General features: G+C 42.4%; 2 protein-coding genes across 3 annotated transcripts; one reads left to right on the top strand and one right to left on the bottom strand.

The window, feature by feature from the left end:
- Positions 1–1,310: 1,310 nt before the first annotated feature.
- efhd1 (EF-hand domain family, member D1) lies at positions 1,311–12,418 on the top strand. 2 transcript variants are annotated; one of them, XM_070906411.1, is made up of 4 exons: positions 1,311–1,324; positions 10,803–10,950; positions 11,502–11,636; positions 12,284–12,418. In XM_070906411.1, exons 1-4 carry the CDS (start codon positions 1,311–1,313, stop codon positions 12,416–12,418), a joined length of 432 nt encoding a protein of 143 aa, XP_070762512.1. The 2 variants fall into 2 exon arrangements, with proteins under 2 accessions (XP_070762512.1, XP_070762513.1); XM_070906412.1 differs by lacking the exon at positions 1,311–1,324 and adding an exon at positions 3,667–3,999.
- An 11,743-nt stretch (positions 12,419–24,161) lies between these two features.
- Positions 24,162–26,984, bottom strand: kcnj13 (potassium inwardly rectifying channel subfamily J member 13). Its single transcript, XM_070906410.1, has 2 exons — positions 26,468–26,984; positions 24,162–24,736 (listed from the first exon to the last, which is right to left on the bottom strand). The coding sequence occupies exons 1-2, from the start codon at positions 26,982–26,984 to the stop codon at positions 24,162–24,164; spliced, it is 1,092 nt and encodes a 363-aa protein (XP_070762511.1).
- Positions 26,985–51,732: the final 24,748 nt, after the last annotated feature.

The raw sequence follows: 51,732 nt of genomic DNA, 5'->3' as shown, positions 1-51,732 counted from the left end.
GCCAGCTGGTGCTTGTGCAACGCTACGTCGACACCAGCAGTAGCATCCAAGAGCGGTTCATTACCATCTGGAACGCAACCGCCGACACAATCGCTACAGCGGCTCTGGAGAGGCTGAGCACCATACTCTCAAATGGACAAAAGGCCAAATGTATTGCCCAGGCTTAAGATGGGGCTACTGCAGGGGCGTGTTTTATATTTGGTAGAATAAAATTGTGTTGTCAGTGGTGTGCCACTTTTCCTGTAGCACCGCCTGTATTAGGGAACAAGGAAACCAAGCCCAATGTTTTCTAAGCCAGTTTTAAACGCTGCATTTATTTCTGATAGAATTTTCTGATTTCCCTTGGCTTTCCATTAATTTGGACACAACTGGAGGAAGTAGTTGATTCAAGCCATTTTGGTTGCGTCTTTTGACACATAACAGATATTCCCACTGCTTCACTTACGGGGTTAGGCTCTGCAGTGTTTTCGTAGCAGCACTGAAAAATGAAAACATGCCCCCATATACCTATTTAATGACATCCCACTACCTACCACCTACCATTTTCTCACACAGTCACTGACACAACAGAAATAGATTTCTCTTCATTGGGGAAAATGATTTAGAGTATTGTGAGCAGAAGACTACTGTATTATTATTATTATTAATAAATTATCGTTATTATGCCAATGACATGATAATAGTACGGTTAGTACAGTTTTAATAAAAGAAAAAAAAAATCCCATAATTAGCCCACATATCATTGACAGGTTAGGTTTAAAAGCAGAGACCAAAATTCCAGATCTCTCATTCTGCGCCTGACCTTTGACAAGAGCAGAAGAGTTGAAGTGATAAGCTGTTGGAAAAATGAGTTCTGCCGCATCACCGCGCCGGGAGGAATACCTGGTGACAGTAGGCAGCGACGTGTTGATCCAAGACTATGGTATGACAGACTTAACCACCATAAGCCCTCCTGGGACCCAAGGAAAAAATTTTTTTTTGGGGTGTGATTTCCTATATATTTAGTGTTAAAAAACAAAAAAATCTTACAATTTAGACTTTTTAAAATTAATTTTTAATTTCACAGCATGTCCATTATAGTGGCCCACGGGACCATTTAAGTTTGAAAAAACAGCCAAACCTATAAGATAAAAAAAATGAACTTTACATTGCATTATGGCAGTAGAGTGATATCAAACCAAGAATTTGATTAAAAAGCAGTTAAAAGTATTTATCATTTTGGATTGGGTCACTTGGTTGCTGGATGCAAGGATGGTAGCATATTTTCTATTAAAACTGAATGCGTTGTCATTATATGTCCATGCCGTTTGATGGGTCCCCTTGAGTGTGTTTATTTGAACAGCGAGCAGCAGAACTAAAGTGGATCAGATATATTTATTTTTATTGTGATTTAGTTATTTGTCAAACCTAAACCAATCTAGTTTTGTTCTGCATTTCTTCCTTTGCAGGTTTTATTTTTCAATAAGGTGTTTTGCAACTGCTTGTCTCCTGGCAGCTGACACCGCTTTGGGGATTCGGTTCTAAATCTATTATTATGACAGAAAAAACAGCAATAAATGAATGAAAGGCAATAACAGGAATGATAATTAAACCTCACACAAATCTAACTGGATTAAATGTAGCCCGGTAGCGGTGCATCATTTGGATAAATTGACCCTACTGCACTCATAAGTACAAACTTTGCATTCTTGAGGCAGTTTGTATATATTTCATGACACCGCTTGGGAAATCTTTAAACTTCAAGGATCACTGATCAATATCACTGATACATAGCAATATGTCTGCATTATGGGTGTTACATTACATGGAATTACCCATTTACTGTAAAAATATATAATTTATATTATTTTGTTACCATGAATATCAATAGTGGCTAATTGCTGGAAATGAATATATTATCCTGGGACTAAATAAAACATACGCGCTGCTCCTGAGCCCAAAGAGGACGACGTCTTTCCTGCTCATCCCTGTCCGTCTCTGTCTGCTCATCTGAGCCTCCTGCATCTTCCTCCTCCTCTTCTGTCACAGGTTCAAACTTCATCCTCGTCTCTGTCATCATCCGACATGTCCAAATCTGAATCTCCCTCAACTGTCCAATGTCAATAAAATGTGCTTGCTCCTATGCCGTCCATTTTGGATGGGAAGAAAAGAGGAAGGTCCCAGCATCCCAGCCTATCCCAAGACATATCACTGGAAAGCCCAGGACCTCCTCCTGGACAATACAGTGGGTATTGATAGCGTAGCTCAAAAGATTAAAAGGAGAGGCATGTGAACAAAATGTCCACTACATAGGACGCAAGTCAATGGACTGGGTCTCAGGAGGAGTGGGCTCATTATCACAGCTACAGTTTATCCGACCCATGAACTAATTAGATATATCATAATTGCCAGAAGAGGAACACTCCTTTGTCTATTGAAGATATTAAAGCCAGTTTAAGTGAATGATATCAATTGTGTTAACAACAAAAACTTGATTATACACGATAAATATATTCTTTTGAAATATTGTACAAGTCTAAGACAAAGAGGACACAGAGAGACTTTGGTCAGGAACTGCATTTCTGTTTATTGTTATTGAATTATATACTTCATATTACTTCAGTGTCTCAAAGGAGTGATGGAGAAAACTCATTTCTTCTTCTTCTTGCCTTTCTTGACTTCCTCTGCTTTTTTCAAAAACCGCAGAGGCCCCGGCGGACCATGCAGCCTCTCCACCGGGCCTGCAGCTGCAGGGTCAAAGGTCACGGGCCGTGGATCAGAATTAGTGGAGTGGATTAGCGGAGAATGTAGGACGTGGGAGAGATTGTGTCAAAATTCCAATGGGTTTCAACACAGACATGTACGGTTGGTGATGAGCAGCGCACAGCAGATAGCGTAAACATTTTGCTAGCATGGTGCTGTCCCAAAACTCAATATCAATATCAATAATGGCTCATAAATATAACTGTTGTGTTTCGCGAGGCATGCGCTTTCATTAATGAGCGGGCAACACCGAACTGAGAGAAACGTACAACAACAATGATGTTTCTCCTACTCGCTTTGTTCCAGTTTATTCATCGTTCACATATCTACATGTGTAGAAAATCAGCCTGGTGTGTGTTAGTGGGTGTTATAGTTCAATCCAAAATCAATCAATAAATCTTTAGTGCCTGTGATAAAAAAAAAAGTAAAAGTGTTTTACAAATGGATACAAATGTTTTTTTTTTTTTTTTTTTTTAGCTGAAAACACTAATAATAAATAAACAAAAGTAATGTTTTGTGATCTATTGTTATTCCCCTTTACCTCCTGCCAGTTTTTAAACAGGTCATTTTATGTGGAGCATTACCGCCCTCTTCTGGATTAGGTGAATCTCAAGCCAACATTTTGCTCTTATTGTATCTTTTTACACTGAAAAGGGGAAAACAATATACACTATTTCGTTCTATTTTTTTAATTATTTTATTTTTTTGTGCAAAATCTAGGCGCTGGAAATTAAACGGTGACCTCAGAAGCCAAACAATATCACATATTTGGAGGGGAAAAACATTCCTGTGAGGAGGTCAGTAGAAAAAACCCCCCAAAACAAACTGTCTTATTCTGAAAAAAAAAATGCGACCGGAAGCACCGTCCTCTCCCTTGTCGGCGGGTCACAGGCGGTTTGACAGCGGTACTTAAAGCGGCTGTCAGGCTCCATTCTCTCTGACAGCCTCGGTGAGCAGCGTCGTATCCTCAAGCATGGCATCCGATGAGCTGGCTCGGAAGCTGCAGTCGCGGCTGGCCGTCACGCAGGAGGCTGAGCCGAGGCCGGAGCCCGAACAGAGCCCGGTGCCGCCCAGACCGCAGGAGCCGGAGGCTGCCGGGGGCGACTCGTCCTCCGAGCTGTCCGCCAAGCTGACCCGCAGGCTGGACATCAACGAGGGCAACGCTGCCCCGCGACCGACCCGCGTCTTCAACCCCTACACGGAGTTCAAGGAATTCTCCCGCAAGCAGATCAAGGACATGGAGACGATGTTCAAACGGTAAGGCTGAAAGCGGAGGGTTCTTTTTGTTTGTCGATTTTACGCGTGGAACGGCGGCCCGACGTGTTTACTTGTCGCCGTGGGGATTGGGACTGAATGAGCATGTAGGGCAGGAAGCTCATCGGGATGAGATTAAGCTGCTGCTGCTGCTGCTGCTGACGCGGAGCCTCCAGGTGCGAGCACTCTGCTGACTCGGACGGACTCGCTGCAGGCCCCTCTCCGCCAGCAGTCCCTCTTCTGCTTGTACATCGTGTCCATCTGATGCTCGCGTCGTAGTCGAGAGGAGAGACGCGTCAGCTGTCCCGGTATTACCCACGTCCAATGAAATTAAGGGGGTTGAGGTTTGTTGACAACCCCAACTGGTCAAAAATAACAACTGGGCTGCTACGTCACCAAAAGGCTAATCTAATGAGTCAAAAAAATCTGAATACATGAATACGTAATAGAGTGAATTAGCAGGGTCCCCCCCCCCCCCCCCCCCCCCCAAGGGCTCAGAATGGGCCTTTGGGGGGGGGGGGGGGGGCTATGCACGACAAGTTGCCTATTCATGGATTGGAGGAACCTGCATGTCCCAGTGGACTTTGCGGCTATTCGAAAGGCTAATGTTTCGGAATAGAGCTGATTAGATCTGCCCCCCCCCCAACACCTGAATTTAACCAAACCAAATTTCATGAAAATCGCTTCGGATTTCAAGAAGATCCGGGCGATTTGTGCAGCGAAGCCTGCATCTCTCGGTACACGTTGCATTAGATATGGACCGCTCCAGACGTACAGTGGCGATGTACAGCAGCACCCAGTGAGCTATTTCCCTTTCTATATCTGTGGTGCAAAACACTTGACAGAATTAGCTAGCTAGCTAGCTAACTAACTGTAGTGCTAACCACTCTCTGCACCCTACCATGAATACTTCGATGCGCTGAAGGTGGTTTATTTCTCAGTTCCTCACTTGTTTTATTTTCTTAGTTTAAAAATATGTAATCACTTTAGGGCGGCATCAGACAGTTATTTTAATCATCAGTTAACCTAAAGATTAAACTTGTTGATTTGGTCATTTTTCCTAGATTTTTGTGCTTCCACTATGGCCTGGTGCCACCGGTTATAGCGATGTCATTGTGGTAATGTGGTATACGATCGGGAGTCTACATGGGGTGTTTTATTTAAAAAAAAAAAAAAGAAAAAAAGAAAATTGACCGGATGCTCTATGCCGTTCCTGTGACCGATTTCCTGCCTGGCTCACCTGGGATGCTTCTGAAACGCCCTGCAGCGCCTTTTGGCAGAGAGTGACTGTCGCTGCTGGAATGGGACGCTGCCCTGCCAGGTGGAATCAAGGGGTGATGCTCATATGTAGTCATCACGTGACCTCTTACACGGCTCTTCTATTCAAGGATTCCGGCTAACTTTTAACGCAAGTAACTTGCATCAAGTTGCACTTGCGGCAGGCGAATTCCCGACTTCTCGCCTCCGTTGGCTGTTGCTTCGACTTTTCAAATTCGCGCTCTCTTTGGACACACAGTTAGGCCGCTGGGGCACCACTTTAAGGAGCTTTTTTAGTGTCTTTCAGCTCATAGTTTAGGCTTTACAGCCCCCTGGTTAACTGTTTTAGTTAGTAAGTGAAAAAGCTCTGAAAACTCCATCGTACACTGCCTGCAAAACAACAGACACAAAGCTTGAGATTAGTTGCCATAACCATAATCCAAACCCAAACTTAACCATACACTAGTTGCTAGCACAGATATTGCTGAAAGCAAGAATTTAAGTTTAACACCGCTTGGGCTCTACGCTGATCATTTAAATTGATCAAATGATTTGAGTTGAAGGGGAGAAAAAATTTTTTTTGAATTTATTTGAATGCTCTTTATTTATTACATTATTTATGTATTTACGCTTTGTTGACGCAACAGATGTTGGTGACATTAGCTGATTCTGGGACTTAATAGTTTACAGTTTTCGTGTGTTGGAATGCTTTTCAACCGGAGGACAAGGGCAACCATTGTCTTTGACGGTTTCCTCAGGGGCAGACCCTGCCCCATGTGACAATAGTATCTTTGTATGCATGCTGCTGGAATCTCAGATCAAGGCTCCTTTGTTTCTACACGAAGAATTGACTAAGCTTGATTGAACTGTTGACAATTCATCATGAGTCACAATTGATTACTGAAGTTCTTTGACGCTCGTTCAAAATGAATCTGGAGCCGTCATTGAAGCAACAAATTCTTACAGTTAAAACTAGCTGATGAGTTACGGGTTACGGAGTTTATTTCTTTTGGAGACAAACATAAAGTCATGTTAGCTGTGTCTGAAGGCTTCATGTATCTTCTGGGCGGGCCGCCCAGGTAGGAGCATATGTATGGGAAACACTGTGCAGCAAACGGATCAAAAGTCATGCCGTCAGGTTTTAAAATGCGTATTTTCTGAATGGAGTTTGGCTCGATCACGGCTACGCTATGCTAACACTGTAGCTACTCCATCGGCTCTCACAATAACGCAATTGAAATGAAGAATTGGCATAAATACAGCAGCGACGTTATTATTACACATAGATATCTACTGTACTGTGTAACTTTAAGATTGAATCACCTCACTTGCATTTAAGATGTTTATTATCGCTGACAGCAGCTGTGCAGCCATATAAATAAAGTACTACCAACAACAGATTTTATGTAGACTATCACCTACAGTGTCTTCTTAACACATTTTGCATCTTTTCATGTACATAATCGTGCCATGTGACAAATTCACTTTGCGTTTGGTGCGAACACACCGTTAGTATTGTCGGAAGGGCATGAGAGGTTACTGATGGTTACCGACTAACATCTGCACAGTTGCATCTTCAATTTAATTCGCTTTGTAGTTGGTCAGTAAAACAAAAGATATGATTGGCTGGTCTGGGAATTCCCCAGGTAGAGCTCATTCAGCAGACTCTATACTTTATAAGATATTTCGGCTTCTTGTCCTTTGACCTTTGCCGCATTATATTTGGGTTGGTGGTTTGTCAGATGATGGTGACTGCCCTTTCCTGAGACTGTCCTCATTGTTTGGATTTTCACTGAATTTTCCCCAGATGGAGGATCTAGACTTTCACCACAACCTGGTTTCTAACCTCCACATTTTGTCATGTAGGAGGTTCAGTTACCCCTGTTCCAAATCTCTTTAGTCTCACTTCTTTTGCTGCACTGATCCCATTCACGCAGTCCACATTCCCATGGGGCATCCACCGCCTGGTGACCCAGTTTTCCTCCTCTGAGAGCTTAAAGGCGCATTTCACTTTTCAACATTTAATCAGGCTGTAATAGATGAAGGATTTTGAATCACTCAAGAGCAAGTTTTGAGTATTTCCGGATTTGCCCGTGTATCCTGACGGACGTGCCAAAGGGATGATGGTAGGTCATCGAGAAATAAGAGCATCTTTTACCCCATGTTTTGAAATGTGACGATGTGATTTGGTGGCGTACATTGTTTGCGCTGCATCAGAGAGCTCTTCGAACTGAGCTGAACCGAATGGGTCATAATGGGAGAGATGGAGAAGAACACTAGCTGGGAAAGTGAGTTCCCTCGTGCCAAAAGCTCAGGCATCTATAATTAACAAGGAAGCTGCAGAACAATGAGGCTCAGTCCAGACTGTCGCAGGCAACGTGGCATCAGTTCCAACTCAAATGAAGTGCAAAACAAGTTGATGCAAGTTTTGGATTTAAACGGCACATTTTCAGGTCCTCAAGTTCCATGTGGTATCATTGTTGTACTAGTTTTATCCTGTATAAATACATGTTATAGAAAGCCCTACACCTACCTTGTAGCTGTCAGCAAGCAAACGTTGTTTTGTTTCTTTGTTCTTCAGCACCTGACTCAACAGTGTGTGGGTCTAAAATCCAAAATGGTCCAAAATGAATAAATATGCAAATTAGATTTTTTTTTTTTTTCCTTTAATCTTAATTTGTAAAAAACGCACAGACTTTGCAAAAACAACAATCATAGGAATGGGGATAAAACAGGGTGACATCCAGAACTCGACATGGTCATCTTAGGTAGTTATTTGTTGCAATAAAAAGGGGGTGAAACGTCATGATTGACAGCTGAGATTGACTGTGGGGTGCTCGCGATTAGGTCGGGCGGGTGTATGGGCGGGACCTCGATACCATGGCTCCAAATGACCACCGCATCTGGCACATTTTGGCTTAATTTTTGTACAGCGGGAGGAAGTGGAGACGCGACGTTCATCTTTATATGCAGTCTATGGTCGGAATAATAAGGGTATAATCAGGGTAAATCTGTCAAATATGGCTTGTGTGTTTATTTGTCTGATTGTGTGTGTATCGGAGAGAGGGACAAAATGCCAATAATAAGAATAATAATACATATATATCGAAAAATACATAATAAATAGGTAATGAGGGAAGAATGATACATAAATAAATAGTTTATAACTGATATTTAGATATGTCAGCTGTTGTAGTTTAGGTGTAAGAGCTGTTTATTCCACTGTTGAAGTATCTGGAGGTGTTGGTGTCACCAGCAGTAGGGGGAGGTTGTTGCCTGGGTGAGGATGTGTCTCTGTGTGTATGTATACTGTTTTTTTTTTTGTTTTTTTTTAACAGACATTTACATCTCACGTCGTGAGCGACAGCTGGCTTCTGAGTATATGGTGGGCATGTCAGTCTGACGCACCAATCCTTGACTTGGCTGGATGCACTCAACTGATTCTGAAAATGTGTCAGATTTGGTATCTAATTCTCATCGGCCACAGGCTGTGTTCAGTCATTCTTTGTTAATATTATGAAAAGTGCCCTGAGACAACTTCTAGTATGATTTTGCGCTATATAAATAAAATTGAAGTGAATCACAAAAGGCTTCAAATTTGCTTTTTTTTAAACAGGCCTTTGGCAGGCGAATCATTATTAATTAATGATTTAATTATCAAGCGCAATCTGGATCATGCGTTTTTTAACGGAAAGTTGGCCAGACCACGATAACAGCGCAGCAGTGTCTATTTGGGTCAAGTTTTATGAGTGAAGCTAGAGGAAACGAGAAAGTTGCCATTTTGTTTTATTAAATAATTTTGAATATGTTGCTCGTCAGTTGAATTCCTCATGCCCTGCCATATTTTTAAACACTGTTGGTGATTTGAACGTTTGAACGGCACCCCCTGGGACAGCAGCACCAAATCACGCAAATGGGCCCAAATATATATAGCAAAGACGCTAGCTCCCGTGGTGGAAACAGTATTGGCAAATCTCTACAACTGGACACATTTCTACTGTAGCACAGTATATACCGTCATATCGCCCAACCCTGTTTCAGTTCTTATTGTATTGCTGCCATTGCCCCCACTAAGGTAAATATAGTTTTATTTTTTTTGGAATGCCATTCTACTGACCTGGTCAAGTAAAAGACATTTAATATTCTAAAGAGTACGGTCTAGACCTGCTCTACATGTCAAGTGTCATGAGATGACTTTTGTTGTGATTTGGCGCTATATAAATAAAATTGAATTGCCTCAGGTAAGAAAATAGCACCAAGGAGAAATTGCCTTGCTTTAACATTTGCATTCAATGTTATACGTTACCCTGCTAATTATTATTATGTTTTGTTAGCCTGCTAAAATGTTGTTTTAAATATTTTATATAAACAAAGACAAATGTAACTAAGCCAAGCCAACATGGTCTGTTGTCATGAGGTTGATGCACTGTAATGATGCAGTTTTACAAACCCTCTAAACAATACAGGGCTCGAGCTTAAGGACCTCCCGATTAAAAATAGGATCAGGGAGGATGTAAGCTAATTTTGGGACAAAGTTGGGGGTTAGCACACACAGTTGTCAGTAACCCTCCTTGACAACATACACACACAAACGTCACCGTTTGTTATTGACTGTCAGAGTGACGTACTATGGCGATATGGCATTTCAAGAAAGTGCTCTAAATGATGCTGGGTGTATTTGATTTTTTTTTTCTAGGGCTTTTCTCCAGAGACTTTTAATTTGGGTCGGGTTTCAGTAGGTGATGATGTCATATCAGGCTGATTGTTAACAGAGCTACACGAGGGACCAGGTTCTCGTGGCCTTCACAAGAGCTAGAATGAAACAATGACTTGGTTTCTGGCCTGAAGAGATTAGTCTCACTCTGGGGTCAGCAGGCCTGATACTTCAGTATGTATTCACACACACACACACACAGTTGCTGAAAGCTGCTATAAATACTCTTGTCAGACACAAGTCTCTGCGGGCTTTGCCATCGGCTCATCCAGTTGGTGATAACAGCTGTATGCTTGTATCTCTCACAGTCACATGCTTGTGACTGAGGCGAGAGCTTTAAAAGGGAAAATTCTACATATTCTAGAGCTGCTGGTTTGTACTGATGTTGAGTGATAGAGGGAGAAGAAATACCGGTCCCTGCTCCAACAACAGTCCCAGTAGCTCAGAATGCAGCCGGAAGCTGGATTTGAGCTTTTGTGGCATTCGGAGTGATGGCGTAGTGGGTGACGTAGCAGAGTGAGGGAAAAGTGGGAGAAACAAACATTAGTTTTAATTAATAAAACATTATTATAACACACGGTATGAGTTCATACGGTGCTGTGTAGGCTTGTTTGTTTTTCTTTAAACCAATCACAATCTTCTTGGGCAGCGCTAAGCCCATGATGCAGCGACGGTGCCCTTGCTAAATAGTGTCGGGGGGGGTTCCAAATCTTTCCATTATCAGCGTGTTGGCTGCCAGCTCAGAGGTTGCCGTCGCCAGACTTATCCCAGCAGCCGACATCCGGCGAGTCAGGCCGAGTTGGACCTAACGCTGTGTGGGTTTTGTGGTTTGTAGGTATGACACGGGTAAAGACGGCTTCATCGACCTGATGGAGCTGAAGCTGATGATGGAGAAGCTGGGAGCTCCACAGACCCACCTGGGCCTCAAGAACATGATCAAAGAGGTGGACGAAGACTTTGATGGCAAACTGAGCTTCAGAGAGGTGAGAGTGTGACTTTGGTGTGTCCTGTTACTGTACTGCATGACCCAGTATTCAATCATCATTAAATACTGGGTCATACAAAGCTATAAGTGCAATTGTTTGTTCTTCTTGTAGAGAAAATATACCGTCCAGTTGGTTTCATATGAGACAAACGGTTATGATTTGCCTGACCTGGGCCAGCTGTCGGATTAGTCTGTTTCCCAGGCTACATTTTGGGGGTTCCTCTGGCCCTGGTTTTGTCGGTGTTGATTACCTTGCTTGCCTCAGTTTAAAAAGTGTTCATGCTGTGAAGACAGGTGGATTCATACTCTTTGTGTGGTATAGAGTCTGAAACAAAAAATAAAACCCTTCCCCTCATCCATCCGTCGCTGGGTGGTGAGCCTGTCCTTCTGAGGTGACTCGTGAAGTCGCTGGCCCGCAGGTGTCCACGGGCTAGCAGGGAATGGAGGGTGATGTTGAAGTGTGGAGAAGGGCAAACTGAGGCGACACGGTTTGTCACATGGACGCTGCAAGGAAACCGTCTTCACTGTATTTGAACTCCCTGCCTGCAGTTCCTGCTGATCTTCCGGAGAGCAGCGGCCGGAGAGCTGCAGGAGGAGAGTGGTCTGATGGCTCTGGCCAGACTGTCTGAGATCAACGTCTCCACTGAGGGAGTGATGGGGGCCAAAGACTTCTTTGAAGCCAAGGTACTCTGTCTGTACTATATGGTGTCTTGTCCTTACTCTGACATTTCATCTTCAGAGTGACAGTATTTAGTCTGGCCTTAGCTTCTTTCGGGCATGTTAAACATTATGACTTGTATTTTGACTTAATTAATAGTGTTGGTCATCATTTCAATCATTTAACATTTTACTAATTTCTAGACACAAATGGACAATATATTTATATTATACAGGTTTTATTACAGTGCACAGGACTTGAAGGCTAAGGGCTCAAAAGCAAACATTCAGGCCAAGGACAGAGGTTCCCAATTTTAAACTGGGGATGTCAAGTCCGAAGAACTCACCATAGACCTCCAAAATAAAGTTGAGCCTAGGCATAGATCTGGGGAAGGAGACAAGCGCTGAAAGTCTACAGGACAACAGTGGCCTCCATCGTTATCTTTCAACAGGTTACGTAGCTCATTTCCACTACAAGGGCTGCTCGCTGACAAAATACAAGTGTTAACATGAATAGTCGGGAACATGTGCAGTATCAAAAGATGCCATTCACTTAAAATTTTGGATCAGTTTTGGATCAGTTAAACAGCAAAGCGAGGCCCGGCCCTAGACTACAAGTATGAGTAGTATGATTTGTGTTGATGGGAGGGAATGCTGTCATTGTGTGTTGCCAGATGCAGGCTGTGTCTCAGGGCAGCAAGTTTGAGGCGGAGATTCGAGAGGAAAAAGAAGAGCGCAAGAGACAGGAAGTGGAGAAAAAACAGAGACAAGCCGCCTTCAAGCAGCTGCAGTCCACCTTCTGCTCCTGACCCGCAACAGTGGGCAGATAACAATCCTGACATGCACGGTCAGTGTTAATGAGATTTTAGAAACAGCTTCACTCCACTTATACTTTAACCAATGTCATCGCTCAGAATTTGGCACTTTATAACAAAAATATTAATAGATGCATTAAAGTAAATACTTGAAAATACCTGATAACAGTTTGTTCATACCAGACTTTCTGCAGCTGTTCCACAGGAAAAAATAAGGCAAAAAAACCCCACCACTTCATAGTAGTATTAAATATTTAGTGAACTCTCCAAGTTCATGGAAATATCATATTTTTATTGTGCATTTTTGTGGATTTTGTTTCTGTGTCCCTCTGTACAAGAACAAGAGTTTTCATCTCAAGGGAATTTGAACTTGTTTAGGCTAAGTGAAACTGTATTCAGTATGTTCTGCATAATTATGTTGTTTGTGAAGCGTTTTTAATTTCATGTTTGGTCACGGTTTGTGTCATCCTCACCTTGTTAACACTGTTACAGTGGGTGTAACTAAAACATCTACTCTACTGCAATCTGCAATGTAATAGAAATAGCATAGTAATAGATAATCGTATGAATAACTGTATCGTAATAGCATAATAACAGTAAGTATTAACATCACATTGTTGGTGGCAAATGAAGCCTTATCAGCTTCGGGACACTGACTTTGACTCTTGGCTCAGTTGGCTGATCCAACACTAAACAGGTCGCACTCTGATTGGCTTTCGTGAAACGTACAGTCTGTGGATGAAACAGTCTGGACCAGCTTTTGATGATTTGACCTACTAAGGATACACTCCCTGGTTTTGTTATTGCGCCCAAAATCCCCCAGTGACCACTAAAGCTCGACTGTGAACTGTCAAGTTTCAAAATCTGGGAGGTTGTCTTTAAAGGAATAGAAGAAGGATTTTCTTTCTTTCTGAAAGAAAGCAAATTAACTTGTCTAAAAGAAAGAAAGCAAATTAACTTGTCTAAATTCTAAATTCTCATGACCCCAGCAATTAGACAGTTGACAAGTTGTCATGTCAATATTCTATTTTCAAGAGCATGCAATGCATGCAGTGCAAGTGTATTATATAGTCTAGAGAATCTAATATATTTTACATCAGTTTAGCTTATTTTCCATGTAAAATAGCTCAGTATTAGAAAGGTCCTTCTACCCTGTATGCATAACAAGGGACCGAAGCCGGGTCCCAGCCTCAAGGTCGGGAGTCTTAGCAGAAATAGGGGTCAGGCTTCAGGTGGTTTACCTCTAAAAACAGAGTAGACCTGCGGTCTTAGCTGTAGGCAGGATGTTTATTCTTCATCTGATTCATCTAAGTGACATCTTTTTTGAGTGAGTCTTTGTGGAAAGGCCTACTGGATTGCCAGCATTGTTGGTTACTCACTGCGACATAAGAATTTGTATTTGGTTGTAGAGTGTTCATTTGTGGCTTCTCAATGTGTATGGAGTGGAGGTTTGAAAGGGGTACTCCAGTGATTAGACCCCCCCCCCCTCCCTGGCAAATGCTTAAACTCCACAGCCTCACTTTGTAACGCAGGCTTTATGTCATGAATTTGTAATCTGTAAGCCCGATGACATCATTATGTTGTCGTCAGGGTTATTTTCTCAGGCTTGACAAAGCTCCTCGAGACCCTCAGAGAGATACATTTCAAGGGTTCTTTCAAGTCGACATCCTAACACTGAATACACCAGAAGGGGCCAGAATGACTGTCCCACTCTGATGATCTCAGAGTCTGTTCTGACATGTTGATCACCCCTATAGGCCTTTGTCCTTGGACTTTCCCTTGAAAAGGGATTCAGCTGTGGATCGCTATGGTAACGCTCAGTCACTGCATGCCACAAATTAAGACAGCAATTCCCAGACGGAGCGGTTCATATTTTAGTGAGAGAACAAAGCCCCGGTTCTGCACTAAACCAACTTCTTTCAGCTTCAGTACATCTCCAAGCCAGAAAAGTGAGAGACATGCATGTTTCTTAGTGATGTGGTCTCAGGAATCTGTAATATCTGTTCTACAGCTTGGTACAATAATGAAAAGCACAGGGTGACATGTGTGACTCAACAGGATGTAGTTAGCTTAGCACAAAGACCGTAAAGCAGTGGGCTAGCGTGGCTCTGTCCAAACTGAAGAAATACCTTACCAACACCCCTAGCTCACAAACACTTTTTTATCTTGTTGGCTGTTTGTGTGCAGATCAAACAATGTTACCACACATTTTGTGGTTTTCGGGGGAGTCATGTGCAGACATTGTTGGTGCAGTGACTGCACAGTGTCACAGGGCTCTAACTATATATGCATTATATGAAGATTAAACAAGATACTACATGTTAACCAGTGAGCTTTATATGTGCTTTTGAAATTTGGACAGAGCCAGGCTAGCTGTTTCCCCCTGCTTCCAGTCTTTATGCTAAGCTAGGCTAACCACACCCTGAATCTAGCTCTGTACTTTACACACAAATGTTTTTTTCCCCCCTTGACATTAGTGTGCAGTGTTACTAAACTTTAGAAGGACAGTGCCACAAATGACACCACATCCGCGATAACGCCAAACCTAAAAAATGTGTAAAGATGGCATATTCACGTCCAGAATGTGCTCTATTCTACACCTGATGACTGACTGTGTCAGAGTTTGTCAGCCTTCGGTATAGAGTGTTACAGGGATTTTTGTGGGCCAACCCGGAAGTTAGCATCGCCCTGGTTCCCTCGACAAAAAGCCAAAGGGATTTCTCCATGGGATTTTGGATTATTGCAGAAAGCTCTGTGGCAAACAAAAGTTTATACTTCAACGTTTTGTTCAGCAAGATCCCATTCAAAAAAAAACCCATTGACTTCGAGACGAGGGAACCGGAAGTGTAAAAATGCAAACTAATTTCCCGGGTTTAAAGACTCATTCCTGCAGCACTCTCTAGGAGATGTACATACAGATGTACTGTATTGATATTAACATATCAAATAAAAGTAAGAGAATTAATAAATATGCAGCATAATAAAACTGAAATATGTTTATATGCTTGTCACATTAAAAAAAGAAAGAAATTCTACAAAAGAAATTAATTAGAATTTGACAATATCAGTTATATATCCCTAACCCCAACCCTTCACACAACTATTTGACAACTTTGTTATAAACCTTGGAACCTAAAACCACCTAACCCCCTAAAAAGCTGAGAAACCCTGACCAAAGCAGTGCTTGTTGTCATGTGTCCGGCCCTTTATCTATTCTGTAGTAACGTATTTAAGTTGTAGCATGTTCGAGTTGTCATATAACAAAACTACTGTACGTGTCACATACCTTCTTTGGTATTTGTTGTGGAAACTGACAATGTATTTTTTCATAAATAAAATAGTATATATTGTTAATTGTTTTAGCAGAGACATATAATTTGCCAAATATAAAAAAGGTCAGTGAAATATATTTTTGGGCACCTGTAAAGATATCGTGTTGTTATACTCCCTGTCAGGATGGAAAAGTTTGACTTGATTGCAATAAAGAATAAATAAAACTGACATTAACAAATACTGAATTCATCTTCTTACTTATGAAGGAGGCTCACCTGAGATACATGGAGGAAACTTCCTGTGAGTCAACAGCGCTGTGGAGGACCACAAGCGTCATGTAAATAATTATAAAGCATGTTTATTAATCGTTGTCTAGTTGGACAATAAAAACAGGAATTAGTCAAATAATTAACAAATGAATATATGAATTAGTCAATAAATAGGTCCAATTGAAAAGGGTTGTATTAAAAAAACAACATGAAACAGTTAATAATGCATCATTTGTTTTTTTAAAGATTATTCTTTCTGGAATCGAATCCGGGTCGCTGCAGTAAGGACTCAGCCTTTGTACATGGGACACCCGCTCTACCAGGTGTGATACAGGGCACCCCATATTAAATCATCATGAATGAATACCTAAATCAAAATCAATTTGAAAATGCAGTTTTGAAAAGAGAAATAAATAACTGAATTCACAAATTGAACTAAGAGTTCAGGTTTTAATCAGGCATTTGAAAGGGCTACTCCCTTTTCATTTAGAATTTTTGCCACACTTTATTTACAAAATGTACATCTTTATGTAACATATGACAGACAAATAGTGTGCCATTATCAACACGTCTCTCTAAAAACAATGATCCTGGTAATTCCAATTGTAGCGTTTGTGAGGGGAGAAATCATGTTTATATACCAAAGAGCAACAAAAGAGTAACTGTTTATGAAGATTGGAGAGCTTTACAGGAAGTGTTTTTATATTGTAATTACTTCTTTATAAAAGGACTGAATGACCCCCTAAAGCTTCGAATACACATGTTGGAATAAAAATATGCATGTTGGAATTAAATTCCATAAAGAATTTGATTTTTTATAGAGTGAAAGGCTAAAACAATCACAAAGAATAGGGTTCATTTTGTCCATTAATAACAATGCAAAAAATGTGGGATAGCAAAGCATCCAACAAAAACTGCAACCCAAAATTCCTGTCATTCCAAACCAAGAAATGCATCTGCATTATTTGACATTCTGATTTCGAATTGCCTTCTCATTGATTTCTAATAAAGTAAAAGACTTCTGTGAAGACTGGTCTTGCGCACATGCTTGCTCATTTCTCCTCAGGCGTCCCTCCTCATTCCTCAGAGCAGAAATAGGGACATTGGAACGGCCTTCATGACGGCGGACCAGAATGATTTCTGGGTTATGCAAGAAATGATCTAATAAGGGAACTGGGATGTACCCATTGGCATTCGGGCAGTAGCACTCCCTAAAAGTTGAAATTAAAACAATTTGGTCGATCTTAATCACCTATTTATTAAACCTCATTGCTGAAGACAGACAACCCTCTGGCAAGTGAGTTAAGACGCCGACAGTACTCCAAGTCCCTGGCATTTATTATGAGCAAACCCTTGTGTAACCCTCTCTTCACTGATAACCTTGTTATGTGTGAGGAACTCTATGTGCTGATTCGGCTCTGAATATTTAGGTTATCAATATCTAAATATTAGCACCTTAAGTCCTAATCCACAGTTCTGACTTAGATATCCAGTGTTTAGCTCCAAGTTTCTTCAAAATGTTCCCAGGTTCTATAAAGGAGATTGGCAGTAGCAATCCTTCAAAGAGAGTGATAAGACCTCCACCACACAGAAACACACACACACACACAATAATTGCTTCTAAAAGGAGTAGAAAATGTATTTATAGAAGGTTATTCATTTGCACTTCCAAAATGTACCTTAAACATATAATTGTTTCTCTTTCAACAAAACATGTACAAGAACCTCAGTTCTCAATAAACCACCTTATAGTCTGTTTCAGTGTCCCTTAAATAAAACTGATGGTTGGGCCCAACAAAAAAAACAAAAATAGATAACCTCTGAGATCTCAGGAAAAAAAAAAAAAGATGGAAAAAATGTGATCCTTCTTAACAAGATTGCCTTAACAAGGTTCCTACCACCCCTCAGGAAGGTGCGGCATCCAAGCGTCTCCAAGGCTCTCCCAAGCAGCAACGATGGTCCAACCAGCAACAAGGACAGCTCCAATGGTCGACAGAAAATAGTCCCTCAAAAAAAAAAAAAACAGTGTGCAGAACAGTCAATATATACAGTCAATTTTCACAGTTTCATTATATCCTATAATGCTTCTTACTTTGACATAGAGAGCATTAACAATAAGAAACACTTAAGTAACAACTCTCTTTTTCCTCCTTTGAAGGGAAAAAATAACACACATTTTGGCCTATTACATCTTCAAACACACACACACGTTAACTTTAAACACAATTTTCAAATACACACATATTGCCTGCACATGCTTAACTAGCCGCGCACGTTGCACTTAGTTTAGCCGCCAGGCCGCCATTAGGCAACAAGTGCTAGCGGCTAAATAGCACAGCAACACACTGTGTTTCGCGTGCAGCAACATATTTCAATTTCATCCTGACTGGTTTTGGTTTAGCTCAATTCTTTGAGTAAAATGTCACTAGCAAAGTAAAATAAAATTCAAACACACCGTACAGAACCGAAAATGCTAATTCATTAGCTTGTGTAGCTAACTCACCGGGATAATGAGTAATGACGACGGAGTTTGTTTTTTTTCCACACCTACAACCGCTCTTCCGTACAGCCACGCCGCAGCACAACAAGGGTCTCCGCTGATAAACACTGCCAGCTTCACCTGTCCAGTCCCACGCCAAGTGTCTCGCTTCGCAGTCGTTCTCCCCGTCTGCGAGTCTTCCTGACTCCAGCCGAGCTTCCTACACCTGCCCGAGCAACGTGCTCCCGCGGCGACTGTGCGTGTGTGTGTGTGTGTGTGTGTGAGAATGTGTATTCGGGGTTAAAACCGAATTTTCACGCGGCTCTATTTTACTAACGGTGCATTCACGGGATGCGCGTAAATCTGGCCACTAAAAATAACCTGGGTTACACTAGCAAGCGTGGTAGCCCGTTTGTTAGCTTGTTAGCTACATCCTTTGCTAATCCCACTAAATCGGGAAACACCGCTTAACATTATGCTTTTCGTGCCATTTTTGGTAAGGACCTTGGACCACACTGAAACTCCTAATCTGCTCCTAAATCCTGATAAAAAATGCTCGTCATAGACACCAGGGTTTTTTTTTCACCTACGCAACATACGCGCCCTCTTTTTTGCATCTGGATCGTCGCCCTCCAGGAGATTCTGCCTCTCCTCTCGTCTCTGTCTCTCTCCCTCTGCGTGTGTGTCTTGTTTCTTTCTCCTCTCTGTGTGAATGGTGTGCATGGGTTTTGCCTTTTTGTCTTCATTCATCACAGTCCAATGCATGTTACTAACTTTATATCTTCCCCGGAGTTTCTTTGTGCTTTCTCGTCTCGCAGGTCGCTGTGGATCGTGGTCCTGGTACGCCTGGGTGCTGCTGCTGCCATGGGCCTGCCTGACTCTCATCACTACAGTTATTATGTTTAGTCGTAGTTCTGTTACTATTAAAGCTGTTATTGCTATTATTAATCTTAGCTATTATTACAGCTGTAACTACTGTTATCAGTCATATTTCCAGTATTATTATAATTATAGCTGCTATTTCTACTGCTAGTGCTGCCATACATCTCTGCCTGTCTGTCTGTTTCTCCCTCCCTCTCTATGTCTCCCTCTTTCTCTCTCTCCAACCCAACCGGTCAAAGCAGATGACCCCCCCACCTAGAGTCTGGTTCTGCTCGAGGTTTCTGCCTCTTAAAAGGAAGTTCTTCCTTGCCACTGTCGCCAAAGTGCTTGGTGGGAACTGTTGGGTCTCTGTAATAACATTATAAAGAGTCGGTCTAGACCTGCTCTATTTGTAAAGTGTCATGAGATGACTTTTGTTGTGATTTGGCGCTATATAAATAAAATTGAATTGAATTGAATTGAATTGTCTGTCTGTGTAGTGTGTCCTCTTCCATGTCTCCATGGTGGAGAGGAGGCTGTGTCGTTCAGGTGTGTTTGGCAACACTTGAGGTAGTTCAGTGTCCTCCCGGATCCATTCTTCACATATGTTACAATCTATAATTGTTGTCATCATGACTGTCCATACTGTTATTTTACTGTGTTGATCTGTTCTGATCTGGGGGGGGGGGGGGGGGGGGTTCCTGATCTGAATCGAGGGTCTAAAGACAGAGGGTGTCCTATTCTGTACAGATTAAAATGAACGCCTCTAGTTTCACACAGGTAAATTGATCATGACGTCCAATAGTGCCGCCACGTGGTGTGTTCTCCCATTTGAGCTGCTGAGCTAGGTGTGATGACCCTGATCACTTGAGGACAATAATCAAATGGACGTTACTGACCTCCCGCCAGCAGGGAGAAGCACACATCCTCCACGCAGCGCAGTATCTGTAGTCACCATGGTAACCACAAGTCCACAAGCTAAATTAAATGATGATCCTTCTCACTTCCAAGCTTGTTTAGAAAATATTTATTTCATGTAATGTACACTGTACAAAGGCACTGGAGCATGTGAGATGCATTGAGATCTCGTCCTTCACAATCACGTTTTGTGGAACATTTCCTCTCTTACGTCTGATATTGCTACATGATTTATTTTAAACCACATAGATAACACAGTGATTCTCTTCATAGCAACAGCCTTTAAAGGAAAATACTCATACAATACAAACACATATTTCCTACAATATTTAGACTTCTTCCTAACCTCCTAACTGTCTTTTGCTAACATTTAGTATTGTACAAATTGAACGTAAGACATTGATTTCTGCTTTGCATAATGATTTAGGCGATGATTTTTCAAAATAAAGGCATTAATCTACAAATCAATCAGCAGTCAGTATCATTCTATCAGTCGCTGCTGAGTCATGTGTCATTCCTCGCAGGTCAGTATTATATTAGATAGCTCACTTTAAGACGTGGATGTCTTTGTTCCAAAAGGCTTCAAATGGAAAAACCTTAGCAGCTTAATATTGACAGTGGAATTACAACCATCTGAAGGCTTGTTGTGATTGTCAGGTCATGTTGGTAGTCTACAGTGTAATCCGTTGCAAGTCCACAAACATCAGTAGAGGAAACCATTGATCAGCAACATGAATTCCCTTTTATAAAGATGACAGAAGAGTCGTTGCACTCAGTTTGGTCCTCATTGGTACTTGCTCTTTCAACACGTTCGGTATACCTGCCATACCTGCTATTTCCACATTCAGTTCTACAGGGCCGGGCGCTGAGGCTTGTCGACTTCAAATGGCCTTCTGTGTGCCGAAAGTTGAAAATATTCACTTCCATTTCATAAAAACATTAAAATCCACTGGTGTAATGCATTGTTGAACACCAAATGAATTATAAAATGCCATGAAAACCACAACAGTGTTTAAAAGCATTCACTGTAAATCACATGTACTTCACATTCCCGCTGGGCATTTTCTAAAGCACGCTTAATTTGAATGAAGTTTTAATTTCACGAATGTCCGTCTGTTTGATCGGTTGGTCCATCGCTTTGGTCCACACACTCACACTGAAATGTCTCAACAATTATTTTTGATGGGTTTCCATGAAATTCTGCACGGACATTCAATGTTCTCCTCAGGATGTGACCTGATGATCCTCGATATTTCACTTTGTCCAAAAGTTCAGTTTATGACCAAACACCTACGAAACGATTGACCCTCCCATCAGCCTCAGCTGTACTTTGTGTTCAGTGCTAATTAGCAATTAGCATTCTAACACGCTAAACTAAACATAATCTGCACGTTAGCGCTGGCATGAATCCAAACGTCCGGATTTTAAATGTTCAGATCATCAAAGTATAAGGAAGGTTTTATTGTGCACATCAACCTTTACCCTCTTTTATTTATATTTTCTCCCAACTGGAGCGGCTCAGCTGTTAAGCCCAAAGGGTGGACATTTGGATTCAGCCATCATCGTGAGCATGTTAGCATAACTTAATGCGGTCTCGTCTTTCAGGCAGACACTGGGTTTTATTTGCTATGAGAATTAGCATATAGCACTGCATTACCACGCAGCACCATAACCTTGACTACACTGAAAGGAGACATGATGTTGCTGTTTCAAGTGTCCATGAGATGTTTTTCACAGTGAAGTGAAATGGAGTGAAAGCAGTGGCCGCCCGGAGGGTGCAAACAACACGTTCAACGATGCAGAACACTATGGTATTCTGTGTGGTGTCATGGTTCTTTTAAATGTGACCGGAACTGTGGAGCTTATCCTTCAGAGGGTGGGGGGTTGGGGGTGGTCTGGAGTCGATCCCAGCTGACACATAGAGACAGACAACCATTCACACTCACGGTTACACCCTCAGGCATTTTAGAGTCACCGATTAACCTAACCTGCATGCCTTTGGACGGTGGGAGGAAATCGGAGCATGGAGGCACGGGGGGGGGGGGTGGGGGGACCAGGCAAACTCCACACAGAGAGGCCCCAGCCAGGTTCAAACCCAGAACTTCTTTGCCGACAACTGCACCACCTGCCACCTTGTGGAGCATTCAAGTGTGACATAATGTGCTGCCTATAGAAGTTTATAACTACCCCCGACTCCATCTGCCTGGTGCCACTTCCATTCATCATTACTCCTATCATAGTTGGTCCTACCCTTTATTTAGTCTGCGGCACTACATGACAACCTATGGGCAGATGTTTATTAGATCTGACTGTGGTGAATCTGAATTTGTAGTTCAGAGTTTGAAATTGTGCACAGTTCATGGTTTAATTTGGAATTGAACCCATGTTCTTAACTCGCATGGAAAGTGAATTGTTTGTGAAAGTGAATTGATCAAACTAAATTTCAACAAATCCCATTAGACGCATTTGAAGTTCAAAACTGTGATGGCAGAATGATTTCAAAGTCAGGTACCTACTTTCTGAAACACTCCCCCCAGGGACCGAGACGGGCGCATGCAAACTTCAATCTTCATTCAATCATAGATAAATCTACATTTTCTTTTTATGCGATCATAGCATCCTTCAGATTATTGTCAACAAAGTCAGAAACGTTCCGATACATGTGGGGCTTTAAGATGAAGTTTACGCCGTTGAAAACAGCTGCCTGCCGCTGCCGGAAACCAGGTGGATGAGGAGAGACTGAACCAAACGCCAGATGTGCTGCAAAACCTCGACAAAACAAAGCTGGAAGTTGGTGATAATTCTACGCGGGTCCGTCACAGTGAATGTCCACTTTCACGTTACACATACTCATTTGATTCAGTGTTAATAATAACATTTTGATTATTGGAGCTGAAGTGGAACTGAATTTGAAATTGATTGTGCCGCCACAAATGAACATTTTCAAATACAGCTTGATCATACTGCAATCCAGTTACAGAACCTCGCACGAAAAGTCATTTTGATTCGATTTAAAAGAAAACTGCGGTTTATTGCAACTTCATTACAACGGTTTTATCATCGCGGCTCTGGCCATCAGTTCTACCAGGTGTGACAACATTGTGCTCAGCGTAGTAACTGCTGAGATCTCAGAACATTGCTGAAATTAAGTCTAACATCGGTTGCGAACAAACAACAACAGTTACAGCTAAGTTACCAAAACTGAGCACACCCATAATGTGGCTAGTAAGCCCACATCGTATACAGGAAAGCTGTGAGTGCAAAACCACAGCGTAGTGGGCCAAAGCTGAAGCCGACAGTGGGTCTGTCAACTATAATGGATGTTTACAACACACCCGTTTTTCAAGTTTGTCTAATGTGGAGTTTTGTTTCCAATCTGCCTGATCTTCTCAGTGCTTGTGTTTCTTGCCCTGCTTGGACGTATTTCGTGGCTTGGAAGTCGATTATTTATTTCTCTTATTGACAAGATGTCAGTATTTGAGTGCATTAACTGGTACAGGAAGAACTGTGGCCATTGAGCCACTATTGAATGTTTTCATACCCGATGGCCAGAGCGCCAAAAATAAAACCCAACTTGCAATAGACCGTATTTGTTCACACTCAATTCCCAGAGATGGCGCCCCCTGCTGGCCAGGCGCTCCAACCAACGCAACTGGATATATTGATGGATGGGAAGCCAGTGGGGGGATCATACCCTGGTTGTTGCACTAGGCGTCCCTTGTGCAACAATCCAAGTGATTGGAGGGAGGAGCTGAGTGACGTCTGCAGCAGCATCCATGTCTGATATACATTTCAATTAAAAATGTTTAAACATAAATTCAGATATGCCAAATTAAATCAAGAACCCCCCTGACAAAAATATCTGCCCCATTGTTACCCTCCTCAGTTATCCCTCAGAAACTCCCACTGTCCCTATGAGACCTACCCTTCAGCATCCTTACTCCATCCTGTCACTGCCATCACCGTTGATCTGCACCACACAGTCCTTGTTCAAAGGCTCCTTTGAGTGGGCCGTGTCAAAGTGCTGGGTGCTCACCATGTATCTCCCCCGAGCATCCAGCCCTAAGGCGGGAACAAAGCGACGGTCAAACTGGATTTCTTGGCGCAGGTAGGAGGTCCTCTTCTGGCAGGAGTCGCCAGTTCCCTCCTGCAAGGCTGACAGGAAGACCACCAACTCAAAGTGGTTGGACATGCCCTCACACAGGGCAGGGTAGAGGGGGCTCCGGCGGTCCAGGGGGTGGTAAAAGGTGAGTGGAAAGATGAAGAAGGGACAGGGCTGCTGGCCCAGATGATCCAAGTGGAAGTCCAGAGATGTCTGGTGCAGGGCCTGGCCTTCGTGCTCCTCGTAGAGCACAGCACTCACCTTTACGTCCACCAGAGGTCGCTGCAGCAGGTTGGTGGCTCGGAGCATGAGGCACGTCTGGCCCTGGTGCTGGCCCACCACTGCCTGGGGGCTGAACTGGATGGCTCCAGCTCGCTTCTGGGGACGTGCAATCTTGGCTACAAATGCACCTGAAGGTTAAGACAATGAGATATGATGATGATGATGATGATGTTTTGATCTTGTAAAATGTTTCTCTCACGCTGCTTTGCAGTAAATTGCAGTAAAAGGAATCAGAATGACAATAGCAGAGAGAGATAAAGAAGCACAGAAGTCCAATTATGGGTCTGTCTATGTTGTTTGATTCGTCTTTGATTTTAATTTGCTGTCTGATTTGTGCCCCCATCCAACATGTTCCTGCAGGTCCATATGGGTCAGTGTTGGACCTGTGTTTGGATGCCATTATTTGACGTTTACAATGTGGTTGATGACGCATTAAACTTGTTTATACATAGGTTATCTGTTACTTAACACAGGTATTAAACATGTTTTTACCATACATTAAATTATTGTTTTTAAACGTTTTTTCCTCTACATTTTACAGCTTCTCTGGTATCATACTTGTCTGTGTACAGTATATGACAGGTGCAGGTGATAAAAAAAAAAAGCTTAAGTAAATTGTTAGACCTTAAAGTCATCCAACTACAATAAGAAAGACCTTTACTTAAGTAAAGGTGTCAATACCACAAAATACGTAGTCATAAGCACAGAACTTTTATCTGTATTAATATATTTAAAGTACCAAAAGTAAAAGTACTTGTTCCTCAGAAAATATGTCTTCCATGATTGATACATTATAGATAGAGCAGCAACAACAACTCATAGACATGTGAAATGTGGCAAAGGGCTACACACAGCTTTTGTGTAAGAGGCCGCGAGCCCAAAGCTGGGGAACTACTGGTTTAACAGTGCGTCATTATTATTTTTTTTAATATTAGAATTTTAATCTGTAAAGTACAAGTACCTCAAAATTAAAAAAAAAAGTACAGTACTTGAGTTAATGAATTTAGCTTCTTTCCACCACTGTTCTGATGACAGACTGTATGCGTATTATCAGATAACTGCACAGTCCCGAAATAGCGTTTTCATTACCAAAGCTGCAGCCTGGATTGTAGAAACAATGAGGTCATACTAAGACTGGTCATCAATATAGTATCAGAGAGGCTTCATAATGTTTGGAATAAGGGAAGATCTACAACACTGTTTATTAGCAGAGCTGCAGACTGTAGAAGTGGTCCATTTTTATAATACATCCTTTACCGAACAAAGTGCAAAAATGACCACTTTTATAATAACTCACTGTGTCACCACAGTCTTGAATTGGATCCTTCTGTGTAAATGCAATACCAAGGGTCGCCCAGCAGATGTCACATTTTGTCTGCATCAAAAGCTTTGACACAGTCAATTATTTTCAGCGCAATTGCCTCATAGTGGTTCAGTGCTTCATAAACCTTTGAACCTTTCATTAAACTTGTTTAGGGCTTAAACATGAAGGCTAGAAACAACCCATAATGCAAATGGAATGGAATGGAATTAAGGTAAGGGAGGGTTTGGTTGAGGTTAAGCATCACAGAAGACAACTGGTTGGGGTTTGAGCTAAGATCGAATCGATGGGGAAATGGACTTGGACACAACACTCAAACACCTGCTGTTGTGAATATGTAAATGTCTGGATATATATATAACACTTTTCAAATGTAATGTCCTGAAAAAACTTCTTAACTTTTGGCCAATATGGCAATTAGCTTCAGTTTCGGCTCCAGTTTGGTTCCCATTGTGTCCATTAAACTTATAACTGAGATTGTGACGTCAGATTTAATGATGTTTGTGATGAGAAGGCTTAAGGAATAGGGGAGCTGTACCTGTGATGAATGCTTCTAGCATGAGCCCCAGCAGCATCTGCACAGCCAGCAGCGCTATGGCACTGGGGCAGTCCCCACTGGGGAACATGGTGCCATAGCCGATAGTCAGCTGTGTCTCCAGGGAGAAGGAAAAGGCAGCAGTGAAGCTGGTAATGTGCTTCACACAAACCACATGCCCCTGTGGGGGGGAATCATGATCCTGCACTGCCAGGTCTCCGTTGAGGTGGGCCAGCAAGTACCACAGGCAGGCAAACAGCAGCCAGTGGGCCAGGAAGGAGGCACAGAAAGCCAGCAGGACCCATCTCCAGCGAAGACCCACCAACAGTCCCCACAGGTCCTGCAGGGCCAGCAGCCAGGCTCTGCCCGAGGCCCCGCGCCACGAGCCTGAAGGGCACAGAGGGGGGCGAAGGGCGCAGTGTCCGTCTTTGGTGACCAGCCGCTGACGGGGTGGAGAGGACAAGAGAGGAGAGGAGGAAGCCTTACCACCCAGAACACCACTATTGGATTTGGTTGTCATGGTTGTAGGTGGATCTCAAGCCGGATAAATCAAGGTGAGGATGATCCTAAAACAAAATGACAAAAGACACCCATGGATATTTCATAAGGCGGTGGGAAGACCAAAGCTGTCTGATTTATGTTGTATGTTGATGATGATGTTGTATGTTCTTAGAATGTTAGCTCAGAGTTAGGGAGCTCAGAGCTCAAACCTAGCAGGACTTTTCAGATGATGAAAGTAGTAACTGGAGTCAGTTAAATGCTTAATCTGCTACAGCTACATTGGCTTGGTTTTACACTTTTGTCACTACCCGTATGAATAAACAACATGCAAATCAGCCTTCTTTATCTCACTTTAGTCCAGACTGAAATATCAATAACTGTTATTTTATTTGCACAGACATTCATGGTCCCCAGAGAATACAGCTACAAACTAACTTTGGTGACCCCCTGACTTATCATCTAGCGCCACCATGTGAAATATTTTTACGTCAATGACCAAATACCTGCAAAACTAATGACATTAGCATTAGCCTCAGCTGGTACTTTGAGTTTAATACTGATTATCAAATGTTAGCACGCTAACACGCTGAACTAAGACAGTGAACGTGATAAACTTTACCAGCACGTTAGCCTTGCCACGGTGAGCATGTTAGAATGCTGATTACATGAACGCATACACGCTACTCAAAGGATGGACCCTTTCCATTTTTGACACACCGGCTTTCCTTTGAAACCAGGATTGCCGTGAAATGCTGAGCACATTCTCGCAGAGGTGGGGAAAAAGCCATAGTAAGTGTCAGGTCTCGGCTATGAAGTCAAGCCCAAGCAGGTCCCATGTCAAATCCAAGTCCCAAACTTTCGGTCCTGAACAATTTCAGTGTCATTTTGAATGTGACCAACAGTAACTAAACTAAAGTGAGTTCATGGAAATAACAGATGCTGTTTAAATGTGTATTTATTACTTTCAAAGAACGTTTAGAACATTTAACTGCAAAATGACCAGATATTATTCCTGTGACACAAACACAATCCCGTGTCTCTTTTCAGCTGCATGTTGCCATCTGATTCACCACAGCAGAGTCTTTGCATCTGTGTGTGTGATAATCTGAGGTATCATATGCCGTCTCCTCTGCACTTACAAACACACATCTCCTCCTGCTCGCCCGCTGTGATTGGCTGCTGTCAGGATTGATTCAAAGTGTAATTGTCAGGAAAATGAAGAGCTGATTCACTGCACAATTTGTCCCGACCTGGGGAGGATATCAAGTCGTTGCATGTCAAAAGGCTTAAGTCCGAGTCAAAGTCGAGTTAAAGTCCTCAGTCATCAGGTGAATGACTTCTGAATTGAGTCCAAGTCATGTGACTTGAGCCCACACCTCTGCATTCTTGATCCCAAAGGGATAAAACTGTCAGATTGCAGTGAACAAATTGGCCATTCCCGTAGTGGCTCCGAAAGGACCAACTTTACACCTTCAGCCTCACTTCAAAACATTCAGACTTTCGGGCATGTTTGATGGATCTAGGTTAGCATTTCCTTTGAGCTAAGCTATGCTGAACAAGCCCTGCGCAGACAGAGAGACCTGATGTCCATCTTTTCATTCAAGTCTGTGTAAAACAGTAAAGGAACTCCTCTTTCCCAAAACATCGAACTGTTCCTTTAAAGGTTGAGCTGTATCCACAGAATCGCCACGCATCTAATTTAAACAGGACATATGTGTGTGGAGGAACTCTAAGCACCAGATGTATGTGAAGCCAGCCCTGACAGGCAGACAGCTAGAGTCCTGTCCTCGTCAGAGTTTCTATTTCTATGTCAATATTGTTGCCAGGAGATTAGAGCAGGTCCCAGCTGGGAATCTGTCTGAGGAACACAGCGACATGCAGAGTAGGAATGCGTCTTTCATCTGCAGGGAGCTTTAAACTTACTGCACTGCATGGCTCTGCACTCGTCTTGTTCACCAATTACAATATACATTTGCCATCGTTTTGCGCATGCATTTATTGTGCACTTGCAACTTCTTTGGATGCAATTGCTGTGGAGTTTGCATAGCTTTAAGCCGTATAAAGCAAAGGTTGGGAGATTTAACATTCGAACAAAACCATGTATCCAATGTGAGGGCATGAGGAGGGATTGTTAAAATTCTGAAATGATGTTCCAATATCATACAGTAGCATTGTCTGGAAAGTGCACGAACGACATATATTCCAAAGCACATTTCAACCGGTTTAAAGTTTGAAAACACAAATGAAAATGTTACTTGGTTTGGGTCTTAACTAAGAAATAAAAAAGATTCAGTCGGTGTCATTAAATAAAGACAGCCTAATCAACATCAGACCATTCTCTCCATTAATCTGTGATGCAAACGCTGAAAAACCGAGGACGTATCCGGGTCGTAAGCCGAAGTGAGCAATGAGGAGCGTGTCGGGTGAATGTGTAGTTGGTTTTGGTTTTGCCTTTGTGCTGAGGCTGGTGGAAACAGCAGCATGATGGCAGTCAGCAAGGCCGTCACATGAGAGCCATGTGCTGGCTGAGGCTTCATTGTGCTGGGTCTCAGTCTGTCAGAGCTGTCACTGGATCAGTCGGCCTCCGCGCCGGCCATTAGAGCATAAGCACATTAAAACGTACGAGTCAGGACATGGTTAGCTTAGTTAGCTTAGCATAAATGGGATGGCGGTTTTGGTTAAAAAGCAAGCACATCTTCTGCCTCTCAAGACCTTTTCAGCATTCAACCAGGACCGCTTTCTTTCCATAAACCTTGATCAATCAGAGAATGCGGTGGATGAACAAATGAAATGTATCGCCAGTGAATGTTCTGCAGAACATTTTAGCAAGAGGAAAAAACGATATATTTAGAATTATGTTCCAAATATAACTTACAGCTTTAGATAAAAACTTGATGAACGCTATGATGAAAGGTGATGAAAATGCATGTGAATGGGCAAAATGGAGTGATATCATCAAGTGATTTGATTAATTGAAAGCTGAGAGCTATGTCTCATCATTTTCCTTGCCTTGACATTCATCATTCATGACACAAAATCGCCATTTATCATTTAAGGGAAGTGGCCTCCAGGGTGGGACTGACAAAACTTAACGGAAGTAACGAAATGTTGGGTTGGGCGATGTGACGGTATACATATGCGTCCTGCGGTAGAGATCTGGCAATACTGTTTCCACCGCAGGAGCTCGTGTCTTGCATTGCTATATACTCGGGGCGATTCGCGTGAATCTCGTGAATCCGGCTGCCTCGCAAGGGAACGTGATTTGGGAAACAGGACTGCGGTTATGCACCTCTGAGCCGGTTTACCAACCGCCGCAGGAGAAGAGAGTGACAAGAAAACATGGAGGAGGGGAGTGAAATTATAAATACAGAGCATGAAGTACAGTCTGGTTGCAGAAAAGTTACTGCATTGTGATATATATATACCATTACAGCTCCTAGATTAAATGTATGTGAAGTGAAAAATAGAGTGACACGTCGTCAGTTGATTTGATAAACCTGATCGCCATTTCGTCTGACGCAGTGTTGCTCTGATAATCAACCCATTCTCCACCGCCAACGCCATTTACCGTTTAGCGCAGCTTTTCTCGTCGCTTCTGCCCCGCTCCAAAAATCAGAATCAGAAATGGCTTGCTGTGAACGACGGCTGTTGATGTTGGGTATTCGTGAATGATGTATGGTAGGCGGTGGACAGCAGCACGGACCAGCTGATTATCAGAGCAGCACTGTTTCGAATAAAATGCCAATCAAGTTCATCGAATTGATCAAATTTCAATTCAAATACATTTCATTCCACAATCCTCATAGAATGTAACTTGGCAGATATGTCAATTTAAAGTGTTTGCTTTTTGCCATTCAATGTAACTTAAACCACCACAAGCAGACAACTGTCACACGCTCCTTTACTATGTCTTTGTTTACTTTCACATATTTTTTGAACCGTGAACACCGTTTTTATTTCAAGCAAACTGTTTTTTTTTTTTCAAGCCACGACTTTAACTTAAAGCATCATCGCATGGAGGTTAACAGCCTTTTTCCTCCCCGTGAGTTGTTCAAATGTATGACTATGCAAACAAACAACACTTTGTGTAACTGATCCGAGAAGCGTGAAGCCCCCCCCCGAGGCCGGTGGAATATCTAGACTTACTATAGTCATCTCTTAGAAATGATGGCGACGCGTGACGGTGCCTAGTCAGCCATTTTCCCATCTCTGAGCTATCCATGCTAACGTCCAAGTTAAGAGTGCAAGTTAGTGGAAATGTCTGAGGGGTGCAGAGGGGTTTATGTAACATTCAGCCTGCAGCTGTTCACTGCTGCTATTCCCCGGGTTAACGCCACTGCATCACGCAACATAAATGTGTGGAATAGGTGCGCTAATCTGCTTGACCATCCAGTGACAAAAAGGAACATGGTTGTTGTCTTGACTTTCAGATGTCCTTGTGTTGTTATCTATAACCTGGACTACCCACAGTCAGTTTACCACCTCTGGGCCGTGGAAATGGTTTTAGCAACATTATTGTAATTACCAAATCTATAAAGTGCACATAATTGATATTATCTGACAAATCCTGCTTTGCATTATGGATTCAACAAGTTACTATCGTCTTAGTTCTCCTTAACAGATCACCAACACTGATCAGATCACAGTTGATCACTCACTCATTGTCCTGGTATCAGGGCCTTAGCTCTTGTCCAGCATCACATGCCGGAGTTTGTACTCACCTAGTGCTGCAGTCAGGGCTGAACGGGGGCCCTCCGACCTGTTCACCTAAGAACTGGCCTGTGGTCTGCTCAAGTGGGCAAAGGGGCCGAGGCAGATGGAAAGAGTGGCGCTAGTTCCTCGGAGGACAGGGTGTACAAAATCACAGAGGAGTCCGATAGTATCACCCCAGAGAGGTTTTCTCAGTGTGGGAGCCGGACTGAGCGCGGTGCTCTCTGCTCCTCCGATCTGCAGCTTCCAGCTCCGGGGCGAGGATGATTCAATTGGTCACATTACTCTGCATGGAGCCTATTAGTGTTCCCGGAAGACAGAAGACAGAGGGAAGGGGGAGGGGGTGGGGGGGGTGGGGGAGGAAAGAACAACACCTTGTCACAGTTCATTCAAAGAGCTGCTTGTTGCTGGTTGGTGTCCCGCAGCTGCTGCGAGAAATTGGGTTTGCTGATAACGCGGTGCATCTGTGTGTACAAGCGTGCACATACGCGCACGGTCTGCTTTATTCGCGTTTTTTTCTGAAGTTACCGTCATCAGTCATGTCAGAGAATACCACATCTTAATCCCTCGTTGAGAGAAATTTAACGGTAATATTGGGGGATGTTTTTGTGATTCATTTCATACACATTTTTCCTAAAAGTTCAGTCTGGCATTTGGTGACTTTGGAAACGTTTGGCACCTCCACTGGAATTTCAAATAAACTTCTGCGGGTTTGGACTGAGATTTGGCTGCACGACATGGTTGGAAATATGTGGCACTGGTTTTCATTTTCACACCAACCCTCATTCATTAACATCTGACACATTACCCCATCACTGTGTGACCTCAGAATAGTTCACATATTAACCAAGGAGTCGCTGAGTGCTTCTTTTTGCTTGTGACAGAGGAAGAATAGAGCCACATGACTGGAGGTTAAAAGTCAACACGGGGTTTTTGACCCTCGAGCGGCGGGGTCAGCGCGTTTGGAGGTCTGTCGGTTCATCCAACACTCTGCCCTGAAGCGGACCTGACGTGAAATCCATTGCCCGAAGGAGGTTTCTTACTTTTGTAGGTAATGATTCCTATCAGTTATGATAACACTGGGTCATGCTGTTTTATTCTTTATTCTGCAGTTGTTTACTTTTCCGTCTGTGTCGTACAGTCTTCGCTATGTCAGCCATGTTCTGGTTGTACCGGCTTTTGTTGCCGAAGCGTAACCCTGTTTCACTTACAATACAAACAATAACAGAGCTTCAACAAAAACACGTATGTCCACACTGAAAGGAATAAACAACAGGCAAACAGCTACATCTCGGCCTCCTCCTCCTCCTCTTTTGGTTGGCAAAAGAGGCAAAAAAAAAAAAAAAAAAAAAAAGTGTGCTTCACAGCTGGGGGGGTGGGGGGTTAGGGTGATCACCTACGCTGTGTTTTAATACTCACTATTCAAGTGCTCTAATGTACATATGTCTCTGTCTCTGCTGTCAGACACTTAACAAGCATAAAACAGTGATTTGATCATGGCTCATGAATGCTGCCCGTTGACCAGGTGAACAATATTTTCCTTGTCTACTATTTCCCTGTTTTATACCCACAAATTCATCTGACAAACTAAATACATACTGAGTATGCTGAGAGATTGGTATGGCTCTCCTCCCGCTTCCTCTTCAACTTTGACCCACTGTACTTACCGTAGTTGTGCGCACAGTTTTCCTGTACAATGAGAGATTATTAGCAAACATTTCGGATGTGCTCACTTTCAGTTTCGCTTCCAAATGAAGTGGTTTAGATCAGCTGTTGGTTCTGTTTCCAACCTGTCTGATCATGCTACTACTACTACTACTACTACTACTACTCGTGTCTCTTGCCCCATCCGACTTTGTTGCACCAACGTTGCCTGGTTCTGATAGAAAGCATTAAAACTATGGAAATAAGATCCGCTTTGTAATAAACTGGAATTATCCTTGTTAATCCAACGTGTTTTGGTGTTCCCCTGGTTTTCCCCTAGCTCCACCGTCTGATAACAACAACAAAAAAAAAAAAAAATCAATTCCACTTGCACAAAATAAATACAAGCATGAAACCCTTTCCATTTTGGACGCTCCATGAGCTTTCTTTTAGTGCCACCATCAGGACAAAATGTCAACTTTCCACGCTCAATATTGCATGATTAGACAGCTTCACCAAGGAATGAAACCCCCCCCCCCCCCCCCCCTCAAAACATATTTAGACTCGGATAACAAAAGCATCAGTATGTTCATGCTGTGATGAACACTGTAGCCGTAGGCCTTTTAATTTATCTTACGATGATCATCATGATAACAAGGAGGGTTGATAGGGTGGTGACTTCAAATCAAACAGTTGCCAGTCAGTCTGACAGAGTGGATCGCTGCTGTGTGGGACTGTATGAGTGACAGCCCCCCCCCCCCCCCAAGCCCCCTCTGTTGTTCTGCAGCGGCCCGACTGGTTCCAGCAGGGGTGGACGATGACAGTGTCAGAATGTGAGGCACTGGAGCTGCTTTACCGTAGCTTTGCCTTCATTCTCTCTCATTAGTCTGAAGGGTGAGCAATGGTTCATTCACCTACTGCTGGGAAACGTGTCCCTTCACTTTTCCACTGTTCCACTCTCCCACTCACACCCTCTCCCTCTATTGTGTACTTTTTCCCCAAGGGGGCAAATTAGAGGGTTGAAAGAGCTTCGTGCACATGTGAGAACATGAGACTCGCCCGTTCACTTTGGGGTTTCGCGTCTTTCTTTCTTTCTTTCTTTCTTTCTTTAAGATTGAAGCTTTTACAGTGAAATATTAATGCTGCGTTCATTGATTTTTTTTTGGCCACTTGGGGGCAGCAGAACATCTGAAAACACAACATATCCTTTGAAAGTCACCAGGGTATGCACGGCCCACCTCTCACAGTCCGACATGGCGTTGTAGTCGGTCAACTCACGTATTTACATGCAAACTTTTCATTAGGTCGATGCGCTCGTCAATGTCACTTTTCATGAGCTGACCAATCAGAGCCTAGATGGGCCGGGACATTAAAAAAAGGTTGACGTGCTGCAGTAAACTTTCAAAATGTTGAACTCATCGTTATGCATGGATGCTTATGAACTGCTGTACTCTTATACGAAATTATAATGAATATACTAACATTATATAATTAATATATGAATATTATACTATTATATTAACATTATACTTTTTATTTAATGTTATAATGTTATAATGTTATACTAATACACTGATTTATACTATGAATGATTTTTTACCTGTCTCCAAAGTTCTCACTCTATTTCCGAATCCAAACAAAGATGGACACAGAATAGCAAACAGGGTTATTATAGCGACTATACTAAAACTTAAAGTAGCTGTGAAAAAATAATTCAGTTAACTGAGATAAAAAAATTAAAACAAAAACACAAAAACTAAATAAAAAAAACCACAATGACCAACGCAACACGAATTAAAACGAAATAGAATTGCAGGTCAAATCAGCTTTGTTTCCTCTCTCTGCGAGGGAAAAATGAAATAAATTTAAATTTGTGTAAGCTCAAAGTCGATGCGTTCTCACTCCCAACACGTCAAATACGGCAGCTTGGTCAATGGTTTACGCTAAGTGTGACACTGTAGATACTCCTCTAGCGTAATTTCGGGAGGCGTCCCTCCAGCGTAATGTCTGATGTGCCGGTGAAGTCAGGCGAGGTAGTATGAAGACCAAGAGAAGTGAGCGTAAGGAGGTGATTGGGGTGGTTTGCCTTTGGCTGCCATATTTCTGTATTATGAGTTTGTAAGAATAATGCCCTTGAACCGGAAGTCTTTGAGTTATACTGAGGCCAACAGAGGCTCCCTGCAGGGTGAAAGGATACTCAACAGTTTGTTCATTAGTGCGCAGTAAAGTCATATTTTGTACACACAATTTTCGCATCTCTAAAAGACAGATCATTGCACTGTGAGGTTGCTAGTAGAAAACAGTGCTCCATGCCATGGACACCACTTTTTCCGGAACTATGTAGTGGATACATTTACACAATGTGTGAGTGAGTTTTGGCCATGTTGGCAGCACCTCAGAGCGGTATTTCTCGGCTGAAAGGTATCCTCCACGGAAATATCAACTTTTGAGAACCCAAGAGAACCCAGTCTTAAGGGGCTTTACAATCTGTGCAACATACCACACCTTCTATCCTTAGACCCTCGATTGGGAAGGAAAAGCTGCCCCCCAAAAACCCTTTATCCTGAAACCTCAGGAAGAACGATAGAGGATCCCTCTCCCAGGACGGACAGACATGTAATAGATGTCGTGTGTACAGAATAATGTAATTTAAGGTTAAGGTTGAAGGAGGTCGGCCAGGTACAAAGGGCCTTGTCCATTTTGTAAGTCATTAGAAACACTTTAAAGCCTGATCTGACATGAAGGGAAGTTAAAATTGGTGTATTATAGTAAATCTTCTAGTTTTTGTTAGATTCTAGCTGCAGCATTCTGAACCATATGATGACTTTTCGTTACAATACTCAAGTCTGGAGGCGTGAATTAGGATCTCTGCATCGGCCAAGGAAGACTTGAAAAAAAACGGACCTGAATTTAGCTATGTTGCGTAGGCGGTAAAATGCTGTCTGGGTGATGTATTTTATCAAACTGGAGTCTATGTCGATCAGGGGCGAAGACCAGCATCTTAGTTTTATCAGAATTTAGGAGCAAGAAAGTACGTGGCATCCAGTTTTACATGCACATACAGCTGAGCATCATCAGCGTAGCAGTGGAAAAATCAATTTGCACATTATTTGTCCAAGAGGTGAACTATAAAGAGAAAAGAGCCAAATTTCCTTAATTTAGGGAAGATTTCCCAATGGGAAAATCAATGTTAACTGATATGGGAGCATGATCAAATGCAATGTAATAGACTGTTGTGAAGTAAAGACTCTTGAAAAGAGTAGAAGGAGAATGCTTTACTTTATATTATCTCCTGGATATATCATCTAGGAGTATATCATTATTATCTAGTATATAGCTGCGCCTAGATCCAATAATAGAAGCACTGAGGTAAAATCTGAATCCATAGCAAGCAGAAGATCATTCACCACTTTAGCAAGTGCAGAGTCAGTGGAGTAACAGGCCCTGAAAGCATATTGAAAAGGATAAAAAAGATTACTGTTAAATATGTTGGCAGAAGGCCGATGAGAAAACAACTCTCTCTAGTACTTTTGAAAAGAATGGAAGACTGGTTGATAATTATTTAGAGATCCTGGGTCCACATGTGGTTTGTTAAGTAGAGGTTTAACCACAGCAGTCTTAAAAGTAGTGGGGACAGTGTCGGCCGTAAGTGACAAATTAACAATATTCAGCATTGGAGGTCCCAGAAATGGCCAGAGATCTTCAAAAGGTGAGGGGGTCAAGGAGGTATGTGACTGGTTTAAAAGGTAACACCGGCTTAGACGTTCCAACGTCTCAAAAGAGAGTCTCAGATTCTGCAAGGACACAGACTAATCGGTATTCAGCATGTGAACGTTACACTGATGACTTTACAGAAGTAGCCGGAGATTGTACCGCGATTGTACTATATGATTACATGCGACAAATAAACTTGATCGATTGACTTGATTGATAGATGATAGATAAGGAACTAATTTTGTATGTAATGCAATCTATTTTTTCATCTGCAGAAACCAGTATATATATATGATACATATGACAAACCCATTGAATAAAGCTTTACTCCAACCCCAACTGTGCAGGCAGCGGTAGAAGTTAGCAATCTTTAGTGCTGCAAATCCTCGCCAACACAAATAGTGTTCTTTAGGGTGCAAGACCAAGCTGGAGGTATCACTTACTGGAGAGCTGGACCCAGGGCTTCTGGGGTTGTGGGCTGGAATTTTGCCACCCTTACATCCACCTTTATTTATTTTCCCGAATCCCAATCTTAACTCAAGACTCGGATATGAGTTTTGATTTCCTCCTCTTGACGGTGAGAGAATCGGCAAAAATGTCAAAAGCCTTGAAACCATTCGCATTTATTCTGCAATTAGGGGTCGGATTCAAAGCACATGAAGAGGTAATACCAAAGCTGTGCACACAACTCATTCCCACAAAAACTCAACACAGGGAAAATCTGACTGATTCAAACAAATACATATCTCAACCACATATTAAGTTGGGGACAAGCCTGATTTCAGAGAACTTTCCCTGAATATGTTTTGAACGTTAAGGTTGGTACTCAGATATGCCAACTCCACATATAACTGTTGGTCAGCCATTTTGAAAAATGAATCATACTAGGCTACATGGGGAAACAATGGGAAAAGTAATGTATTGTATAAGTAACCGCGTTGAACATGTATTCCATTACTGTATTATATAAGTAATCTTGTTGGTGTATATTAGTAACAGACAGTAGGAGCACTGTGCTGAGTCTGTCCCTGGTTCTTATTTTGAACAAACCAAACATTAACCTTCCCAAAGGGTGTGGTCTTTGTTTGTGAAAAAGCGCAAATGCAGTGTTTGAATCTGATTACCTCACATATTTGTTTTATTGTTGTAAACCTAAGAGATAGCGAGACATTTTTTCCTCGATTGGAGCATCTTCCCATACTGAGATTTGTTTAATGAATTCATAGCGGCAAATGAGTGCATAGTAAAAAGACACAAGATACATAAAATACATATGTTTATATGTGTATAAACATGTATAAATATACTGTATATGTGCTTTAATGTGTCCTGTCTGGATGTGATGTGTTTTAATGTACTTGCAAGCCAAAGAGAAATTTCTGCACGCAAAAAAATGGACAATAAAGTTGTTTAGTATTTGAATATATTATGTATCAATGTATATATCAATGAGTGCATAAGAATGCATAGGTGCATAAGAATTGTAAAACAATCAATTTGAGTCCATTTATTTGATTAGTCATTAAGCTATTAAGATTACTTAGGCCCTCAGTTACCATGGGATTACTGAAACCACCATGAATTAAAGAGGACCTATTATGCTCATTTCCAGCTCTATATCTTTATTCTGGGACACCACTAGAGTACCTTTGCACGATTCACAGTTCAAATAAGTCCTTATTCATCTTATTCTGGCCCTTCATGCGGCCCCTCAGCTCACCCTCTGTCTGAAACAAGCCGTTTGAGATCCTGTTTCTTCAAGGCCCGCCTCCCTAAAAGCCCACTTTCTTGTGATTGGCCGGCTCCCTGCAGCCAACGAGGGGCCCGGGAGACGCCTCTGTGCCTGGAGCATAGCCGCTTCGTACTCCAGCCGCCACAGTAACTTAGCTTAGGAAAACAGCGATTTGGGGCCCTGAATATGATGAACTCGCTGTTCATCAGACCACAAATGAGACAAGATGTAGGTTGGAAAAACGATAGATGCGTTTCTGTGGGACTGGGTCTCACTGATCACTGTACAAAAACACACAATTTTATCCACTGATTCACTGAAACTCGATCATTTTATGGAGAAAATGTTTTTCTGGTTTTCCCTCTGATGTCCTCCGGCTGCTCTGCCTCAGCCTGGAGTTCCCTGATGGACAGAAAGCTTTATAAAGTAGCTGCTAACTGTAGCTGCCGTTAGCTCAGTTTGCTCCGAGCACCAGGGGGGTGTTGGTGTTTACACCACCATCACAGGAGCTTTGGACCAGCCGGGGGGAGGAGGTTTTCAGTCCCGTGCTCCGAGAGTCAGATGGTTAGAGTCAGCTAACTAAGAGCATAGATATAGATATATATCTATGCTGTACTTAATGCGTAATACATACACGGAAGTAGACACGAAAAGGGAATGGAGCGTTCTGAGCAGTCTGAAGACCGAGCTTTCGGCTCACAGGGGTCACTTTTACATACGTTTTCCTCATTATTTGGCGACTTTGGCAACGTTTAATAGGAATATCCAACATTGTAACACGTGACATGTGACAGAAAATAAGGAAAAGCATCATAGGTCCTCTTTACAGAAATGGTACAAAATGAATCTAATCTGGATTTTGAATCATTCCTTCCCTTCCCCTACTGCTAAATATATCAATAAACATTAGGATGTGATTGCTCTTGACTACCATACAAGTTTAAGAACATAATAAACAGATAGACAGATAGATGGTTGTAAGTCAAGAGGAGGGTTCAAAGCAGGACATTGTGTGCAGCTCATTAGCCCCCAGACATCATTGAAATTGCCTCTATGAACAAGGTTAAATAATGACGCCTCGCTACCAGAAGATGGAGCTGTTTCCCTCCAAATGAATTCACGACATCCTGTACCGTGCCGCAGCTTTCACTTTTGCATAAGCAGATGTCATTATGTTTTACCCTTCAGCACAAAAATACTACATATGGATAATGGTGACATGACAATCAGTCCGGTCAGGTCATCAGTTTTGGGACCGCACCTATCTAAAAGTATTTTAGACTCATATGATGAACTTTCTTCAAAAATAAAAAAATAAATATCTTGTTTTAAACGATGCATTTAATGCTGTTAATGATTATTTCAAAGTAAACTGTCCACCGGCTTTACTGTATTCAAAGTTGGTATTCAGCTTGGAACTACATGCAAATATCTTTCTTTCAAGTTCAAACCTCAAGCATTATTTCAATCATTATTTCATTTTCTTTTCTCTCTCCCTCTTAAATATTTACCTGGTTCCAAGTCTGCACTGAATAACTCATATTTCATGTTTTCTCTTTCTGTATCTTCAATTTTTTCTTTTTTTAACTTTGATTGTGTCACCAACTTAAAGGACACGTCTGGTGACATTCTGCACCTTTCTTACTGTCAGAGCCAGTCCGCCCTGCTAACGCTGTGCGCGTATCCAAAGCCTGATCTTAATCCTCCAACTGTTTACTTACTTAATAGCACTTATACATGCACAGCTCTTACCACACTTCAATAAAAAACGAATACAATGCAACTCCGGTGTATGATATTAGATACTGTTTTATTGTAAATATACATTACATTGAGGGTAACAAGTGGATTTGTTCACTGCAACTCACTGACAGCTCTGAAAAAGCCAGTAAGTGAACCTTTACAGTTTGTTTTTACAATTGCTAAACAAGTGAATTTTCTTCACACAGTTCTCTTTATTGACACGCAGCTCAGCACGACAGTTAATCTCACATCCGAAACGCTTCATAAACGTCTCAACATCTGTCTGCCAATAGTAGCATGTCACTTGTGTAAATCACAGAGGGTTAAGGCAGAGCAGTGTACTCCATCCATGAGAATCTATTATACATGCCTGGTTGTTGTGGATTGTTTTTGTTGCTGTTTCTCACTTTAATGATTTCAATAAATTTTCATTTATCTATGTAAGGCTTTGAGCGTAAATTGAACGGTTTTGACATTAGTACGTAAACGTTTAAAATGGAGTGTAACAGAGGTTTGGCGGTGGCTGGGTTTGAGTGACAAAACTGAAATTTCAGGATGTCAGAATACTTATATTACAGTTTTCTTGACTGCCAAGACACACTTAACGAAACTGGGTGCTTACTGTGGGTCTTACATATCAACGACAAGGTCATGGGCGCGGAGAGACCTGCACACCTAGGTGGCACGGTGGCGCGGTGGTCAGCACTGTCGCGCAGGAGGTAGAGACAGACCAGACGGTTGAAAAGCATGAATGAAGAAAACTTTCTTGGAAAATGTCTCTTTCCCCCCCCCCCAGTATTTCGACAGGGAATCTCAAAGAGTAAAACGTGCAGGTGCCGGGTGCAGCAGGGTTTGTTATCTCTTTCAAAATAACACAGGTCATGCTGTGATATGCTTGCTTGCATTTTTTTTTTTTTTTGGCACAAACTATAACTATGTAAAGTATCAACAAATGGCACAGGCATATAGCACAGATGAAGGCTGAAATGGTTAATATTGATGGCTGTATTTTGTTGTCCATTGTGTGACGACAAAATGATCATTTTGGCCAGTGACTTTCAGTTTAGGCCTGTGTGGGAACCTCTTAATGGACAAATTTGTAATGCAATATTTCCGTTTTTTTCTTTCTAATACATTTGCGAAAATGTCTAAAATCCTGTTTTAACTCATTGTGGGGTATTGAGTGTAGAATGATGAGAACTTGGGAAACAATATTTGGGAAACAAATCATTTCAACAATTTTTTGCACAAGACTGCAGCATAACAAAATGTGGAAAAAGTGAAGAGGTCTGAATACTTTCTGAATGCGCAGTTTATGGACAGAATGACAATGAATTATACCTTGTGCCTTGTATGCAGGAGACACACAAAATGAAAGAGGTGCCTTCCAATGTGATAAAACCGAGGACTCCTACTTTGTGTTGACAAAGAGGGACTGACTCAACTCTAGTGCTACATCTAGTGTTCATTTTTGTGGCTGCAGTCTGTCCAATCAATCGAGTCATGACAGTCAGACATCTGCAATCACAGATAGTATATATTTCTATAGTGTCGCTTTTTAGAAGAGAGTTCAAGTTTAACTTATAAGTAAACAAATATCTTAACCACTTGAGCAAAAAAAAAAAAAATAGAATATACTGTATATCTTGAATATTTTGAACATTATACCAGCAAACAGCTAATTGCTATGTAAAGATAAAGTGGAGTAATGGTGTCGCACTCCGTCCTGTGTGTGTTGTAATCCTGAGCTTCTCTGTTTTTTGTTTTCTGCAGCCGGTTCGGCCATGCGTGTTCAGCCGAAGGCATTCACTTTCAATGGAAACCATCAAACTGTAGCTAGGTAACCAGCGTTAGCAGGATAGCTAACAAGCTAATAATTACGTTGCATGGATTTCAGGTCACTCGGCAGATAGAAGAAATAGCTCCTAGCGAGCAACGGCAGGTACCGACTGTGACTGAGAGTGTTTGTGTTCAGCTCAGCCTCTGACTGAACTCGCTCACCAGAGACTCCAGCTCTTTCTGAGGTCAGACAAGGGATGGCCAATCCATGACTAGCGCAGGAGTCCAATAACCCCCTCCAGGTTTCTCCATCGTTGCCCAGATCTACAGAGTCCCTAGGTGGCACCTTTTCCAAGACGCCACCCAGAGACTCCAAGAAGGCCGGGTACTCCGAACTGATGTTCGGTGCATAGAGGCAACTGCAAGTTCCTCAGGGAGAACTCCAAGACAACTGCGTTCAGCCGGGGGCTTGTGAGAATCACCCGCCTGACACCTCTTACCCTGGGCCTCACCAGAAAAGGAGAGAGTCCAGGACTTTGATTCCAGTCCCAGTGCTGTGCGAAGTGTGCCCTACGATATTTAGCTGGTACTGCTCCCGCACCAGCTCTGGTTCCTTTCCTGCCAGCAAGGTGACATTCCTTGTCCCCAGAACCAGTCTACGATGCCGTGGGTCAGTGCCTCCCGACCCCAGTGCCTATTCCTGTGAGTGGTAGGCTGTGGTGATGGTTAAAGCAGTCTAAATATATTGATTCAAAACTTTGTTTCAAAACTCCATTGAAACAGCAGCTTTAGAGTCTGTGTAGAGAGGTTGTTCCACTTTTCTCCTTATTTCACAGGTTCAGTCTCACCACCTATACATTCCCCCAGATCCAACTTTGTAGTCAAAAGACACATTTTTATTCTTTTAAACCGGGCCTCTGGGACAGTTCCCTCAACCGTTAGAGAGACGAGCAGACAGAGGTTATTGATTTCTGCAGACAGAAAAGGTAAAATGTTGAGATGAAAGGCAAAACAATGAAATTGAGAAACGACTTTCTTGTTGCACAGTCACAAATGATGAGACATCTGTCTTTTGCTAAATCTACGTTATCTGCTGGGAGTCCAGGCCCTTCCTGCTTTTGTATATTTATCCTCCCTATTGTCTCAAGTTTGAGATCCTGTATGTGTATGTGCATTGGAGGTAGACTGGTCCTAGACAAGGTCCCATGAGGAAGTGGTTCAATCAAGGCCATGGGTGTGAGAGGAAATAGAAAATCTCATCATCTCTCTGGAGACCCAAGAATTGTGTCCTTCCTAATGTGTTTAAATAACATCCTGCTAAACATTTCCTCTCCCTACTGCATGGCCAAAGACTCAAATTACTGTAAATGAAGTGTCTTGCTCCAACTTATTCAAAGCCCTCAACCATAAGTCATAACAACACTTTAGAAATGAAAAAGTTAAGACAACTCTAAATTTAAACTTGTAAACTTAACTTAACTTAAACAATAAAATTTAGTTGAATTGTAGCTTAATTTCTGCCTCGAGTTTTGTGTTTGGCTTTATCCATTTTTCACTTCTGTTGACTTACTCCAAGTTGGACTAACTTATCATTTTGCATTGTCACAACTCTGAATTTGAATTTAAGGTACTCTGTAATACAATTTATATATATACCCTGTACAATAATAAACACGTAGCTGTGATTCGGAAACATTGGCTGTTTTTCGCTTTTATTGTTAAACCTATTTTATCTGCTGTGACTCTGCTTTAATTTCATGTGCCACTCTGCGTTTTCAAGTAGCTACAGTCATTTCTAGCAGTCTGAAGGGTGGGCTCTCAGTTGGGTCAAACGTCGGACCAAACCGGGGGGCATCTGGGTGGATGACAAACCCACAAGGCCAGTAATTTGTGTTCTTTACTTGGCAGTACTCCTGGATGGCAACCCGGTTCCAGTGCCAGTACCCTCTTCATTGCTGCCGTTTGAACAACTCCCGTTTTAATTCTTTGTGCCAGGTTTTGAGCAGAACTCTGACCTCTGACCAGGCATATTTCCCCGAATCGGGAAGAAGTTATTCTTGGCATCCTGACACGGTGCCACTCCACACGTGTTTGGTCTGCCCCCTGGTGGCAACCTCTATTTTCCTCGCCATGTAGTAATGTAGTGGCAAGTGACTGTAGATGGAGGTGTTGTTGGTGACTGCACACAAACTGGCAGCTGTTAGGCTCCAACCTATAGCCATCTAAAGGTAGAGGTGGTGGTGGAGGGGAATCTAGGTGGCATACTACAACCCGGCTCACAGCTAATGGATGCTGGTAGGAGGTGGGACTACCTTTCCGGACATTGTGGGATGTCCGCATTTATTGCCATGGTGGTGATGAGTGGAGCAATGTCTGCTGAGAAGTCCTCGTACACCTAGCTGACTTTGAGGACATCTGGATGTGGCAACCCCCCCCCCCCCCCCGCACTGCCATGTAACGTGCACTCCTTTGAAGAATTTCATTTCACAATTAGGACTTTGGGATCAATTCTACACTCAAACAACAATCACAAAGTTATATAGTAGGCTCTAGAATTATATAGGACAATAGATATTACCTTACACGGCTTAGTGGAAATGAACACCTTGTTGCTCACACCCTATTAATTACACAATGGAATTATCAAGTTCATTGAAATAGTCGTTGATGCAACACACCAGATCAGCTCCTGGCACAAAGGAAATCCTCACTAAACCGTGGTTTGGCTGTAAACACATACTTAATCACCTGTCTCAAGTTACTCACTTTCAAATATTATTCGTAAAACAGTGAACGTTGAACAGCATGACATAGGTGCAGGGTACAAAATCAGTACTTATCTGCCACTGGCCAATGAACCATAAAGATAATTGGACCCTGCATGGATTTTGTTAAACATGCAGTAAAGAGCAGCAGCCATCACATTTCTGGGGTTTCCATGAAAGCTAGGTTTATGTTATTTATTTGTCATTTTACAACACAGGGTTGCAAAATGCAAAGAAAGATGTAGCCCCTTCATGCTACACACACATAGCTAGCTACTAGTCAATGTTATGCAACCTGTTGCGAAACGTCATCTTGCTAGGCTTATTTCACATGTTACCTACCTTGGCCACGTCAAAACCCCAGAACCTGAACCTGATCTTTGGCTTTTTCCTCCCTGCTCTGAGATTGTGAGGCTTTTCACTCTCTCTCATCGACCTGTAACAGGACGCCCTGACGCTCCCTCCCCCCTGACGATGAATCTATGTTTGAAGCTGTGGGGGAACTGGACGTCATTCCTGTCACACATACGCGTACGTCATTAAACATTTTAAAAACTGGATCAGGTAGCCTGTCAAGCTGTTAAAGCTAGCCCAGAGCTAGATTGCCAGCTAGCTAATGTTTTAACGTTATAACTTACCGTCATAGTTGTCAATGTAATTAGTTATATACATCTGGAACCCTTTTTCCCTTTTGCTCCTCGGGCGCTTGAGGTCTGGGAGACATCTGATGCTAAAATTCAGGTGGGAATCTAACGTGGGGGCCAATATATTTTGCTTGCTTTTGCTTTCGGTACATTGTCCATCAATCGTTAAATTTAACACAATGAATTTGTGACGAAGGCTGAGCCCTGCAGGAGCAAACTGAGACGTGTTTTTAACGTTAAGCGCGACTGGATACATAAATAACGGCGTTGTCCGCGTACATGTGAAACTCTGACAGGATCCTGGTATCGCTTACACATGAACTGAAGAGATGTGGGCCACAACAGAACACAGTGGGATTCCTGTTATAAGAGAGATGATTTATCTTTATTAATAACACACTGTTCACAGTTAAGAGAGGTAGACGACACTATACAACTGTTTTAACAGGCTGAGTTGTATTTCTTGCAGTGGCACTCGCTGTAATTTTGACACTTAAAAGCAGTGGAGTGACCCTTTAAAAGGGAGTAATGCAATCCTGTGGTGCTAATGAGAGCCCATGGTCAGCTGAGCAGGTTCTTGTCTTGCTTGTCAGCCAGCTGAATTATTTAGCTTGTTGCATTTGGCTACTGTCTATGGCAGGCAGGCCCGAGTTGAACAGAGGACAGAGAGCTTGGTTTTCTCTTCTCATCTTTTACAGCTGTGTTGTCACTGTAAAAGAAGAGGACAGGCTCCGTCTTATACTCCTCCATGCTTTGTCTATAAGTATGGCATTAAACCAGCCTGAAATCAAGCCTAGCTATGCACTATGTTTCGAGCCATTTGAGATAATAGAATGCATAAAAAATCTGTACATTATTTGGGACATGATAGTTGCCCAGGAAAAAAATAATCCTGTAGAGCCTACATCCTATTTAGTATATTCAACTGGTGTGGTGTGTATATATATATATATATATATATATATATATGGGAGACCGGGTATGGTTGTAACATGGGGAGAGTTGTAACATCACCAATTCCACCAATCAGGGATAAGATAGGAGTCATATGATCATTTCAGTATTTACCCACTTCCTCCCCGATCACACGTGCTGATTGTCAAGGTTGGAAACGGGTGCATGCAGATTCTATCGAGAAAAAACTGATTTTGAGGTAAGAAAGTAAATTGTTTGACCAAGACTATATTTTGTTTAGTACTTATACTATTGCAGATAAAACCATGTGACTCATATGAGAATAAATTGTAGTTTCTGTATTGTAGTGATGCATTTTTCCCCTGCTAATTTCAATGGCTGCAGTGTGGGGGTGGGGCGGTAAGTAGTACAATCCCATTTTTTTTGCAGAAGTCGATTGCTTTCACAGATATATGTGAACAGTGGCTATCCAGCAAAAGCAAAAGCATCTTCTCTGAGCTGACCTTTGTGTGTTTTGCAAAGTGAGCAAGGAATAAGAGGAAGTCTTCCTCTTGCATCCATCCTGAGCCGTTACCGCTTCCAGCACTCCCTGTCGGCCCACTCTGAATTAAGTATTCCTTGTAACGTTTACGGGGGAATACAAAGAAGGGAGGAATTGCATTTCCCAGCGCTTGCACGGCGCATGCTACTGACACGAGCACACCTCTCTCACCCGATGTCATTGCACCCACCTGCTTGACTCCACGACGTGCAACAACACGGTCTGGCGACTGGACTGTTGTTACACCAGTTTCGTCTACATTCCATATATCACTCCCGTCGAAGTTGTATCTCTCAATGACCTGTCCAAGGCTGTTGAAGAAACGTTCCACATTTGTACGGTTAAAACTTGCGGCCCGTGTAAGGCTGGTTGCCTCTGGACTCCTTATTGACAGGCTGGGGTGCCGCGTCATAAAGGATGTGAACCAGTCAGGCCCTGTCATCTGTTTCTCATCCCATGTCTGTGGGTGTTTGATGTTATGTATTACTGCCAGTTGATATGCAAACTTTCTGACCTAAAAGAAAGTGAAATAGAAAACCTGAGTACATAGTCTGGCACCTACACTAGCATTCAATTCTACTCTGGTCTCCAGTGACTAACCTGTCATATGCTTACCTCACGTGGAGTCAGTCCATAATACAGGTCTGCTGCCTGAGTCAAATAATCAGCTAACATTTCCTCCTGCACCTCAGAGAAAACTTTGCTGCTGCTCCAGTAACCTACACTGGGAAGATCACTGGAGCCCTGGTCTCTCAGCTTCTGCAGTGATTTGCAGTATCTGCTCAGCGTCACATGGCAGATCCCATGTTCCTTTGCGACTGATCTGACTGACTTGCCCTTCTTTGTGACCTCATCCGATGCTTTTTTTAAAACATCTGCAGGCACACCTCAATATAATAATATTAAAATCAAGAAAGTGTTGTTAGTTGTATGGAAGGGGATGGTTGTAACACTTTCAAAAGATGTGTTACAACCCACCCCACCCCTGTCAGCCATTGTTTAGCTAGCTGTATTAACTTAGCGGTTTGAAATTAGCAGGGGAAAAATGCATCACATTTTGCCTGAGAAACTACAATTTATTCTCATATGAGTCACATGGTTTTATCTGCAATAGTATAAGTACTAAACAAAATATAGTCTTGGTCAAATAATTTACTTTCTTACCTCAAAATCAGTTTTTTTCTCGCTAGAATCTGCATGCACCCGTTTCCAACCTTGACAATCAGCACGTGTGATCGGGGAGGAAGTGGGTAAATACTGAAATGATCATATGACTCCTATCGTATCCCTGATTGGTGGAATTGGTGATGTTACAACTCTCCCCATGTTACAACCATACCCGGTCTCCCCTATTATTAGCATGCCTCCGGGAAGACTGATAGCCCCTTTAATAACTCGTACTTCCTAGTGAAATTTTGCACGATACATACATTGGACAATGTATTTAGGATATAGCATGCATAATTTAAATTAGGAACTATTGTAATTGTGATGTACTTAGGCAACAAGATCAAGGACTTAAAAGGAGGCGAAAGACATCAAATAAGCTCCAGAAAAAAACTGAAGAGCTACAAAAGCAGCTGCGGACGCAAACCCGAAAAAAGGAGAGGTGTAAGAAAATAATTCAGCGTTTGAAACAGAACAATCCATCTCCAAAAGTTGCACGTGCAAGATGCATGAAAATCTCAGTTTCATCGTACAGAAACTGCACCACCTGAAGATCATCAACTCTTTCAATCAATCCTGATGAACTTCTAAAATTCATCCCATGGAACACGGAGTGCATGCAGGGGAGAACGTGCAGTGTGCAAGGACCTCTCTCGTCCCATTTCTGGCCAACACAATGATAAGAATGAAGTGACTTATGTCCCGTGGGCACTGTGGATAAGGAGCACAAGAATGACCCCAATGGCGGAACTTCCAAAGTCGCCATCAAAAAAAGAGTTCCGGACCACCCAAGAGCATGAATGCTCAATTCATGCTAACTATTCTGAAAATGACCTCTGTAAGCATGGCACAGAAATACAGGCAGCCCATTTCGGAGCATCGCGCCAGCAGGCAACAATGCACACAGGTGTGCTTTATGTGCATACAATGCTTGTCCGGCGTCCTTCTGCACAGCCCCCCCCCCCCCCCCCCCCCCTCTAGACAGAAGGGCCCGCCGGGCAATCTGGCAGCGCTTGTCACCGGTGCTTGATTATGTGCAGTGTCTCCACTATCCATTTTTACAGTGATGGCCCTTGCACTCAGTACAAGCAGCGAGGGATTTTTTTTTCCTGTTTTGTACTGAGCTGTTCAGAAGAGGATTCACCGCTGGAGCGTGAGGCAAGCCACGGCAAGGGAGTGGGAGGGGCCCTGAAGAGGACGGCTGGCAGTCTTGTCGGCAAGGGGACAGATATCCCTGATGCTTCAGAGCTTTTTCCTGGGTCGAGCGAGACAGACACAACAATCAAGTTGTTTTTTTTTGTGGAAGAGGAAGCAGTCGACAGAGCGGTGTCAGAGATGCCCAAGGATGGGTTCATTCCTGTTACTTGATTGTTTTTAAAAAGAAGTTAAACCACTTATTTTTCAATTCTGTTTGGTCCATCATTTAAACAATTGTTTGATGAATCAGATGATAGATTTTTGATCAAATTGAGGTTGGGGGTCTGGCTTTGTGTTTTTAAAACAAATACATTGCGCCTGCATATGTTGTGACTTCTTAGCTACAGATATATATTTTTTGAATATGCAACCAAGTATTTCTTTAAGATACCCACTTTATTGAGAGAAAAACAAAGAAACTAGTTGGCGTGACTTTTAATTGATATTTAAAAAGTTGTAAGAGTTTTGGTAACTGGACTGAGCAACTATCTTCCATTTAGAAACCTTATAAAAAAAAGGGCCTGAAATTGACCATTACACATTTTGAACAGTTAAATATGTGTGTTGTTAGATATAGTGCTGAAAAAAAGAGAAAGAATTAAGTTTAATTTTGAAAAGTTACAACATGCAAATGGCACCGATTCGGCGGAATGGCCCTTAGCCTTTGGCCAGAAGGGCGCCTGACATGGACAGACGACAACACACTTATTGACATGCTGTCCAAACAAAAAATTAGATGCATGAGAGCAAAGGTGGGTTGCAAAGTTGGCCCCATTTGAGTTGAACATCAAGCATATTCCTGGGCCCAGCGGCGAATGCGTTGAGCAGGCAGCACTTTGTGATGGCCAGTGCCCTCCGCAGGCTCATGAGAGTCCCTTATGAAGGTGAGGCAGCTGGAGTGCAAGCCAAGAGGAGGCATCCTCTGGTCCAACCATCCAGGTGAGGTGGATTAGAGGAGCCATTTTTTGACTGCAGAGGCCAGTGAGGTTGACTACACTTCATTTCAGCCCATGTACCGCTGAACTGCAACGTTTTTAAGACGTTTCCAAAGATTCTTACGGTCAATTAATCCTCGATTTGCCTGTACCCGTACAGATCGTGAATACTACCCCGTCAGTGGCCGGTCGTACATCTACCTTGAATGAAACCCTAATCCACGCCACGGAAATGTAAAGATGTCCTCAACCATTGCTCCTTGGACTTTGTTCAGTCAGTCGCGAACTTGCTTTAATACAAAGGAAATATACTCCTGTCTGCCACTCAATAAAAAAAACCCTCTGTTAGCCAATAAAAAACAGTCTACAAAGCAAACACCGGCCTGCTTTCAGCGGGTTATTCCAATCTTTGGCCAGCTTCTAGGAGGACTCATTAAAACACGAGTCAAAAGAATATTTTTGGCGTTGGAGTCAGACTGCAGCCTCTGCTCCCAAGGACAAAATTCAATGGAAAATGATTTGGATGTAAAAATGAGGGATAAACGGGGGCGGAACACCTATGAAAAGTTCACCCTGATCAAACAAGGGGAGAAGGAGTAATGTCGTATTACTCTGACACTGCCTAAAGAGTCTGAAGGAGCATCATCAACAGAGGAAGGGGCGGGCACGGGGGAAAGAGAGAGGACTGGATGAAATGGCGAATGAGGTACGGCAAATCCTAGCAACCTTGCTACGGTGAAAAGGTATGTCATGAAGGGCAGACGGACTCCAAAGGGGGACTTTGTTTATAAGGGAGAGATTGTGAAATGCTTGCAACATGATAGACTTGTTTAAAATTATGTCTCTTTTTAAAAAAAATACACTGAGGGAACTTAATATCCCTTTATCCTCTGTGAGTAACCCTCGAGTATTGTCTACTCCAAACGGTATAAATGTGTGAAGGTGATGGCCATGCAAAGAGGCAAGCACCCGTCGTCCTGGATCGATTTTCCCACTCAGTGAAACATTGAAATGAATTCAAGTGTCTCCCGACCATTCTTTATTTCTCTCACAAGTTGTATCAACCTTTGAACACTTTTAAAGAAAAGACAGTGTGCTGAAAAGATCGGGCTCTTACACGACATTGATATTTTCTTGACCAACCATCACATCATCTTGATACGTAGATAGCGTTCAAAAGATAGCTCACAGGCCCTAAGATGTGTTGAAGCTGACTGTTTTGGTGCCACAAAAACGCATTTCACAGTAAATGATGCATGAGACCTTCCAGTTGGTGGTAAT

This window comes from Enoplosus armatus, chromosome 5 (assembly GCF_043641665.1).
Source record: "Enoplosus armatus isolate fEnoArm2 chromosome 5, fEnoArm2.hap1, whole genome shotgun sequence".
NCBI classification, from domain to species: Eukaryota; Metazoa; Chordata; class Actinopteri; order Centrarchiformes; family Enoplosidae; genus Enoplosus; species Enoplosus armatus.
The sequence above is the reverse complement of the archived record's forward strand: the minus strand, read 5'-3'. Positions and strand labels throughout refer to the sequence as shown.

Coding starts and splice junctions, on each gene's coding strand:
- kcnj13 (XM_070906410.1), bottom strand. CDS start 26,984: ATGACAACCAAATCCAATAGTGGTGTTCTGGGTGGTAAGGCTTCCTCC. Junction 24,737..26,467: donor GCTAGAAGCATTCATCACAG/GTACAGCTCCCC, acceptor CTTAACCTTCAG/GTGCATTTGTAGCCAAGATT.
- efhd1 (XM_070906412.1), top strand. CDS start 3,716: ATGGCATCCGATGAGCTGGCTCGGAAGCTGCAGTCGCGGCTGGCCGTC. Junction 4,000..10,802: donor ATGGAGACGATGTTCAAACG/GTAAGGCTGAAA, acceptor TGTGGTTTGTAG/GTATGACACGGGTAAAGACG. Junction 10,951..11,501: donor GCAAACTGAGCTTCAGAGAG/GTGAGAGTGTGA, acceptor CCCTGCCTGCAG/TTCCTGCTGATCTTCCGGAG.